This window comes from Crocodylus siamensis, chromosome 12 (genome assembly GCF_052110815.1).
Source record: "Crocodylus siamensis isolate JL-2025a chromosome 12, ASM5211081v1, whole genome shotgun sequence".
Classification (NCBI taxonomy): Eukaryota; Metazoa; Chordata; order Crocodylia; family Crocodylidae; genus Crocodylus; species Crocodylus siamensis.
Window position 1 is genome coordinate 38829834 of NC_143406.1, and position 71521 is coordinate 38901354.

General features: G+C 46.9%; 1 protein-coding gene across 1 annotated transcript; it reads left to right on the forward strand.

Moving 5' to 3' along the window:
• Positions 1 to 12677: 12677 nt before the first annotated feature.
• Positions 12678 to 27587, forward strand: NPTX2 (neuronal pentraxin 2). The gene is made up of 5 exons (XM_090024239.1): positions 12678 to 13289; positions 14460 to 14676; positions 19904 to 20148; positions 22218 to 22397; positions 25849 to 27587. The coding sequence occupies exons 1-5, from the start codon at positions 12864 to 12866 to the stop codon at positions 26074 to 26076; spliced, it is 1296 nt and encodes a 431-aa protein (XP_089880365.1). The 5' UTR covers positions 12678 to 12863; the 3' UTR covers positions 26077 to 27587.
• The last annotated feature ends 43934 nt before the right edge of the window (positions 27588 to 71521 follow it).

Below are 71521 nucleotides of genomic sequence, written 5' to 3' on the forward strand. Positions count from 1 at the left end.
GCAGCATTTCGTAGGTTTTCATGATGTTTCCTGTACTGGTGTAAGATGTCTTTTCCATATGTGCCAAATCCTACGCTTCATATAGCATTTGGACTTGGGCAAGGTCTGATTGACTTCATGGGAATTTCCTTTTAATAAGGACTAAATAACAATGATACTTTGAGGCCTTCAGAAATTCATCAGTGAAAATGGCCAATTCTCATTTACCTAATGTATATTGTAGCCTTGGTATTTGTTGTTGAATATCCACACTGTATTCAAAAGAAAATAAGGCCTTGCATTGCTGATCCTCTGCTCGTCTGCTGGGCAGTTAGTGTTACTACCTCAGGGAGCTGGGTTTGAGCTCCAGGCAGTCTCTGTTTCCTCTCCTGGAGTCACTGGGAGGGATTAGGGATGCTAGAGGCAACAGAGTTGCTCTTTGACTGTCCCATAGTCTTTGAATGTCTCTGTAGGGATTCCCTGCAGCAAAGATAAGATTTACACTGGTTGGGCATGGCCAGATGAGCACACACATGCATTTCCCTGGGGACAAATAGCAGTGGCACACATTTGTGGTGCTGCTAGTCGTCCCCTGGGAACGCCCCTTCACGTATGCTTAGGCATGGGGCAAATTGCCCTGGGTGGCTTAGGGGCATAGGTGACATGTATCAGGGGGCACATGCCCCCTCTATTAGCCACCACTGCCTGCATCCACCCCCCTTTGCCACCAACGTGGCCAGCGGTGGCTGTGGGCAGGCCCCGCTCACCGCCATGGTGCCCGCCCCCCCCCGGTCACAGGAGGCACCAGTCATTCATGGTTAGGGGGGATGGGCCAGCACATGGGCTGACTCCAGGAGCCTTACTTGGGATCTTGGGGGCCTTCTGAGGCTGCAGTGGTGGCAATCTGCGTGTGCAGAGCCTGGCCAGCAGCCCGAATGTGGATCTGGCTGTCCAGGCCCTGGTTTTGGGTGGCACATGCTGCTGCCACATGCACTGCACTGGTTTTATTTGGCGTGCTTCTTTTTGATACCAGGATTTCCTGATTTTATAAATTTGGCTCTGCATTGCAAATATGCAGTGCAGAGACCCATATCACATGTGCAGGGTGCATTTTGCAGTGCCTCAAAAGCCATTGTGCGCTGATGTGGATGCGGCCATCAGGTCCAAAGGACGTTTGAAGTAGCTCTTCCCTGCTGGAACAAAGGTCCCCAGGATTGTGAAACTTCAGTGGTGGTAGCTGTTAACTGAGGAAAACATGAGACCTAGTGAAGTTGTGTGTATCTATAGACCTCAGGAGAGATTCTAGGCACGATTATATTAAAGCGTCCATTGACTGGAGAGAGATTGAGATTTCATCCATGATTTTTATGCACTAGAACACTGCTGGAAACTTGAAATTATAAGAGATGTTATGGTAGTGTTAGAGTGGCATTGTAGCCATGATGGACCAGGAATTATATGAGAGGCGAGGATTATTTTCAGTGATATCTTTTATTGGACCCATTGCATAGTTCAGCTAAAGTTAGACAAGCTTTTGAATGACGGGCATTCTTCTTCCCTTTTCTATTAGTTTCTCCTATTAGTTTAAAATCTTTATTTTATACATAAAAAACTCTAAACCAAGGATGAGCTATACTTGGAACTCTATGCTTGATCTTCCCCAAATTGTGTGAATTTAAAATTCTGATTTCAGCTCCAGGTTTGCTAGCAGGTTCCCACCTTTCTGTAACAAGAAAATCTTCAGTCCTAGATGCCGAACAGCTCTTCATGCTGCATGGCATTTACAAAGCTCAAAACGGGGATTTGGAAGCTGATTTGCTTTGGCTTCAGTATTTCTCTAACCAGAAATCAGGCTTCTTTTGTTCAGGCTGAGGCATATATTCAAGGTTAAGCAAGGAGTGTGTTGCTTATGGCTGCATGCATCTTAAGGGGCATCCTATCAAGGATGCTGAATTGAGTTTGTATTTTCAGACCGGTATAACACCATTGCCTTTGCTGGAGTTACAGTGGAAAAGAAGTTGGCCCTTGGTCTCTTGTTGGCAAAATGATGGATTTTCCCTTGATGACTCAAATTGTGGAAGAACAAAAGTTCAGATTTTGTTTGTTAATAAGTGTGATTTACAACCCCCACCCCATCACTGGTTGCAGTTTGCAAAATGTTATGGTAAATGTATCATTACAATAGCAAGCTGGAAACGCATCATTTTAATACTAGCAGAATGACTAACATCTTGGAAATGTTTGGCTGCTCTAGAGATGTAGAGCCAGGTTTTCAAAGTGTGCCTCTCCCATTCAGGCATCTAAATGAAGAAGCCAGGTTCTCCAAAGTGTCTGACATTATAGCACTGACTATTGTTCTGACAGATGTTTGATGTTACTGACAAAAGCTGTCAGTAACTCCTGAGCAATTTTATTGAAAAATACTTTTGTCCCCTCTCCAATCCATAAGCTTTCTAACTCTGTGCCATTTGAGATTCTGATCTCTTTCCCTACTTTGGACAGCTTGCCTTAATTGTAAAATTTTAGATTCAATATCAAGCTTTCCTTTCCATAAATCTTGACTTTAAACTCAGCAGAAATCAATATCTCCTGGTAATTATGTTTGTGTTTTGGTTTGGCTAATCACATGCTAACGACAGAGTCAGATAACTTAGGGCCAGATTTGTATCGTCTCAATAAGCTCGTGACTGGGGTTTATGCAAGAGTTGGACATCTATGTATCCCAGAGTGGTTCAAATTGGCTGGCTGCCAGCACCCTAAAACTCATTACGTGCCTCCATTTTTGGAATTTACTGACCCTACACAGGCTCATCTGCATCCTCAGTACTGACCTGAAGCAGTCACTCATGCACCTCCCTCCCGCCTAAGCTCCTTTGCTCTTCAAATTGCTCATTGAAAACTCACAGATTCTGCCTATAGCCCCGGAAAAACCCTTTCTATCACACGGATGAAAGAACCCACAATCAGCTCATACTGGAAGCACTGAATTCAATTTAGACCCATCCTATGCCTACTAGTCTCATGATTAGAGGATTGACCAGGGACATGGGAGATCTGGACTCTAGGCTCCTTTCACTCTAATGTGATTTGAAGCCAGATCTGACCGTTCTAAGGTCCTGACCACTGAACTAGAGAATAGGCTGGGCAAGGGCCCTTTCAACCTTCCCACTGAAACTGGGCTAATTGGGCAGCCAAGAATGCAAGAGGCATAAAGGCCAGTAGGAGAATGAGCAAAATGGAGCCTGCCTCCACAGTGCAGGGGTTAGGGCATTCTCTCGGGAGAGAAGAATCCTGGTCTTTGGCCCTTGCTCCCTGGCTTATTTCCATTGTTTTAACCAATGCCTGTCTAGTGTTGAATACAAAAGCAGTGAAGGGACCAACCATATATAGCCTAGTTTCATAGTTTCATAGTAGCTAGAGTCGGAAGGGACCTAGGTAGATCATCTAGTCCGACCCCCTGCCTTGGCAGGAAAGAGCACTGGGGTCAGATGACCCCGGCAAGGTGCTCATCTAACTTCCTTTTAAAAATCCCCAGGCTAGGAGCCTGCACCACTTCCCCTGGAAGCTGGTTCCAGGCCCTAGCCGCCCTGACTGTGAAGTAGCGCCTCCTAATATCTAATCTAAACTTACCCTCCGCCAGCCTGTGACCGTTATTCCTGGTCACTCCTGGGAGCGCACGGGGGAACAGGGACTCCCCCAATACCTGCTGATCCCCCCTGACCAGTTTGTAGCAGGCCACAAGGTCCCCCCTTAACCTTCTCTTGTGGAGGCTAAACAGGTTCAGGTCCCGTAGCCTCTCCTCATAAGGCCTGCCCTGCTGACCCCTGATCATACGAGCGGCCCTCCTCTAGACTCTTTCCATATCGTCCACGTCCCTCTTGAAGTGTGGCGCCCAGAACTGGACGCAGTACTCCAGCTGCGGCCTGACCAGTGCCGCATAGAGGGGGAGGATCACCTCCCTGGACCTGCTCGAGATGCATCTGTGGATGCATGACAGGGTACGATTGGCCTTCTTGACTGCCTCCCCACACTGCCGGCCCATGTTCATCGTGGAGTCAATGACGACTCCAAGATCCTTTTCCGTCTCCGTGCTGGCAAGAGGGGAGTTCCCCAACCTGTAAGTGTGGTGCCGGTTCTTCCTCCCCATGTGCAACACCTTGCACTTATCAGTGTTAAACCCCATCTTATTCTCATCCGCCCACCGTTGCAACCTGTCAAGGTCAGCTTGTAGCCTATTGCACCCTTCTAGTGCACCCACATCCCCCCACATCTTAGTGTCATCAGCAAACTTGAACAGGGTGCTTTCTACCCCCTCATCCAAGTCGCTGATGAAGATGTTGAACAGTGCGGGCCCGAGGACCGAGCCCTGGGGGACCCCACTGCCCACGTCCTTCCAGGTCGAGAAGAACCCATCCACTACCACCGTCTGGGTGCGGCCCTCCAACCAGTTGGCGACCCATTTGACCGTGTGGGCATCGACACCACAGTCTCCCAGCTTTTTGATGAGGACAGTGGTTGGGGCTCGTCCCTGGAAGAGAAGAGTACTGGTTCTTGTCCCTGTTTTGCAGCATCAAGCACCCAAAGGGTGCAAAAGACCTATGTCCAACTGAAATCTCTGAAAGGAGTTGAAGCCATAGTTGCTGAACCAGGCTGTTACTTCCAAGAGTCCAATTGCATTCAAAATAGTGTTTATTAAAATTCCAGTATTAGATATTTTAAATTGTGCATCAAAAATAAAGACTGATAACAGCTAGAATGCAAATGCTTTATCCAAAGAGAATAAAGTCCTTTTGAAGGCAGTAGAAGTTGTCAAAGTTAAATTAAAAATTAAAAATCCATTCTGTGGGCTGCAGAAGCACTGAGCTGCCAGACAGCCCGTAGGTCAAGAAGTTTTAGAATCCTCTTGACTGCAATAGAAAACAACTTTTATCATGTAGTGAAACCTGCCGCCGCTGTAGATGAGAGCAGATTCTTCTCATTTATGAGCTGAAAAATAATATTCCTCTCAATAGTGTTTTTTGAAAGAACTCCTATGATTAACTATAAGCTGGCTAACTGCTTACTCACTAATTATAAACTGGTGTCAAAGGCAGATACTTGCCTCTGTTTTCATTGGTTTCCAGTCCAGTAAACAATTGATGTATAATAGAAACTCAAAATTAAGATTTATACACCCCTACACAAACAAACAAACATCAGCTGCTGTTATGAGCAGTGTATTTAATAGACATTTGTCTTTCAGCCTTGGAATTTAGGATATGGGCTTTTTTTAGTACTGATCTGCCAAAGAAAAATATTGATAACATTAAGAAAGAGTGTAGCTAATCTTCAACTCCCTCCCTGCCTTCATCCTGCCTCCCTTCATGCTCACACTCTCAGAGTACAAAATCTGCCATCTCGTATTTTCTCTAGTCAGATTTTTTTGCTATCTTATTGACCTCATCTGTCAAAAAGAAAGACACAGTACTGTAATATGGGGCAATGCTTTTGTTCTTTTAAGCAATTTACTGCCATGTCTTGCGCAGTACTTTGGAAGTCAGACATTCAGCGTCTGGTGCTGGTGGTATTATTTCCCAACCTTCCTGACGGAGAGATTCCCTCAGTGCTAGAAACGAATTACAATTAAAAATGAGCCTGAACCAAAACCCCAGATCCAAATACTGTCTGACTATGAAAAGGATCTCTGTCTCTGGGCGTGGACACATGACATTTATGTTGCTGTAACCTGCCTTTGCACTTGTCTCAAAAATAAGTGGGTCCGTGTGTTAATATAGTTACACTGGTTTAAATTACTGGAACATATAGTGCTACTCTGTGAACAAGCAGCAGCAAATACACGCCAGTATAATCTCTTATCCCATTTGCTCAATGGATAGAGGCGGTAGTGTAACTAGGGGGTGGTGAACAGGATACCAGCCCAGGGCTTCTTCTTAGAGCGGGTGCCAGAACTGCCCATTGTCCCCCGGGAATCTTTGCCATGGCAGGAGTAGCCCCATGCTGCCCTGCAGATCAGTGCATGAGTGCACAGATGGTATTGCCAGCAGGGCTTTGGTTTCTTCGACCATGGGTGTTGTTGCAAGAAGGATTTCTAGGAAGAGACAGGATCCACCTGATGAAGACAGGGAAGAGCATCTTTGCAGACAGGCTTGCTAGCAAAAGGGCTTTAAGTGAGGTTCCCTGCGGGGGTGAAGACCCAAACCCTTGGGTAAGTGGGGAAGTGGCTGACCTGGAGGAAGCTCAAGCAGGAGGGGACAACAGGGGAGGTCGTCTTAATTTTCCTGAGAAAGTAGGGCAATCAGCTAGTTACCTCAGGTGTTTGTACAGGAATAGACAGAACCTGGGAAACAAGCAAGAGATATTGGAAATCCTCACACAGTCCTGGAACTATGATGTGGTTGGAATAACAGAGACTTGATGGGATAGCTCACGTGTCTAAAGTACCATCATGGATAAACTGTTCAGGAAGGACAGGCGGGGAGGAGGAGTGGGTGGAGTTGCTTTTTATGTAAAAGAGCTGTATGATGGCACAGAGCTCCAGTATGAAATTGGAGACAGGCCTATTGAAAGTCTCTGGGTTAGGGTCAGAGGGGAGAAAAACAAGGGTGATGTGGTTGGTGTTTGCTATAGACCACCAGATCAGGAGGAAGTGGTGGATGAGGGTTTCTTCAAACAGCTAGCGGAAAATTCCTCATCACAAGGCTTATTTTCTCATGGGCCTTACGGTGACACTGTTACTGTGCCGTGCTTTAGTGCTTCCTTGTGAAAGTACTAAAACACAGCACAGTAACTACCTGTACTTCACGGTGTAGATGGTGCACAGTTAGTTTTAGCCACTACTTTGCCGTAGTGGCACGCTAAAATGAAGGAGCATGCTGCTACGATGAGGTAGCTGCCAGTCGCATGTAGACTTACACATGGGTGATTGGTGCTTCCTGAGTCTGGGGGGGGGCACCAGATAGCCAACTGGGGAGAGGTCCCCCCACGGCTGAGCACTAACCGGTGCTGGGGGGGAGAGTGGGGAGATCCCCCGGTGGCTGATCGCCGAGTCAGCAGTGAAACCGGGTATGCATCACCAATAGACTCGCATGGTCGCTACACTGCTGTAGCGCATCATAGTATGGTGTAGCGCATTGCTATGGTGACATAGGGGGGTGTGTAGACATGCCCATGCAGACGTCAATCATTCTGATATCTGGGAAGGCAATACAGCAGTGCACAGGGTATCTAGGAAGTTTTTGGAGAGTGAGGGGGCCAACTTCCTGAAGTGAGTATTGAAGAGGCCAACTAGGGGCTGTGCTCTTTTTGACCTGATGCTTGCAAACAGGGAAGAATTGGTGGAAGATGTAGAAGTGGGTGGCAACTTGGGCAGTAGTAACTATGAGATGATCGAATTCAGGAACCTGACAAAAGGAAGAAAGGAGAGCAGCAGAGTTAGGACCCTGGACTTCAGAAAAGCAGACCTTGATTTGCTCAAGGAACTCATGGGCAAGATCCCCTGGGAAGCCAGTCTGAGAGGAAGTGGAGTCCAGGAGAGCTGGCTGTATTTTAAAGAAACCTTACTGAGGGACAGATTATCCTGATACGCAGGAAGAATAGCAAATATGGCAGAAAACCAGCTTGGCTTAGCAGGGAACTCTTCAGTGAGCTAAAACACAAAAAGGAAGCTTGTAAGAAGTGGAAACTTGACAAACACCTAGAGAGGAGTATAAGAGCATTGCTCAGGCATGTAGAAATGAAATCAGGAAGGCCAAAATGCAATTGGAATTGCAGCTAGCAAGGGACATGAAGGCTAACAAGAAGAGTTTCTACAAGTATGTTAGTAGCAAGAGGAGGATCAGGGAAAGTGTGGGTCCCTTACTGAAATGGGGGAGGTGACCTAGTGACAGAGAATGCAGAAAAGGCTGAAGTGCTCAATGCCTTTTTCATCTCAGTCTTCACAGGCAAGGTCAGCTCCCAGACTGCTGCACCTGGCAGCACAGTTTGGGGAGGAGGTGAGCAGCCAACAGTAGTGAAACAACAGGTTAGGGACTATTTAGAAAAGATGGACTTGTACAAGTCTATGGGGCTAGATTGAATGCAGCTGAGGATGCTGATGGAGTTGGCCAACGTGATTGCAGAGCCACTGGCTATCATTTTTTAAAACTCATAGTGATCAGAAGTCCTGAATGACTGGAATAGGGCAAATACAGTTCCCATCTCTAAGAAGGGAAAGAGGAGGATCAGGGCAACTACAGACCAGTCAACATCACCTGTGTCCCTAAAAAAATCTTGGAGCAGATCCTGAAGGAATCCATTTCTAAGCATTTGGAGGAACAGTCAGCATGGATTCACCAAGGGCGAGTCACGCCTGACCAACCTGAATACCTTCTATGATGAGATGACTGCCTCTGTGGAAATGGGAAGAGCAGTGGATGTGATATATGTTGACATTAGCAAGGCTTGTCATATGGCCTCTGACAGCATTCTCACAAACAAACTAAGGCAGTACAGGATGGATGAAGGGACTATAAGGTGGACAGAAAGCTGGCTGGATCGTCCGGCTCAACAGGTGGTAAACAATGGCTCAATGTCTAGTTGCAGCCAGTATCAAATGGAGGGACATAGGGGTTGGTCCTGGGGTCCATTTTGTTCAATATCTTCATCATTGACCTGAAGATGGCATGGCGTGCACCCTTAGCAAGTTTGCAGATAACACCAAACTGGGGGGAGTAGCAGATACACTTGATGTTAGGGCTAGGTTTCAGAGAGGCCTTGGAAAATTGGAGGATTGGTCCAAAAGAAATCTCATGACGTTCAGTAAGAAGTGCAAAGTCCAGGAGCTGGCCAAGGGCAAGGACACCATGGGCAACCTGCCACGGGACCCCACGCTCAAGGACATCATCGACCAGTTGAGCTGCACCATACACGTGCTCAAGGACTGGCTGGAGAACCTGGAGGTAGGCGGGAGAGGGGGAGGGAGGTGCATGGAGCTGCTTGAGGTGCTGCAGCCACCCACTTGCACTTAGGACAAACCAATCCCGTGCACCGGTACAGGCTGGAGACTGCAGAAAAGGGCCTGTAGGTTACAGTAAGCTGAATATGAGCCAACAGTGTGCCCTTGTTACCAAGAAGGCTAATGGCATACTGGGCTGCACTGGTAGGTGTGTTGGCAGGAGGGCAAAGGAAGTGATTATTTCCCTCTATTCAGCACTGGTGAGGCCACATCTGGAGTACTGGGTTCAGTTTTGGACCCCCCACTACAGAAAAAAAGGATGTGGACAAATTGGAGAGAGTCCAGTGGTGGGCACATATAAGGAGAGACTGAGGGAACTGGGCTTAATCCCCTCACCCCTCAGTCCCAAGCACAGCCCGAGCCAGCCCCCACCAGAAAGAGCCCGGTGCAGTCTGTGCCCCAGCCCGCAGTGGCAGCCACCCCACCCTGCATTGATCGGGGGAACATGCACCCTATGCCCTCTTCGGCTGCGTACAGCAGCAGGAGCTGCCCTGCCCCTCATTACCCCGGATGAGCTGCGGCTCCATCCCATACCCTGCCCTGCCCCATCGGGGCAGTGCCTGCCCCAGCTGCAGCCCTGCTCTGTCCATCACTGCAGGGGCCTTGATCTGCCCCCCGACAGCCCTTCCCTCCCCCCTCCCTTCCACTATAACAGACTTACCAGCTGCACATAGCTCTCTAGGCTGCCAGGTATGCACAGGACATTATCAGCTGCACTATTGGCCACATCAGGCCGATCTTTGATACAGTCAATTTTCTTTATATTGGTGTTGATCCGATATCGGACGAATGTATTTGTGCGCCTCTAGTTGCTAGATCTTACATGGTGCTCCTCACCCCAGTTTCTAATGCCCTGATCATCAGAGGTACTTGGGCACCCAAGTCCTATTGATAACAGTGGGAGTTACAAACTTAAAACAAGAGGTAAGTATTTAAGGGCATGTGTACACTGAAGTAGCAGCGTGCTTGGCTGGGATGCCCCTAGCCCACTCTGCTCTGCTTACCTGTACCTACTGACATGCTCCAAACCTAGAGGTATTCACCATGACTGTATCCAATTATTCTCCCTAGGGAGAACTTGGATTGAAAGCAATGGGAATACTGTTGCGGAGCTTTGGCAGGACCAGCTGTTCAGCTGAAATTCCTAGCCTCTTGCAAACCAGATACATTTGCTCTTTCCCTTCTTAACATTTCAAATATGCAGCTATCTGTACCAATTCAAAGAGCAAATACTATGCACAGTATGCATCTGCTAGGCTATATAAGCAAACCCCATCACACTGGAGGATAGATCGTGTATAAGATAAAAAGGACATAAATGTGTACGCCTCTACTTCCTACCATAATAAACTTTCTGCTGCATACAATGTCATTTCTATTTTAAGGTATAAATAGCTAGCCAGTTTTAGCACAAAAAAGGGAATATGACTTAAAAAGCTTGTGAACTGTAGTGTTCAGTGGTGGTTTTTGTGTCTGATCCTGTGCTTTGGAAGTTAATGGGAGTTTTAGCATTAATTTTAAATGGGAGCAGGACTGGATCATGGCATGCAACACTGTGCCTTGATACAGCTATTTGAAAATCAAATTAAATGTTGGATGATACATTCAGATAAAATCTGGCTGTTTCAGTATTGGATAAGCATTCATTGGAGATACTATTAGAATGTAATATTCACATAGTAGGGAAGCATTTAATAATGTATTGCATTTGAGACACTCCTTTGATTGCTTGAATCATATTTTATGTGTCATTTCCCACAAAAATGTGAATTTTTAAATATTTAAAAAAAAACAGTTTTCGCAGAGCTGCATGCCACTTTAAGAGGGAACGGGGTGTTCATTTATCCTAACTGGATTTGATGGAAGGTATTTTGCTGTTACAAAAAAACCAGACTGCAGTTGAGAAAGGAGGGAGCAGAAATCAGTAGGAGGGAACTGATGAGAGAAACAGTGGTCTGGGGGAATGGATGGAGCAGGCAAGGTGAGCTGGGAACAAGAGGATTGATTCTAGAGAGGTTGTGATAGAAGGAGCTCAGCAGGGACCGAAGTTTTGCAGGTGAAGAGGTCCAGGGGTAGAGCACCCTAGGGAAGCCCTTGGAAGCTGAGGGAAGGGCAGCAGGAGAAGTGTCTCAAAGATGAGGAGAGGTGACTCAGGAACATGGGCAAAGCCCTTGAAAACATCTTGGCAACTCTCAAGTGGATGGTGTGGAGTGACGTCTTGGGACTGTACCTCTACCTGTCTTATTTTGAGGCGTCTGATGATGATTGCCTTGGGGCTACTCAGTTGTTCCTGGAAGCCCAGTTTGAATTGGACTCTGAGAGGAACAGTGTTGTCTCCCTGGCTCAGGAGCCCCAGTCTGACTTATGGGGGAAAGTTGGGGAATATAGTTGTCTTTGGAGACTGTCAGGGAAACATGACTGTACTGCTGCAGAAGGAAGGCTGTGAGGGGGTGAGCCTTATTACCAGATCATTGCCTCCTATTCAGCTGCACAGGAGATGCTTAGTTGGCTGACTCAGAAATGATTCAACTTGATCTCACTAAATCATGAAAGAATTAAACATGACCTGTATCACTAGGATGTCATTATGAAGCGCCGTCCTTTCACATCACAGAATTAGTATCATAAGCAGGATTATTATTTTTTATTTTGTTACTGGAGTCCACTCAGTACATGCAATTTGATATCCTCATACATTCACTTATTTTACTGCAGTTCTTTCCCAAAATAAACATGTATTTGCTAGCTCTGAAGTACAAATGACAAATGTATATATACTGGTATTAGAGGTAACAAGATTAGTAGCTCTTGCATAGCACTGCTTAAAAAGCAGGGATAAATTAAGTGTGGAGCGGGTCTAATGCACTGCAGCGGCGGAGAGTGCTGTATCCTTGTGGAGGTGATAATATAAAACCACCTGAAATGGCAGAAGAACGTCCTGCTCTGGGAACACGGGACTGGGAGCGACCTCCTGGGCCACAGACCTGTGCCCTGACAGGGCAGGGAGCCATGTGCCTGATCTGTCGCAAGCTGCCTTCTCAAAACCACCGGCATTTTGGCTCCTTCCTTTTCCAACCTCACGTTGCCACGTTAAACCAGACAAAGCTGTTTTAGGGTGCGCTGAGCCTGGCACCCCTCGGGACGAAAGAAGCCCTGGACTGGGCTCCTGGTCGCCAGCTCAGCGGGAGCGGGTGGGTTCGGTTCCCCAGGTTCTGCCCGTCCAAGCTCCCCGTCCCGGCTCCAGCTCGAAGTCATCTTTCGTGAAGACGGATGAGCAGGGCCGGGCGCGGGCGGTGCTGCGGGGCCACTTCACCGCCTTGCGGGCGACCACCTAGACTGGACGCGTTCTTCTAGAGCCGCCTGGGTGTCCGCACGCCGCCGCCCGCATGGCTCGTCCTGGCCTGGGCCGGCGAGGTGACAACGCTGCCCTCCGCCTCTCGACCCCCGCCTGAGGCAGCTGACTGCGGATTCGCCACCCCGCGTGGGGGCGGGCGCGGCAGGTTGTGGAGGGTGTCGGCGCTGACCGGGCAGGGGACGGGTGAGGACGAGGCGCGCAGGGGTGGAAATCCTCCACCTCAAGGCGCCCCTCAGGACCCTGTGACGTGCCGCGACGTGCGTGACGTCCACCCCCGGCGCGGCCGCCCACGTGCTGCTGCGAAGCCTTCGCGCGCCCGGCCCCGCCCCCCTTTCCCGCCTCGCCCACGACCCGAGCGGCCAATGGGAAACGCCCCCCGCGCGGGCGCCTGGCGCCGTCAGCGGGCGCCGCAGCCAATCCGCGCGCGCCGGCCGCCGCGCCCCCCTCCCCGCCGGCCCTGCCTTTAAGAGCACGCGGCCGGGCCGGGCGCCGGAGTCGGGGTGGCGCGGCGCGGGCGCGGGTGCGGGCGCCGCCGGGATGCTGCCCCTGCTGGCCGGGCTCGTGCTGTCCGCCGCGGGCTGGGGCCGGGGCTGGGGCCGGGACGGCGGCCCGGGCAGCCGCTTCGTGTGCACGTCGCTGCCGGCGGACGCGGGCTGCCCGTTCCCGCCCGGGCCCGGGCTCGGGCCGGGCGCGCTGGCGGCGGCCGAGGAGGAGCTGAAGGCCACGGTGCTGCAGCTGCGGGAGACCGTCGTGCAGCAGAAGGAGACGATCGGCAGCCAGCGCGACGCCATCCGCGAGCTGACGGCCAAGCTGAGCCGCTGCGAGAGCGGCCCCGACGGCTGGCGCAAGGGGCTGGCCAAGGGCAAGGACACCATGGGCGACCTGCCCCGCGACCCCGCGCACATCATCGACCAGCTGAGCCGCACCATGCAGGCGCTCAAGGACCGGCTCGAGAGCCTGGAGGTAGGCGGGCGGGCCGCGGGGCTGCCCGAGGCGCTGCCGCCGCCGCGCCCCGAGCCCCCCGGCGGGGCGGATGGCCGGGGGAGCCGCGCCCCCTCCTCCCCAGCCCCGCCCCCCGCCCCGCCCCCTCGGGCCACAAGCGAGTCGTCCTGCCGCTCCCAAAGGTGACGAGATGCTTTAGGTCCAGCGGGGCGGCTGGTGGAGCCAAGCCGAGGGGGAGACGGGCGCCAAGCCGGCCGCGAGCGAGAGCCCGCGGGAGCCTTTGCTTTCCAGCTGCTCCGGCCCAGGCTCCCCCTGGGTCGCCCTTGTTTCTGTCCGGCGGGACCTTGCCGCACAGCGAGGCTGGGTCCCGGCTCCGGCCGTGGGAGAGGGCGCCCGTGTCCCCCGCGCGCCGCGCTCCTGTTTGTGACGATTCCCAAAAGAGCTTTAAAAGATGTATTGCAAGTTTCTATCCACTTATCTCCTCCTGACTGGTCTCAGAAGAGGACGGTTTCTTTTCCCGTTCACTGCTTGTATTCTTTTTAGAAGTGCCGCTGTCATTTGAGGCATCCCCTGAGGGCGCTGGGTCCTTGTAGGAAAGGAAACAACCCAGCCAAAAAGACTGCAGATAGGACTGTTACGCCCAGCCTTGAGTATTTAGTGTTCTGGCATATGCAGCAATTTGGGATACAGCTTCTCTTTTCACAAGTTAAGAAAGAGATTCACTGTGAATTATTTCAACAGATCAGCATTAAGCAAATATCTGGTGGCTTGTTTCTAACCGGTTACAATATCCAGCAATTTTATACATGATTGCTTTGTCTGCTTTAAAAATAGATCAGCCTTTTCTGGAATTATTTAGACTCTTTACATTTATTTGCTCTGCTAACGTGCCAGATTTTTGCCTTAACTGATTTAATCAGTGGTTTGAAAATGTGCAACATGTACTGTATGGATTAACTGTATGGATGCTCAGTGAAACAAGAGAAGCCTTTAAGTCTTGAGACTAGCTTTGTTAGTCTGAGGAAGGCTTTGAACAAATCACATGTTAAAAACCAATGTCTCTTACACTGGCAAGAGAATTAAGTACGGTTGCTTTTGTCCTTTGTGGTCATGAGCATATCCACGTGTCACAACTTCTTCTGTTTTTTAAAAAGTAGCATGACATTTCTTTTTTTTTTATTTTCCCTGAAGCACCAACTCCGAGCCAATGTGTCATACGCAGCCCTGCCTCACGAGCTTCGAGAGATGCTTCAGAGGAGGCTCGGAGATCTAGAGCGCCAGCTTTTAAGCAAAGTGGCCGAACTTGAAGATGAGAAATTCCTACTTCATAATGAGACTTCAGCCCATCGGCAGAAGACGGAGACCGCCTTGAATGCATTGCTAGAAAGAGTTTCTGAATTAGAGAAAGGTAACTTGGGAAGAGAATTTAAATCTTTGCTGCTGTTTTGATCTCTGCCCCCTGCCCCCCGTTCTACTGCAATAGTGTATAATTGTGCATCTTGAGAGAAGGAGAGTGGTCTGGGCTTCAGCTGCCTGTGATAATAGGTCTCGCAGGCTTCCTGCTTAACACATTACTTTGCCTTGGACTATTCATCTTTAACCAGAGGAACTATGCTAGGGGCATGGAAGATTAATATCCCCAGGTCTGATGGGTGCTAAGAAGTAGAGTTGAGACTGGCCATGTAACTGTTTCATAGATTTTCATAGACATCAGGGCTGGAAGGGACCTCGGGAGATCATCGAGTCCAGCCCCCTGCCCAAAGGGCAAGAAGTCAGCTGGGGTCATAGGATCCCAAAGGTATCCTATGGTATCCATAGGTATCCCAAAGGTTTAGGTAGGGGAGAAAAGACATGACAGTTAAGTGCTCTTAACACCTTGTTATTTTTACTGGAGATTATATGAGCTAATGTAGGTAGTAAACAAAATTACCTTTTGAGTGTGGGCTGCTGCATGTAGCTTCACCACCTAGATCTGCAGCCCTTTATTGTGCTTTACACACTATTTTGGGGGATGTATCACTGAGGGGACTAGCAACTTGCATTTCATAATTGGTGAATATTGCATTTGAGATTCAACAGACCTTGGAGCTTGTGCCCTATCTCAAATGTGCAACCTTTGGATTTTATAGTGGATTACACATGGTGCCACTGGGGGGACACTCTTAATCCTGATCATTTAATCAGATACTTAGATTAATCATTACTGAGAAACTGCATGCCTGAATAGAATCAATTTATTCAAATTACAAATGCACATGGAAATGAATTACCAGATGAAACTGCCTGCATGCGTGATATCCCTATAGAGAGGATTGCAGAGAATTAAGATTGACTGTTAAATAATATTTATAAGAATACTAGGTTTGGACATGACTTGACAAACTGAATAGGTTGTTTACTTGAAAGCAAATTTAATGGGTGGGTTTTCAAAATGGTGCAAACATGCCCACCTCATGAATTTTAAAGTACAGCCTAGTGGATTCATTTGTACTAAGCGCATCATTTTCACCTAGGAAAAGGAAAAAAACTGCCTTCTAATCACCTGCTCACTTAACATTTTTTCACTGCCTGAACTGCAGTGAGAATTTCTGGTGGTTCACAATAAGCTTGGAACAATGATATTCTTTGAATTTAACAATTTTTCTTTTTTAGTATTTTATTAATGAAGAGCACACCTAGAAAAGTGCCTTAAATTGCAAGCCCACTGTCTGTAATATTGGACTTGCAGTCATGTATCCCCATAAGACATGAGTCATGTCACTAGGTTTTTCAAAAAGAGTACAATAATCAGAGCATATAATCTTCTGCCTGGTTAGAGACGGCCAAGTGAGCTTCCCAAGCGCTACTCTTGCAAAGGAAGTATTGTCTTTGGGGCCAGGAATGGGAGCCCTGGCTGTCTGTTGCATCCCTCTTTCTGTGACCACGTAGATGTTCTGCACTGTGCTTTGGTTTCAGAGTGGGAGATAGTACTTGTAATGTCTAATGCTTGGAGGTGGGTGTAAGGCTCTTTGCTGGAGAAGCGTTATGACACCCTCTGATAAAAGTAGCATTGGTATTGTGCCTGTTTTATTTCAACTGCTGCTCCATTTGTAATCTCTTTCTGGGCAATAACCTCAATCTTGCTGTGTGGCTTTCTCACTGGAAAGGGAAAAAAGCAATCTCTTGTGCAGTGTGCTGTGAGACTGTGGAAGAGATCTGTGGCAGGCCTTTGAGATGTATACAGTGTGTTGTAAAGAAAAAAACAATGCATGGAGATGTGACAGCAGATTGTGGGTGTGGTAAGAGGTCCTGAAGTGTATAATCTTCAGGATGCCCGATCTTGCATGTCAGTTGTTCTCTTTCCAACAATGCGTGTGGGCGATCCAGTAAGAGGGAGGATTGTCTTGTGACCCATACGCTTGCCTGGACCTCTGCCATAGACTTACTTTGTTTCCTTGCTATCTTGTTTGCTATCTCTGCATCTCTATTCTCCAGCTATAAATTGGGATGATAATATTCCTCTTCGTGGCTTGTCTAGTTAGACTACAAACCCTGTGGGGCAAGGACTGGCTTTTGCCATGTGCATGAGCATTGCCTAACTGCAAAGGGATTCATTTGCCAAATGAGGAGAGCAAGGCCAAAGCATAAGAAATACTTTTTCTCTTTGTATACTGCTTTCCTTCCTCAAACTTATGCACTGTTCTGCCCGTGTTAAAACTTTTATGGCAGCCTTTTTTGAACTGCTCCGATGCATCCATCCTTTGAAGAAACTAGGTGATATTTGGCAGGGGGTGGTCTTTGGTGGGGTTTGTGACTGCTGCCATTGCTGTGAATATGTACCTTAATTTTGTCAAGATTTGAGCCTTAGAAAAATTACAGCTTGCACCTGTTCAGTAGTGACTCCTTCAATTTTAGCTCTTAAGTTTCTGAAATTACTTTATCCCCTTGCAGTTCCTAGCCTAGGCAGCACTATACCTGCTGTACTGCATAGAGCACCCACATATGCTCCAGCCTAGGGCAAATGCTGGACAGGCCAGATAATGGCTCCTCAAGGTCTGGTGAGACTTGCCCCTGGAGCTGAGATCTCCCTGCTCTTGTCAGCTAGGTTTCTTAAACTACCCTCTCGCCTTCTTGAATGCAGAGGAGGGAAAGAAAGAAATTCGTTAGGACAAAGGAGTCTGAGACTGGGACTAAAGGGAGTGAAAGGAAAATCTAATTAGGACTGTCAGGGTAAAGAGATGGGAGTGGAAGCTCAGAGGCCTTGGAGAAAGGAATAGGTTGGGCAAGAAGACTGGGATCTGGTTGTGGGGAGGAGGAGACTAGGACTTGAATACTTAGGTTGGGGGGAAGGCTAGGTTTTGGTGGTTGGGCAGAGAAGCTAGGACTGGGGTAAGAAATCAAAGTCATGGAGAAGGCCTGGGTGGATGAGGAGAACAGGACTGAGACAAGGAGTCATGGATGGGGAAGAGACCGGGCAGGGCAGGAAGGTCAAGCTTGCAGAGGGCATGAGATTAAGACTCTGTGCTCACCAGACTCCACACACACAGCCTCCTCTAAAGCCTCCTGAGCCTCACCATTCCTGGTTGTCTACGTGAGACTCGCTGGCAGGATGTGGGTCTCTGCCCTTTCCAGCGCTGGCCCACATTGAGCACCAACCTACGACTGCTCTCCTACTAGCTCTAATCCCACTGGCCTGCGCAGTTGACGTAAATGTTCCAGCAAAGCTGATAAACCGCATGAGGTGTCCATGTGGTGCTGAGCAGTGGCATTTCTTTGCTCAGGCTTTTGCACACTCGCAACTCTCTCTTCCTCCTTCCCTCTTTGAAAACGCAATATTAAAAGAACATTAATAATGTTTTCAAAGTCAGGCTCTCACTAGTTAAGAAATGCCAGAACTAGGTGTCTGTGCAATATTACTTCAGCCTCCATTATACATAAATGGTACCATATGGTTTTTTAATTACATAATCACACATTATTCTGGGCCCTCCCCTCTCTCCTCCCCCCTCCCTCCCCCCCGGGCCCTGCCTCATCAGGATAGGTCTGATATAGGAATTAATCAAGGTTGCTTAAAGGACACCCCAGGACTTTTCCCTCATTTGCTGTAGAAGTGGAAGGTGTCTAAAGAATGAGACGGGATCACAGAAACAGAAAGGATGATCTTTTGTGTCAGGCTACGCTAGAGAATCGTATTCTGCACCTGTGCCGATAGTCACACAACCTAACCTGGACTTCGTTACAGGTGGCATAAGTGCGTGTTCATTGCTGGGTGTACCAGCTTGAGATCCTAGCCTCTGATATATAGAAGTTGTAGATATACACAGCAGCAGTCAAAATTAATAGGAGTTGTATTTTGAGCATAAAACGTGATGCTAAGTACTACAGCTTCCTGAAAATGTTTTGATTGGAGCAGGTTTATTGAACAAGCTGGTTGCATCACCATCATCATTTTGTGGGAATGTGTTGAGTCTTATTTTGGACCAAACTTCCTGGAAAAAGTAAAAAATGCTTGCTTTTCATTTCAATTTTACATTTTTGTTTTAAACCATATTAAATATAACGTTTGAAACATTCATACTGATAATATCAAGACAATGGAAAAAGGACTTTTGAATTGTTTTTGTTCACTTGTGCCCACCTCTGCCCCCCCCCCCCCTGAAAACTTTGGAACTTCATCTTTTCTCTTTTGGAGTTGCTTTACTTCTTTCTATCAATTTTTCCACTATGTGGAAATCAGTTTTACTAATCTCTGTGAAAACGGTCTAGTTATTTCAAAATGGACATTCAGAATTAGTGGCTACTTCTCATTTTCATCCCCATGCTTCATCTTCTCACCTGTAAAGGAAACAAATCTGCCTCGTGTGTACTGTGAAGATGAACTAATGTTTGTGAAGCATTTGGATACCACAGTAATGAGCACCAGAGAAAGGTCCCCGAGGGGGGGGGAAAAATAATTCTGTCTTCAGAACAGCCTTTAGAGTAGTGTGCACTTAAGAAGCCCTGGGCTCTGCACTGAACAGTGAAGAGAAAAAAAATATTGAATAGTTTCTCATTAATTGAACACCATCCATTTTTTGCACTGAATGAGGCTACGTGTATTTTACAGAAAAAAAGCACGGGATCATGTAATTAGTTTGTATCCATCTGCCTATACATAGGAAATGGCAAAATTAAGGTTTTCAAATTTTGGGGTTTGACATTGGCCTCTGCTACATGTGACATAAGTTATGCAATTAACTGGTTAATCATGCAATAAATTTAGACTGGCCACATGTGCAAAGACTGGCTGACCAAAGTACAAAGTAATTATCACACAATTGACTGGTTAATCAGGCAATAAATTTAGACCAGCTACACATACAAAGTAATTATCACATGATTAAAAATGACTATCTAGCTATAAAAAGAGCCAACCCGTTATAAATGTAGTGCTTGAAAATGCGTAACAACTCTGTAGCTGGTTTCTATCCAGCTTGAATTTGAACATGTAGCGGGGCCCTTTACATCATCAGTTTGCAGTTTTGTGCATTCATTCTTTACATTGGGCAAACCTAGAAAATGATTATCATTATTTACAGAATTTAAGATTTTTCTCACTGTCTGAATCTGAAATTATCACCCATATAAACGCTTTTCTTTTCTCAATGTACCTCTAGGTAACAGTGCATTTAAATCACCCGATGAATTCAAAGTCTCCCTTCCCCTTCGTACAAATTATTTATATGGGAAGATCAAGAAGACTCTGCCGGAGCTGTATGCCCTCACGGTGTGCTTGTGGCTGAGGTCAAGTGCTTCCCCTGGGATTGGAACACCTTTCTCCTATGCTGTCCCTGGGCAGGCGAATGAAATAGTGCTGATAGAGTGGGGGAACAACCCAATCGAATTGCTAATTAACGACAAGGTGAGAACGAACTCCTTTCTAGAATATGCAGCTGAAGTAAAAGGCAATATTGGTGGTCTTGTGAGGCCCAGTTCTGCCCTGTTCATCTCTAATAATTTTGCTGTTAACTTGAAAGGGAGCAGGATCATGATGTAAAGTCTCTAAGAAAGGGAAAGCAAAAATAAGCCAAAAAACCTGCTCTGGCACTTTTTTGTAGAAGGGTTTTGAAGAAGTAGGTGACGTATAGATTTCTACTTGAGAACAGCAGTGTGGAGTAGCTATATATGCATTCACCTTTTGCTTGCACACTGAAATTGCAAACTGATTTTAAATTTATTGGGTTTGTTTGCTCTCGGTTGGACCAGTGTGAAGTAATTTCTTTGAAGACCTGCTGATGCAAAACCCATAAGCAGGATCAAACAAATTCCTACCAAGTTAATAGGAGTTAAGTACATCACAGCGATGGCCAAACTGACTTGTGAGTTGCATGCAGTTCTTTGGTAGTTTAAATGTGGCTTCGGTGGGCAGCCGTTTAGTGATAACATTATTATTTGAACCGGGTGTGTAGATCATTGGCTTTGGGGCATAGTGTGTCTTGAAGACTGTGTCCTGCAGCTTTTGCTGGGTCAAGATTTTGGTTTGAAGCTGTAAGTTTGCCACCCTCGCTAAACCAGACTGAATCTATTCTCTGATTTAGTTTTATGCCAAAGAAAGATTTTCATGTCTAAATCTTAAATGAAGAGAAAATAGTAACAAAGAACATGCTGAACTTTCCTGGCTGCTGCCTTTGTCTACGCAGTGTTTCACTGAACACCTGTTGAGGCGTTTGGCGTGCTGCAACATGAGACCTGTGAAAAGAGCAGAAATGTCGAAACCCAACATGTAAAAATAACACTTAAAATAGGAAACCAAAAACATGCCCCCAAAGCCTTTATGTTAAGTATTCTTTGCATCCTTCTTTTTACCCAGTTGGGATTATGGTCAGATGAAAATTGCCTAAGCCTCAGGCAATCTTTTGGCCAAAAATCTGGATTTTTGGCCAAATAAGTGGGGGGGGAAATCTGGCTGAAGTAAATTCATCATAACGTGGCATGCCCTGTACCTTGTTTTCCTTAGTCTGATAGTCTCGTAAACACCTAATCCCTGGGAGTGTAGTACTAGGGTTGCTAGGAGACCTACAGTGCAATTCATTTGGTTCCCAATCTTGCAGAAGTTCTGAAAATATTCATAAAATGTCATGTTAAAGGTGTGCATGGGTTTTTTTGTATGTTTTGTTGGGGGGGGAGTTGAATCTTTGAACTTGCTTATCTTAAACTGTAAAAATTTCTTTCATTTGTTGGCACTTCACAGCCTGCTGTGTTAACTGCTCGCGTGAGGTTAGACGCTTTGCAGTGTGGAGCACCAAGGGATATGTCCGTGCTAAGGGATATGATCCAAAGTCTGATTCTTCCATTGGCTTCAGTGGGTTTTGGAGCATGTTCCTAAAGGAACCAAATCCTGCTTCCCTTTGAGGCCCATGGTAAAGCTCCCATGGACTTCTGCGGGCATAGGAGGATTTCCTCTGCAAATCAAATGCAGCTGTGTCTTCTACAAAATCAAATGCAGATGTTTTCTACAAAAAAGCACAGGCCAGCTCCAGGACTGATAATGGACAAGCATAACATGAACGTTGGGTGGAAGGACAGGGCAACGTACTGAGGGTTTTAAACAACAACAGAGAAGCTACAGATTAATATCCAGTATCAGCGAGAGTGATAATTGTCTAGATTCCAGTACCTTTCATGTAGTTTTTATGCCAGACACCCGTTGTCGTCTTCCCCACAACTTCCCTCCCCTTAGCCTGTTGCATATTCCTCCACCCATCCTTTTTTGAGAATATTCTCTCCTTTGAAGCCACTGAGACTAAAGCTGGGATAATTAGGGATGATTTTTTTTGTTACCGTTTTGGTAGAAATGAATGCTTGTCTTGCATGGGGTTGAAAAACTGTGAGGGCATTACAATAGAAATGAAACCTTGGCCCATGGGAGAAATGTCCACACGAGTAGCCAGACCCAGGTCTTTGGCATTCATTGCTGTTGTCTACATACAGGTAGCTCAACTCCCTCTGTTCATTAGTGATGGAAAATGGCATCATATCTGTGTTACGTGGACGACAAGAGATGGAATGTGGGAGGCTTTTCAGGATGGAGAGAAGCTTGGCACTGGGGAAAATTTAGCCCCTTGGCACCCAATTAAACCAGGAGGTGTTCTGATCCTGGGTCAGGAGCAGGTAAGTGACCTGGTTCTTTGCTGGGGTAAAGATGGCTGAATTCCTCTCCCTCTCTCAAAGGACAACAGTTAAAGAAAGCTAAAGTTCCCAAATACAAACTGAATTTGGAAGGTGTAGGAAAAGAATTTGTTTGTAAAACAGAATATCCCATTTTTGCACGTGCAGTAGCTGAGAAATGCTCTGCAAGCAATATCCTATTTTCTTGCCTACAACATGCACACCTTTCAACCCAAAAATCAGCTGCTGGAAATTGGGGTGTGTATAAGTGCGGAAATTTGATAAGCGAACTTCTGCAGTGTAAGCCTCTGAAGAGGTAGGAGGAGCAAAAGTAACGCTGTACATGCTCCACGGGGCATGCTGGGCTCTCTTGCTGCTGCTTTTGGGTTACTTACTGCCACTCGCCAGTATGTTCAAGGAAAGATTTTTTTTCATTCTGCCTTTCAGAACCAAGGTGCTTAGCTTATCTGGGGACATATCGCAAGTGAGAAAATGCAGTATATTTGGTATTTAACACGCTATGCTTCTCTTGCACTAATATTCATTATACGGTAATTAAGAACTCTTTTGTTCTCCATCTTACCTTGATGCATGAAGCACTAGTTTGTTACCTTTTGCCCTTGGTCTGACTAATACATTGAATCCAGTCCTTTTGAAATTAGATAGTTATTAGCTAGATGGTCATTAAAATTTAAGGGAAAGGCCTGGATCAACTGAGCCAGTTTGGAATATAGCTGAGTATGGTGGTAGACAGCGGTTTGAGCAGGTCAGGTGTAGCTGAAGTGGCAACAGCTATCATCTTGAGGCCAAACTAAATATTCTCCTTTCAAGGGAAGGAGTAAATGCAGGATGCCCCTTTCTTTTCCTGTGACTATTTCTTTTATAACGACCAAGGGAGTACCAAACACGGAGGGGATGTGATGGAGAGGCCTGTTGGTATAACTAGTCCTATATTGGAGGCGAACCCCTGGAGGCTGTAGAACACGTGGCATATCTTCAAAGAGGCAGTATAGGCCACTCTTTTTACAAAGGAAAAAAAAAGGTGCTCCATTCGTACTCTTATTAGTTACATGAGCCACTCAGTTGGAAAACAGGCACAAAATGAGTTACGTAGCCAACTCCTTTATTGCAAATGTTGCTGTTTGTTTGACTAGTAGTAGTGGCCTTTACAGACTATTCATAAGGCGAGGAAAATGTGTACAATCATTTGTAAGCTTCCTAGCAAAATAATGAGTAAACCAAGTGACTTCTGTCAGCCTACAAATGGGAAAAGTGAATCAGTCAATGAAGTTTAATTAAAGTGCAAAGACCATGCACTTTCCCAATTAGATTTTTCTTTTCTTTTCAGTATTTGTAATTCAGGAAGAAAATTCTCAAGACATGGCATTATTGGCTATATGTAAAAAATGCAAGCTGAATTTACACTGCAGTATGCCTGGTTCAAAACTGGATTAGGCAGTGGGAAACAAATTTGGTCCTGGTTGCTGTTTCTAGTAGATGCTTATCCATGCCATAAACCTATTACAGCTGTGTACCAGAGAGCTTAGAGCTCCTGTTACCTTTAGTGAGAAACTGCAGCAGATGGAGCCCAGGCAGCTGAGCAGGGGTTGGCTGCAGGCAGACAGGCAGGCTGTTCATCAGGCTCAATGAGAGCTGTGGGTGGCTGGGAAGGAGGCAGGGCTTGGGGAGCACCTAAGCTTGGGGCCAGAGCTAGGGTGGGCAATCAGGCCAGGTAGACTGCAGAGGGAAGAGCTCCTGAGAAGAAAGGCTGACAGGCAGGCTACCCTAGGGGAATGCAAGTAGGATACTGCTGGTTTGCAGGGGAATAGGGCTTGGGGTAGGGTGGAGTTTGGTACAGCCGGGGAACTGAGGCTTTATGTGCAGATCCAGTATGGAGTCTGTGTTGTAGCCGGAGGACTTATGCTTTTGTTATGGTTCACACTGGTGCATTGGGTTGGGGCCATCGGGGGTAGAGCAGGTCCCAGTAGTGCCCAAGTGGGGTGGAGACAGCGCCACGGGGGACTGGTGCCCGAGAAGGACAGACACCAGGGCCAAAAGCTCAGAGCCGAAGCAGGCAAGACAAAGGCTGGAACCAAGAAGCCAGGTCCGGTACGGTGGGCCTGGGCTAGAGTGCCCAGTGAGAAGAAAGGGGCAGAGAATGTGAAGACCAAATCCCCAGCAAGGGAGAGTGATTGAATAGCAACATTTGCGAGGCATGGGAGATTGGAGGCCAGAAATAGTCCGTAAGGCAAGAGGAGCCCTGGAGGCATGCACAGACAAGGAGGGCCCGCAAAATGCAAGTGCAGGCCTGGGACCAGCGGGATCTAAGAGGGAGCTGCTGATGGATTAGGGTTTGCTCTAGGACCCTTGGGCAGCCTCCCTTTTCACATTCTTATAATTCCAACAAAGGGATGGCAGGAGAGGGAGGGTACCCTGGGGCCAAAGGAGAGGAGGAGCCATGTGGTCACCAGGGGGCATCATGGCTGTCCCTGGGGCCCAGCACTTACTACAGTTTGGTAAATTCAGCAAATGTGATAGACTCTTTGTGGTAGGTGCTCCAGTTCGGTGTGAAAGGACTGCTCAAGCTCTGCTTTGATACTTTCATGCTGCCTGCTCATAATGCTTGGCTGTAACTGGTCCTATCAGTTTTTTTTTTTTTATATGACATGCTTGTGTGGTGCAGCTTTGTCCCTTTATTCTGCCTGGACCATGCAAAAATGTTTGAGAGTGCAACTGCATCCAAGCTAACAGAGTTACCCGTTTGGTACAAGCACCCAAGGCTCCTGCATGCAAAGCCAAGAGTCCCGGGTTCAAATCCCTGCAAATGGGTGGTGTGGGTGTTTATTATATTTACTTAAAGTCTTCTGGATTGAGCTCTTCAAAGCAGCCCATGGCTTCCTGGCACCACATACTTGCTGCAACGCCCTCCAGATTCACAGGAAATGAGTTTAAATTAAAGTTGACAGGGAGAAAAGTATAGTGTTGCTTGCAGCACTTTACCTGCTCGGTATTGTGCTCGCGAGTCAGCAGAAGTTGGGGCCAGTGCTCTAAATGTACACAGCTCTTGGCAGAGTCCATAACGTTTGGTCCTGTGCAAGAACTGAAACTGAGTTCTAGGTGAGCTAATTTTTCTAAAGGCTGGCCTATGTGTGCCCAGCTTCAATAGGTGAACATGCACAGATACCTGACATACAGGGAGGCCATTTGCTATGGGAAGGGGTATTTTCTGTTGCTCGCTTTGTGTTGTTACCACTCCAGCTCTGTGCTAGCTGTCTGTTTGACAGAGAAGTATTTGGTGAAATCTGAAATTCATAGTCATTTTCCCTTCTGGGATGAGTAGGTTTTTATTCCCGTTGCATTTTCTCACTGCCTCGTAGCTTGACTGGTGTCTTTAAGTGTAAAGGAGAAAATGACATGACCTGTTCAACTAATCCCAATTTTTGTATGCATAAAGGATACAGTTGGAGGAAGATTTGATGCGACTCAGGCCTTCGTTGGGGAGATGAGCCAGTTCAATATATGGGACAGGGTCTTAAAAGCAGAAGACATCGTGAATATTGCAAACTGCTCTACCAACATGCCTGGCAACATCATACCTTGGGTTGATAACAACGTTGATGTGTTTGGAGGTGCAACTAAGTGGCCTGTGGAGACGTGTGAAGAGCGGCTGCTAGATTTATAGCTGCAATCATTATTATTATTTTTTTTTTTTATTTTTTTTTTCCATTCAAGTGCCCCGCTTTATTAGGACAATATTCTGAGACATCTGAAGCACTTCCTCTCCTCTCCCCAAGTTGTCCTCTCAAAAGAATTTCCTTTTTGAAAAAACAAACCCTGAGCAAACTGCCTGGGCACAGATAAAGCTGGTGGTTGCTGGCATGGGTCCTGAGGATGAAAGAATGCACCTGGGGCTTGAGCAGCATTTGCCACCTTGGGCCATGATCCAAAGATGCCCATTGACTTCAACAGGCTTTGGATCAGGCCCTTGCTCGGTACATTGACCCTTCTGGGAGGAAAATCTTGTATGAATGTTGTCTACATCCACTGGAAGAATTGCCCCTTTGCCATGAAGCACAAACATTTTAATAATCTTAATGTAAACTTTGTAATGAATCTTTCCTCCCTGAACGTCTGCAACACTTTTATAGCCATTTGAAAGAAATGAAGTGATCAGTACACCATGGAGACCATGTCTTTAAAAACAAACAAACAAACAAAAAACAACCCCACAGATAGTGGCTGTTCTGTTGCTATGGGCATTTCAAGGGCATCCTTTAACAGCTCAGAGATTAAAAGCCCCGTCTTGTGGTGAGACATAACATAAAGGAGGCACCTATGGGAGGATGCAAATGCTATCCCACTCCCAGTTTAGAAAGCGCTAAATCCTCAGCTGAAGTAAATCAGAAAAGTTCATTTGAAATCAATGGAGAAACATCAGTTTACGCCAGCTGAGGGGCTGACTCCATGACTGCTTTTTTATTTTATTTTTTCCGTAGGCAGGATCCCAGCATTGATGGTTGAGTGACTCTACTTGTTTTCCCTGTCAGCTGATAAGCGTGTTGACTTTGTGGTTACTTGACTTGTAAACTTCTTTTCTCTCCTGTCCACCATTCTAGTCCGTGTATTTTCTTTCTAGCTATACAAACTGTTACTAAGTGAATTTTGGTTTTGTTTTGCTTTGAAAGGCCTTTATGAGCAAGTGCCAAAGTTCAGTTTCTGCTTGCCGAGAATCACTATACATATAATTTTTTCAAACATAAGTCTCTCTGACAACCACTTCTCTGTGTTATGATGGTCCTGTGTATTATGACAAATGTGTTTTGGTTTTTTCAATTCTTGTTAGTTGTCAGAACTTCTGTAAGCATTGGGCTGACTTAAAAGTATTTTTATTACTGTTTTCTTTCAGTACTTTGCAAGGAAAGATGTTGTTTTCTTGGCCTTGGTGACTGTCCGGTTTGTGGTTTGCAGACGGCAACATTGTACCAGAAAAGAGTTAATACTTTTGTTATTCTAAAGAAAAAGGGGAAATTTATAAAGCTATATATCATTTTATTTTTCATATGTTTTGAATCGTAAGGATCTTCTATAGTGACAGTTCCATTTGTAGCATAAAGTTGCATATTTACATTATGTAGTATGATGTTCTTAAAAATTCTTACAATGAAATTTTAATTAAAAATGCACTGTAAAATCGCCTCTCTTTTTCCTTTGATACTTGTGTGAAAAACTGACCGCTTAACAGTGTTCTGGTTTTGATCCCTCTCTTTTAAGCCAGTGGTTCTCAACTGTGCAGCTGCTGCAGCCACCAGGTGAAGTTGCTTTCCATGCTTCATGCACAGCCAGATGCATGTAAAGCAAGCAGCACCCCCTGGTCCATCAGCCCTTTCCGTCTGCTTTCCATCGCCCTCCAACTCCTCCTGGAAATAGAGGTGTGTGGGGCATGTAGAACTGTTCGGGTGCACACCTCTGTTTCTGGGAGGAACACGGGGGTGGGTCAGGAAGAGTTGCACCAGGACCAGGTGCTCCTGCCTCCTTTAGACTTATCTGGTATGTGCAGGAGGTGGGGCAGGACCCTGGTTGACGAGCATGGAGGTAAACAAATGTTATGGAGGGGTGCCCTGAATCTAAACAGGTTGAGACCCACTGCTCTGTGCTTACATAAGCGCTGCCCTGTGAAGGCCTGGTCTGCTGCCATTGTATTTATTCAACCCAAAAGGCCTGTCTAAGAGCCAGGATCCTGCAGTGGCTTAACGTGTTCTTAACTACACGCAGAGTGGTGGGATCCCCTGCGGAGCAGTGTGCGAGTGGTCTCTGATACGTGGGCCTGAGCAGCGGGAACTCCATCACGGTGGGATTGGGAGCCAAGGCAGTGTTTAGCTAACATGGATTAAGTAAACCTGTCACACTTCCTTCTGCCCTTCCTTCTCAGTGATGGCAAGTGACAGAATAAGGAGCGATTGGGCTTGAGTTGCAGCAAGGGAAATTTAGGTTGGATATTAGGAAAAACTGTCACTAGGAGGGTTGTAAAGCACTGGAACAGGTCACCCAGGGAGGCTGTGGAATCTCCATGTTTGGAGGTTTTTAAGACCCAGCTAAGAAAAACCTTGGCTGGGATGATATAGTTGGGGATGGTCCTGCTTTGAACTGGCAGTTGGATTCGATGGCCTTCTGAGGTCCCTTCCAACCCTCACTACCTATGACTTTATACCCCAACCCTCATCCAGGCCTGCTGTCCCCCACCACAGCTGGGGAGCGGGAGAGCCTAGAGCCAGAGGTAAGGGACTAGGGCAAGGGTGGGCAAAGTCTGGCCCACAGGTCGAGCCGGTCAGCAGTGGACTTCATTTCCAGGCAGCCCCTGCCCACATGGCTGGGGCTGGTTTTCATAGTGACCCCAGCTGCAGCTGCTTTATGATAGTACAAGGCTGGGGTTGCCATGGAGACTAGCCCCAGCTGCACTGGCAGGGCAGGGGGCTGCTTCTGAGCCCCTGGGATCTTGCAGGGGCAGTTTGGTCTGGGGCAGGGCAGAGCCGCGATCTGCAGCGTGCACGCTCGGGGGTAGGGGCATGCAGGCAGTAGGTCACGGCTGTGCCCTAGCCTCGGACCAAGCTGATCCTGCTGCAAGATCCCAGCAGCTGCAGAGTAGCCCCCTGTTGTGTGCTCTGCTAGTGTGGCTGGGGCTGGTCTCCATGGCAACCCCAGCCTTGCCACAGCACAGCTGCAGCTGGGGTCTCCATGGAGACCAGCCCCAGCCATGCAGGTAGGGGCTGCTGGGAAATGGAGTCTGGTTGCTAGCTGGATCTACCATTTTGCCCACCCCTGAACTAGGTGGAAGAAAAACAGGAAATATTTTCCAGGCTATTGGGCATCAGAGCAGCTTGCTTGTGGTTGTATCCCCTCTGGTGGGGTGGGAGCAGCTGGCTGGTGCAGGGGAAGCCAGTGGCAGCACACCAGTTTGAGCTCCTGGAGGGATTCCTGTGCTTGTATGCTGCAAAGCAAGCACAGGACCACAGCTGTGAGTCCTAGCTCTCAGCACCACACAGTGTCTTGGGAGCCTTTAGACCCAAGCAACACAATCAGAACCTCGGCTTCCCAGCGCTCCTCGGCAAGAGCTGCCAGCAACTCACTTGGGCTACATTGACACAATGCTATTAACCAGCCACAGTGCAGAGGAGTGTGCAGCCTTTTGTGCAAATGCCATATAAAACTGCACTGAAAGCTACAGGATCAGAGGGCAAGAGATTTCATCCCCAATTCTAGACTCGACTCTGGAGCTGTGCACTGGTTTGGCAACACTAGGCAGATTTAAAACTACAGGGGCCTCTACACCCCTTCAGCTAGTGTACAGCCACTACTGCCATCTGGTTTTAAGAGTAAAGGGTGACGTGGGTAGCTTTCCTTGGCACTTAGGGTTTCTAAGGAGCCCACTTTAAATTTAGAATAGATTTGTAAAACATGGCAGTAGACTGGGATAGATTGAGAACTCACACAGTTTATTTAACAAAAAAGCGCAACCCTGTGGAGCAAATTACATTTTCCCATCTCCCTGGGGAAGGGTAGGATAGAAGGGGTGGAGCCATCACTCTTCCCCCAGCCAACCTGGTCACTGTTTAGGTCTGGTGTGCTCTACCCTCTCCCAGGAAATAGCCATCACCTCTCTCCAAGAGGAGCCGGACCAGCTGCAATGGCTGGGGCTCTGCCACAGAACCTGCCTGGCAGTTCACTGAGCTGCAGCTCAGCCCCTGGAGTCTCTTCTTGGTTGAGGTAAGCAAAGAGCCTGGAGGCTTTGGTTTGTCTAAGCCAGTTTTTACTTAGGAAGTCCTTAAGCACATGCTGGAGTGCATGCATGGCAGAAACATCACTGACTTCAGCAGAAGTAGTTTTGGGTTTAAGATTAAGCAGCTGTGTAAGCAGCTCCATCTGTGGGCAGAGAATTTCCAGGGGTTCGGAGACAATGGGGGAAGAAGCCTCTTGTCCTCTGCTTTCCCTCTGCCTCTCTGTGCTCACAGCTGACTTGCTTACAAGTGTGGGCACTCTCAGTTGACTTTAATGGGACCAAGCTGGGAAGAAGCCACTTGGAAAATCAAGCTTTTGCTTAATGCCTTTATTCTCTTTTGTACAATTTCTATCCTGCCATGCAGAGCAGGGAGGGGTAGGATCTCTTCCTCAGAGCAGAAATCCCTGACTGAGATGCTGGCTTGCACCAAGAGTTGTCTAGACACTCAGGTGAGGGGACCTGGGGGACAAACTCATCCCTGGGAGAACCTGACTGCTGTGGACCTATGCCAGGGTTGTACGTGCCTCCGTCTAAGGTAAACAGCTTGTCATCTGCTTTTTGACTGATTGCATAACTATAAGTGGTTCAATTTCATATAATGGCTCTTCAGCCAAGGCATAACTCTAAGCAGTGCATGATCCACTGAGAGTAGTTTGTGCTGGGCTATAGATTTTCCTTGCGTTAGTGCAGTACTACCTTTTTTCATTAACAGGAAGAAGCAAGCATATTTATTGCATTTTTTTTTTTTACCTTTGTTTCACATTAAAAGCAATGGAGCTTATTCTGCTGCTTCAGATTCCTGGGACTTGCCATCTGCTTATGTATGCACATAAAATATGTACAACACAGGAGTAAATATTACCATATCCCAGCATCTTTACTGCTTATGGAGTGTGAAAGTGGCAAGTTGCCCTTAGTTCTCAAAAAGCTTTGAATGTATGGGAGTAGTGATTTATGGGAGCGAAGTGAGAGCGATGGCACTTGAAACGTGAGTAATGTGGATTTCTACTACATCTATTTCAGTTTAAAATGGGCAAAGGTGTGACTTTCTGTGCACAAGAACCTAAATGCTAATGAGCTAGCTTCTCTTGCATAGCTGGGTTATAAACTACCTAGTTTCTCCAGCTGAAGATTGCCTTGTGTTGGAATCACCGTCATTTGGTTCCTACCCCCATCCTGGCCCTGTTGTAAGGGAAATAGTAGAGACATGGGTGTGGCTGGGATGCTCCATTAGTTCCTGGCTGTCAAATGATCCCTTTGGGAACATATCCGACTGGTCTACCACATGCCAGGTTTAGGAGCAGCGTAGAACTAGCCATTGGATCAGAGAGCTGCAACTACACCCTGCCTTTCTGAACTCACTTTTGGCTACTGCATTTGGCATCGGTCAGCACAGCCCATGCAGGTCCAGCATTGGCTTGTTTATGGGGGATTTCACTGTAAATTTGTGGCCTAGTCGGATGCACTTCTATATTCAAAGCATGCAGGTGAATATCCATGCTGCCTTCTAAATAGGCAGAGTACACTCCAGAGGGCCCTGTCCACACAGTTTGCTGTGGATTGGAGCCTTGTTCCTCCACTGTAATGGGGGTGTGCTCCAGAAAGCTCTACTTCAGGTTGTTGTGTGAAGCACAATAGTGGCTAGGGGCAACTTGGCTCCAGGGCAAAGAGCTGAGGAAAGTACGTGGACCTGCTCATTTCTGAGAGGGCTTCAATCACTTTTCCAGTCGGGACTCTCATATCCAGCACATGGATATCAAAGTTCCTGTCTTAGTTGCACTAGCTTTGTTGGTAATCATGGGGCAACTGCGCTTGCACCTTTTGATCTGAGATTAGGAACATGGCCATGGGAATAGCTGTAAGCTGAACTCTGCCCCGAACTAGAAACGTGCATCGGTTTGAAATCCACAGGAGCAAACTGAGAGCAGCTTTTGGCTGTAGCTCTGGACTCATAGGCTAGGGACAGAAATTACACGCACATCAGTATAAGTGATTGGAAACTGGTTCAAATCTGTAATGCAACAGAAGTTCAGTGCACATAAGCCACTTTCAAAGTGGCCAGAACTGGTTTAAGATAAGCCTGGATGGAAGTAGTGTCAGACTTAACTGATTTGGGTTGAATTGGTTTATTGAACTTCTGTCACAGATCTCCCTCCAGATTCAAGTTAACTCACAGTCCCCTGGCATCCCAGGATGCTTTGTGCCTCCACTTGCAGGTTGGGTGGACTAGCCTTGGCCCAAGCTGTCTGCTTCAGCCAAGCAGGGAGTTGTGCTCCAGTGCCCTTGGGCTTCTGACTTGGGCCACTGCAGGCATGTGGCTGCACTTCTGGAACCAAAAGTGAATGTCTGTTCAATTACTTATTGGTTTAATCTGTGCAGCTTAGACTAACCTGCAAAGATTGAATCGATTCAGGCTTGGGGTTTATGACTGTGTCTGCACTTAGCCAGAAAGGAGTGAAACTCCCAATGCCCGCCCACACCGAGACTCCCTTCCGTCCATCAAGCTGCTTCCTTCAGCCAGAAGGGAGAGGGCAGCTCTCTCCATGGCAACATCATCAAGGAGATCCTCTGTGGGTCCAGACTCCTGGTGGGGAGAAGGAATGGAGACGGGGGTGTCCAGACAGAGGAGCATGTAAGCCTGGCCAAGGCCTCAAATCTAAAGAACATGCACAGCCCGTAATGAATCCTGAAGGATGCAATGTGCTTCCACCCTGCTGAAATGCAGCAACACCTGGGTGGAGGGTAGCAAGCAGCCACTACGCAGCACAACTGGCAGAGCAAAAACCTAAGCCTGCTGACCATTACTGTCTACAGGGCACAGTTAGAGGTAATGTTTAGTGAGATCTCACCGCACTGTAAAATCTACCTCATTTGGCAAGATGAAGGCCCGAGGTGAAGTTACCGGGACTGAATCTGTGCTTCCAAGGAGTCTAGATATTTCAGACCAGTACACCATTCCCTCTAGCAACTTCTGGAGTATTTGCAAAGATTAATGGAACAGTATCCAGAAAAGTAATGATCTGATTATTGGACGGAAGGATTTAAGAGGCATTTAAGGTAGCAAGGATTTTTTTTTTTTTTTTTTTTTTTTTTTGGAGGGTGGGGTGGGAGCAGAGGTATCCTCTCCAAGATTAGTTAAACTCCAGACACGGGTCACACGCATACAGCTTCACCTCAGCAATAAGAGACTTTATGACAGCACAGACCAACATGACCCTAACTAAAGAGCAAGCACTTTTATATGAGGAGCATGCTTGTAAATCATAGGCAAACTTTCATTCCCCTTCCTTTCCAATTTGTGGTGACCATTTCTGCCCCAATCAGTGAGGCTGAGAGCCTGTCGTGTCATGTCATAGTGCTGGAGAGGCAGTCAAGTTTCTCCTGATTAAAATTGGACACGACTAGCTTTCACCAGGGAGAGGGAAGGTGACTGTTCTCAAAGCACTGAAAGCAGAAGGTATTCAGCAATTACTTCTGTCCCTAGAGTCTGGAAGGGTTTGGGGAGAATTCAGACTGAAGTGTTATCTGTCATGTTTTCTAGGCAAAGCCAAGTATCTGGTTAACAAAAGGACCAAAGGCTGGACCCCCTTCTCGGTTACAGAGCTGTTAGGGTTGCCCCCAGCAAGCCGTGTGTTGCAGTGTTGTGCTTTGTTTTGTTTTAAGCAGGAAACCGATTGCTTTCTTTGCGGCCAATTATAAGGTGGCTGAAAAAACACCTACAATAAAAGACAGGTGATGTGCATTGGCAAATCAGCTCTTTTTCCATTAAAGTAGCTGTTAGTTACTGTTTAGAGAGTGTGTGCCCTCCTGAGAGAGCAAATTATTTATGGCAGCACATTAATTAGCTTTTTCAAGGCTTGGAATGGGTTTCAGCTGCAGGACTAACTACAGTTGATACACGCTTGAAGTAGGAAGAGCTAATCCTGTTGAATCTAATGCCATTGAAAAGGAAAAGCCCTTTCAGCGAGACTCGGGGGACCCAGGGTTTTTTTAGGCTGGGTGTAATATCCTGGTCAAACATCAAACTCAGGCTACTTTTTGGTACGGTGCCCCAGGCTTGCCCACTGGGGAAATCAAACGGGTCATAGCCCAGTCCTAAAGGGGCTTCCACCTCCGGTTTTGCTCTCAGCTGCACTGGTAACTGGTCTCTCTACCAAGTCCAGGTTTTTACTAGCACTTCCCTTTTCAATCAACTTCTGATTTAGTCCGTGACTGTATTTGGCCCTGGGGACACACTTGCCTATGGGACTTCCACGTGTGGCTCAGACTTCACATTCAACTGAATCTCTTCTGTCACTTTTAGAAGCACATCAGTGCTAATAGTAATTTCCCCCTTCACTCACCGTAGCTTCACAGCAGTGTAACTCAAGTGACTTCCATGGCGTTCTTCCTGATTCATCCCAGGATCAGCTCTCTGCAGTAGTCACCTTGTCTGTCTTTTACTATGCAAATGCTTGGAATGGTTCAGATATGCTGCTATGGTTACCCAGGACTCATTGACTGTATGGGTCAGCTCAGAACAGGGCTTTAAACACTACATTCAGGATAGAGACTATTGTCTGAACTCCTGCTCTTTCAAATGATGTTTCTTATGCATTGCACAGAGAAGGAGAGCTTTTTCTGTAACCCTACCTAAAAAAAAAAACAAAAAAACTCAGGAAAATATTTTGTAGGGTCCAATGGCAGTGGCTCATGTTGGAATAAATAGGCTGGTTTCTCACTGGAGGTGTTCTGGGACAACTATTGGGATATTGCGCAATTTATAAAAGAGGAACTGAACAGAGTAGCTCGTGCTCAGTTGTGCTGTATAAATCGGTCTGTTGGTGACAGCCATGGAGTGACTCCACATTTACTAGGCCTGTGCGAATAGGGAAATATTTGATTCGGATTTGGCTGATTCAGATGACAGTGATTTGATTTAGTGATTTGAATCACTGCCCCCATTTGATTTGGCCGAATCAGAATTGGAGATTCAGTGCTGATTCAGAGATTCAGATCAGTTGGGGAGAGGCAGGCAGAGCCAGGCGGCTACAGGTTCTCCTGCAGCTCCTCTGGCTGTGTCTGCCTCTCCCCAAGCGGGGGGGAGCTGTGGAAGAAGCCCCCATGGCTGCCCTGACCGGTCCCATCCCCTGGCCGGCCCAGCCTCCCAGCACGTAAAAAAAAAAAAAAAAAAAAAAAAAAGAAGCCCTGCACTCAGTGGCTGTAGCAGCAGCAATCAGGACCTCTGAGGGCTCGTGGCAGAGCCCCCCCACGCAGTGCGGGATAGTTGGAGGGCAGCAGGGATTACCTCCCCCCCCGCCTGACACCCATCTGGCAGCTGCCCCATTACCCGGGTGCAGTGCGGCTTGGCAGGGCATGTGCACTGTCTTGGGAGCTGGGGCTGCTGGGGCTGAGCGGTGTTGCGCTCCAGGTGACCGGTGGAGCCACCCCAGCTCCCAGACAGCACTCAGTGCTCTACTGAGCCATGCTGTACCCATGTGATGTGACAGCTACTGCTTGGGTGCCCAGCGGGGGGGGATCCCCACTGCCCTGCACTGCATGGGGGGGCTCTGCCATGAGCCCTCAGAGGCCCTGATTGCTGCAGCTACAGCCGGTGAGTGCAGGGCTTTTTTTTTTTTTTTAAAGTGGTGGGAAGTTGGTTCTGGGCACAGGATGGAGCCGGGCATGGTGGCTTCTGCCGCAGCTCCCCCTGCCCAGGGAGAGGCAGGTGCAGCTGAAGGAGCCGCAGGAGGACCTGCAGCCACCCGGCTGTGCCTGCCTCTCCCCAGTTGATCCGAATCTCTTTGAATCTTTTCTGAATCAATTTGGAGGCTTCAGAGTCGATGAAACCTTTTAATGGGTCTCCCGATTCAATTCAGAATCGGTTGTTGAATCTCCTCTGAATCAAATCAGCAACTGAAGCTTTGCACAGCCCTAATATTTACATCTCTGTAACTGAGAGCACAACGTGACACCATGCTTGTTTAAAGGCTAGAGTCACCCTTGTTCTTTGTGTGTAGCACAATATTTTGGGAGACATAAAGTGGTCTTTTGGCTAAGTACCTTAGCACTTTACAGTGTTTGGTGGATAAAATACTCGTGAAGTTTGGGAGTGTCAGCTCTAGAAATGGAGGCTGAAGTTTTCAAAGGACACTGCAGATTTGCATGTATCTTAGTGTCCAGTTGCTCAAATGGAAGTCCCCTTTGGCTGTGTTTACACTGCTGCTGAGAGGTGCCCTCAAATCCATGCTCACTGACCATCTATGCAAACAACCCTGAAGCTAAACACCTGGCTGCCACCCAGCCCACCTCTAACTAGCATCAGGCCTCACAGCTAATCTGCCTCCTAGCCTGTCCCTCCTTGCCACGTGCTGAGAACCTGCCTGCTTGTGGGAGGCCACGTGCATAGGAAATCAGCCACTTGCAATCCCACAATTTCCTGTTCTTAGCTTCTGGTCCTTCTACACACCACTGCCTGTCTGTATTATCCATTAAGCAACAAGTCCAGAAGAAGAGGGGTCTAGACCCTGATTCTGAGATGGGATTTTCTGAAGAACGGGAAATGGGCAGCTGTTCTGGTGGCTGTAGTTGCAGTTGACAACATTGTGCTTGGCGGCACTGTGAGATGAAGCCACCCCATTCCCAGCTTATGTGGCTGGGCTAGCTGAAGGTAACCTTCAGGGTTCACCCTGAAGAGAGGTATGGATGGGTAAAGCTGAACCCATATTTGTCTTTTCTTGATCCTGGGTTGCTCTGGGGGCTGTGAGGTCTGCAGTTTAATTGGAGCAGTGTCTTGGTCCTGCAGTTTCCAAAAGTTGCGCTTTAGATGATGCTTCTGTGTGCTTAGGTCTTGCCCAGCATATTCCTGTGCTGGGTCTCTGGAGGCCCTTGAAAAAGAACTTTATGGTGTCTTAACATGTGTGGAGGGAAACCACTTATTTTTGTTCTAGGCAGACAAGGTTCTTTGGGTAAATGTGGTATCTTTTATTAGACAACTAAATGGCTGGAAAAATATTGTTCTTTTGCAAGTTTTTGGGCACAAACACCCTTCTTCAGATTTCGGAAGAGTCTGGTGGTGTTTTGTGTTCTCCTGGATGGAATAGAAGCCAATATACAAAATACAGATCTTGGGTTATCGGATGGCCTGTTTCTCCAGGCACTTCCTGAGCATAAATGCGAAGGGGATGGAGCAGGGGCTGAGGATCCGGCCTGTGATGCTGGAATAAAGGAAGGTGAAGGTTAAGTCCCACTGACTTAACTAGAGGAGACACTTTCTGCTGCCTTTTGTTAGAGCAAGTCTAGGCACACTGGTAAAAATGAGTTATGCGGGTGAAATGCAAAACATACTGTCACTTCAAAGCTATTTGGAAAAGAGGCTGGAATAGGTTATTCTGAATCACTAAGGCTTTGTTGTGCTCTTTTTAAAATGTTTTTTTTGTTCCTGCACCCAGTAATTTTGACTGCCTGCGTGTTAGAGCTGTATTTCTCTCTGAGATAGAGTCAATCTGTCTAAAAGGGGAATTTGCTTGCATCACTGAGTACAGTAATTATCGCTGCAAAATATCAGAAAGAGGCCTGCTATTCCTGATGCATTCCAAAGGGGACTCTGTACCGACTCATTACAGACGTAAGAAGAGGCAGTTCTTTCTTTTTTACCAAGATATTAGTTTCCTCTAGCTTTTCCCTCTATCTTTGTGGTTGTTTCGAGATTGTCTTGGTGACGGTGTGATGGCTTAGGAGCTGATGCCTTGGTTTGTATATCCTGGAAGCTATGAAATCCCCAAACTGATTTTTGGCCATGTAAGTGGAAGAGGGGGCGTTGCAACTTCTTTTTTGAACATACTTTGGTTCTTTGTGTATGTTTTTGTGGCCTGCATTGGCTGTCACTTGGAGTGAGGAAATCAAACTGAAAACAAGGTCCCTCTAACTAGCAATGGGAAGCTGCCATTCAGATTTGATGGGAGCAGGACTGGACCCCAGATCTGTGAATTTACAGGAATAACATTTGTGCAGTTTTTTTCCATGCGAGGGGTGCTGATTTTTGGGGAGCAGCTTTGAGCTCAGCACCGTCAGTTTTCTTAATGTAAAATAATTTTCTCAGGTCACAGTAATTGCACTGCTGGACTGATGAGGTGGGAAGGGGGAAACATGAATTAACATAAACCATTAGATTATGAATGGAGAAGCCTTGTGAAAAGAACCTGATTGCTGCAGTATTAAAAGTGCAACGAGGGAAAATGCTTTCTCTGAACTCAGCAGGAGGCGTGGGAAAGAGTGTTTGACTGGCCTTTCACAACGAACCTACATCATTTTGATCTTCATGAGTACTGAAAGCAACGTCTCCCACTCAGCCTTTGCCTGAAGGTCAGGTCCATGTTTTGGGAGGCAAGCCTGCCAGCAGCTGGTTTCGGATGCATTTATTTTCAGTTTACTATGGGCTGGGTGGGGAAATACCTCTTACTGCAGGCAAAGGGGAATTGGCTTTTCCAGAGACAGGCCAGAGTCCTCCGCAGCCGTGCAACTGAACAAATGGCAAGGTGCAAACAGGTTGCTGTTCCTGCAGATGCTCTTTGTCCAGCTCGAGGGGCAGGGCACTAGTGAAGTGTGGTTACTTTTGTTCTTCCTCCCTTTTTAGGAAAGCAAGACCTCATGCAGCCACAGCAAAGGTACGCTGTGTGTGATGGGGGTGACCGGGACCCTGGGAAGTCCAGAGCATGGATAGGTTGGGACCAGTCCAAAGCCTATATTGCAAGGTCACTTGATGACAAGTATTGACTCTGGGGAATGTATGACTCAACTTTTGTGTCCTCTAGCTTTCAGCCACCTCAGGATTTTGGTTTAGTGCTAGATGGGTTAGGAAGCTTGGTCTGTTGTACCCTGTATGCCTCTACTCCCTAGTCTTTCAGGCTGGCATCCTGGATCTGAAGCACAGCATTTTTCAAGCCCCTTATTTTTACTGTAAAATGCAGGTAAAAATGCTGTTACTCATACAGAGTGATAAGCCCGGATGGTGCATCTTTGTGTGTTCTCTGACAGCCCAACAAATGAGCCTTGTTCTTGAAGGTGTGTGGAGAGCAAAGGAGTAAGATTTTTTTTTTTTGCTTTTGCTTTTTTTTAATAATGTTTTGTGACCCATCTGATTGCCTTTCATTAACCCCCTCCCCATCTACCCCCTTTCCCTTCTGCCCAAGTAAGAACCACTGCTATATACATTTATAAGTTGAAAGTTTCCTCAATGCTCTTTGTATCTTGGGTTAGTGATGCAGTTACAATTGGTTAAACTGATCTGATTATTGCACTATCCTTTTGTTGTCTGACTCTGCACTTTATACGCTGAATGGAATGACGGGCTTATTAGCAAAAAATATCTGCGTGGCGGCTGGCTTTGAAAAGTGTACGCATTTATAAAGCTGTGCGACTAATCATACTGTGCCCCTAAAAAAAAAAAAAAAAAAAAGAGAGCAAAGCACAAAACATGAGAGGAATTTCACATAAGCAGTGTGGATTCAAACATAGCTTTGACTGAAAACCCAGCAAAAACAAAAGAGGGTTGGGTATTTGCTTAGTGTACTGCTTACACTCTGGAAAAGTCACTGGGATATATTGCCCCACAAATTTTTGAGCAAGAATTCCTATTAATTTTAACAAGGAGCTCTTGGTTGTAGTTGATGCCACTGTATAGCTATTGCTTTGTCTAACTCATAATTTATCAGGTAAAATATAAATGTTACTGGATGTCACTATAACGGTGATCTCAACCACTGTGCCACAGCACCCTGGGGTGTTTTGAGATCTTTTCAAGGGTGTCGCACAATGTTAGCACTGTTAGGTGTGCAAATGTGATTCATCAGGGCTAAGTACAGATAATCAAAAAGCCTGAGGCTGAAGTGATTCAATCTTTGCAGGTTAGTCTAAGCTGTGTAGCTTGAACTGATAAGCAAGTGAACAGACATTCACTTTTGATTCCGTAGATGCATCCGCATGCCTGCAGTGGCTCAGGCCAGAAGCCGGGGAGTGCTAGAGCATGCCCCTGCTCTGCTGTAGCAGACAGCTTGGGCCAAGGCTAGCCTGCCCACCCTGTGAAGGGGGGTTTGTGGGGGAGGTGCAAAGAAACCTGGGATGCTGAGGGACTGAGAGTTAACTTGAATCTGGAGGGGATCTGGGACAGAAGTTCAATAAACCAATTTAACATAAATCAGTAAAGTCTGATACTACATCCATCCAGGTTTATCTTAAACCAGTTTCAGCCATTTTGAAAGTGGTTTATGTGCACTGAACTTCTGTTGTGTTACAGATTTGAACTGGTTTCCGATCACTTATACTGGTTTATGTGTAATTTTTTGTCCCTAGCCCAGATGAACCCAAAGATTTCAAATAAGAGTCCATGGTGTTAGAAACATTCTGCCCCATTGAAGTCCTTTGCACCCAAAGAACTGACCTATAATTTTTCTCTGGCTAAAAATGAATGAAAACTAAGATCTGGCACTTTCTGAGGGGTGCCTTGACTCTAAAAAGTTTGAGAGCGTTTCCATTGCACCGTGCTCTAGTCTGGATTTTCTGGGAGCAGAATTTGGCTTGTGACGATTTGAGCACTAGAACAGAGTGGAAATACCATTCCTGAGCTTGTGCCGCACTGAATGTCTCTAATATATGTGTACTCCTCTTGAGACTTAAAAGAATTGAAAGACATCACCACAAATTAAGATTTATTGGCATTATTTTCACCGCCACTTTGCTCTGTACCTTGCCGTCATCCTGTCTGCACAATTCCCATGGGAATCAGTGCAGGGGTGTGCAGAAATTGTTGGCAGAGTGTGTGTCTTTGATTTCAGTCATTTCATATCATTTTATATTCACATCATTTTCTGTTGAGGAACCTCTCTTAATGAAGGTCTGGAAGCAACAAATACTAAGCTCTAATTAGCTGGGAAGTCAAGAACAGATCTGTCTAACATGCTTGAAATTCAAATTGTTTCCTGAATTTGAAAAAAGAAATCGAAATCCATGTCTATGAGCCCAGCTCAGCTTTTGTAACATCCCTTGAGAGACATAACTTCCTGATATGGCCATTAATGTAATGGCGACTTTAGAGTTTGCTCTCATTTTTGCAACGGAGGTTGTATGATACCGTGCATGATTCTGAACCAGTTTTTCTTATGCCATAAGTGTCCGCCCTCCTGGATCGAAGGGTCGGACAAAGCGGTCAAAAATGACCTCATACGGACTTCCAGGCCGCGCCGGGGGGCCCAGGTCAACCGTGGAAGGGGACTAGGAAGACAGGGGCTTTTGATTCCTTTGGGTTTCTTGATTCCTGTTAAGTTCATCATTGTGGTAGTGCAGTGTGGTTTGTCAGACCACCGTGTAACAGGCTATGGAGACCTGGGGCTGCCTGTATAGACCACCAGAGTTGCTGGCGTGGGTATCCCAGCACCTCTCCCTGCAGGGATTTGCTGGCAGGGGTATTCCACTAGAACCAAAGTGTCAAGAACTCCGGTGGCCACAATCACATGAACGGGATAGGAGGGACATGAAAAATCAAGATGGCATCAGGCTGTTGAGCTAAACCACAGGGAAGGGTTAACTGGCCAAGGTGTGATGCTTGTGTCCCAGCAGTGGTCCTGGCTCCTGCCTTTCTTCCTGGAATAGGTCGTGAGTGGGAAGAGCACTGCTTCCATTTGTATGCAGGGAAAGAGAAGGCAGCATTCAGGTCAGGGAGTTATCAGGCCCCAGATTTCACTGCATGATATAAAAACAACCCCTTAGGGCAGGCACTGTGCGTACCTTTGTGGTCACAGAGCACCTAACCTAGGGCGTTATTGCAGCCTCCGGAAGCTGCTTAATGAACTCACATGAACGTATGAATTTTCAAACGTGTTACATCCCGATTTTTCCATAAAGCATTTTGGCTCCAAAGCTGTTGCATCTGTGAGCGCGAGGATTTCACACTGCATGCACGGCATCCTGATGTGCCGCTGCAGCACTGCTTTGCTGTAGCAGATTGTAGCCATGTTGGGCTGACTCCTGTCTGAATGCTGCTGGGTTTTTTTTTTCCTGTTTTTGCAACCTGCAGCTGAAGTAGGCAGCATCATGGCTGAATGAAAAAGGCCTTTATTCCCTACATGCCTGTGGAGGTTGAAACAGGCTTTCAGGCAGCTGAGACTCCATGGACAGCTTTATCTTTAAATAAGTCTTCCGAGGTGGAAAAACTAGAAATTGACTGTCCCGTTTGTACTTGCACAACTCATTTCTGGAGCCATATTCTCTGCAGATGCATGTCATGGCAGCATTAGCTTCCATCACATATGTGCCATGCAAAATCTGAAGATGTGGCCCCCAAACTTAGTTATGTTCAAGTGGATGTTATGTTAATACAGTGAGTGGGAGCGAAATAATTCTTTAGTTTATGGTGGTTCCTACAGAGGTGATTTTCACCGTAAGAGTGACTTGGTTTTGTGGGGTGTTTGGAGTGAACTTACAAAAGTTGCTTTCCCTGCCCAACTCCACTGGTGACAGGGCAGGGAGTGGAAGGCATCTGGGGACAAAGTGGCGCTTCAGAACTGCTGCTGCAGCATCCCAGTGACAGATCGAGATGCCCCACAGCTGGGCAAGGGCAGAGAAGAGGATCTTGTTGGGGGCTGGGATGAGGCAAAGTGAAGGTCCCGGTGAGTTTGGGAAATGACAACAAACTTGGTTTACCTAGAAAAGCCTCCTTGCCTTGGTGAGACTTGCACTCCCTAGACTGCAGGATAGATGAGCTACAGTGCATCTGCTGCTCTGCTTTCTGCTCCCTGCTCTGTCTTGCACTGTGCTGCATGTTCCCTCGCCAGTCGGCTGCCTGCTGCACGGAGAGGCTGCCCCTGCCACTTGTGGCACATGGGGCTCAGGTTGACCACTCCTGCACTAGATCAAGCTGGGGCATTTTAACACTTCCCCCTCCCAGAATTGGCATCCTACTGGTTTCCTTAGCAACTGGCATGTAGCCAGGCTACCATTTCATTAAAGTTCCTGTTCTGTTAACTTGTATCTGTTGTTGGTTACTTCTTTATGACTCCAAACTCCCTAAGTGTGTCCTGGATCACTAGTGCATTATGGCCTGTGCTGTAGCAGCAAGTTCACCGCCAGGCAAGAATTTCTACAGGGATGGGCTCTGAATGCTTATCAGTTAGCAAGTAAAATTGCATTCTCATGGGAAGGTGACTGATCTGATGCTGTACGGTGGATTAGGAGGGACCAAGAGGAAGACTCATAGGTCGCTCAGCATACTCTGTCACATAAAACAAGGCGATTAGATGTGGTGTGTTTCTAGTAATGAAAACAGGCAATCGGGTTCATGTCACGCAATCAGCTTAAAAGAGCTTTCTAGATTTCAGAGAGCAGAACTAAAATAACTTGACCTACCTTGGTCCTGTAATCTTTAAATACAGCTTAACATCTGCTGTTCAGCACTTGGCAATAATATTTATTATGATTTTTTTTTTTTTAATAGCATGCACCGTGTCCTAATTAATTACATTCACAAACAACCAGAACACCGACCCACACACACCCACACACAAATGCAAACACTTCATTGTGTTAGAAGTAAGGCTGAAATTGAGCCTGGAGGGGAACAATCTTAAAAGAAAGTTGCATCTGAAGTTCCCCAATGCAGGGAGTCCATGAAGCAGTAACCAACATAGCTGCTCGCGGGTCTGTGCCAAAGGAAGAGGTCTACTGGGGACCTCGCAGCATTTAGGAACGGCCTCTGAAGAGTCACCGAGGTCCTTACTGCACACTGCCTGCTCCCAGCATCCGTCTGTACTGCTTCCAAGGTGCCTCTGAGAGCATCGCTGAGAAACTCGCTCTGCCCACCTCCTCCCGCTGCATGTGGACCAGACCTGGAGGAAGCAGTGAAGCCACCTTGAGGGCTCCCCTTCCCTTTTTCTCTTGAGAGCCATCTCTGCTGTGCTTGAATCTTGGTGGCGGGGGCCCCCCTCCATGCGACTTCACTGCCTCATTTCCAGGTTTAGTGTGGGTTGGGTGTGCTTCATGGCCATGCTGTACGTGTGCAACTCATTCGAGCAGCTAGAGGATGGAAGAGGTAACACCATTGACCCTGAACTCATTTCAGCAAAGTGTCCTTTTCAGTTTGTAAACATCCTTGACATGAAAGTTAAATACAAGAAAAGTGGAGTGTGGAGGGAAAGCAACACCTCAACTAAAATGTCGAGCACGTGGTCTATGAATAAGGTGGATAATGAACAGAAAATGTATCCACTGTTGATCTAAAGGCAGCAGGAGATGACGAATCTGCTTTTCCTTGACAGTTTGGTTAATAACCCTCGAAGTTAACCTTATAACCGTATAACTTCTCATTTAAATTTGCCTGCCTTCAACTTCCAGCTGTTGGTCAGTGTTATGTCTTCCTGTACTCAGTTAGAGCTCTTCGGTATCCAGTGTTTCCTTTCTGCAAAGATGCTTATTTACTGTAATCAAGCCATCTCTCAAACCTCTTTTTGATTAAACAGATGGTGCTCTTTAACTCTCTTCTTGCAAAGCATTTTCTTCAGCTCTTGAATAATTTTGTGACCCTCTTCAATTGCATAGTATTCTTTTAAAATGTGGATAGCAGATCTGGACACAAGAACCCATTATTGATCTTGCTGATGTGCTGTGTGGTGGTGAAGTCACTGCTCTAAGCTCACTCAATACTTCCCTGTCTGTACGTCACACAAGTCCTTTTTTGGCACAGCATCACACTGAGAGCTCATGTTCAGTTGCTTGGTTGTTATGACCCCCTGAATCCTTGTCAGATATCATGCTTTTCAGGATACAGTTTCCTATTCTGTATGTATGCTCAGCCTTCCTGAGCCCTATAATTTGGCATTTGACTTGTATTTGCATTTTATTTCAATAAGTCCCACTTGCAAGGCAGTTCAGATCTCCGAGTGCCTCGTCTTCCCCATTATTTACTAGTCCACCAATCTTGGTGTGAGATGTAAATTCATCATCAGCAAATCTGTATTTATTTCCAGATTACCAGTGAAAGTGTTGAATGGCTTCAGGCAAGAAAGCCCCACTAGAAGCATTTTTGAGTTTGCCAATTGCCTAAGCACAGGCTATGTCTTTACCGAGGCATACAAGAAAATGGGACTGATGCTTAACATTCACAAGACTAAGGTCCTCCACCAACAAGTTCCTAATGAGCAGCCCCCAGCTCTGATAATCCAGATCCATGGTGAGACTGGAGAATGTGGAAATAGTTTGCATACCTCAGAAAGCTGCCGTTGAAGAAATCCAACATTGTGTCAAATGTGCAAGTGCAGCCTTTAGATGCCTGAAGAAATGGGTGCCTGAAGATTGCGACATCAGATCCAGAACCAAGCTTATGGGTGATCCCTACCTTGCTGTGTGGAGCTGAGACATGGGCAGCGTACAAAACGCTTCTGAAGTTGATGAAGTACCATCCACGCTGCCAGCAGAAGATCCTCTGAATCCAGTGGGAAAACAGGCACACCAATGTTGGTGTCCTCCTGCAAGCAAGCACCACAAGCTTGAGGTGATGACCGTCTGACATCAACTTTGTTGGGCTGACCGTGTCCTCTGGATGTCCAACTCCAGACTCCCGTTGCAAGTTTTTTTCTCCCAGCTCAGCCAGGGTGTGCACTCAAGAAGAGGGCAGAGAAAGCGCTTCATGGATGTTCTCAAGTCCAGCTTAAAAAAAATGCAACATCAGCGTCAACTCATGGGAGGCTATTGCCTAGAACTGCCCCAGATGGAAGAAGAGTCTGCTACAGGGATTTCAGTACTTTGAAACCTCACAGTGACAACAATAGGAGATGGAAAAGCAGGAGTGGCAGAATCCAGCGCTACCCACTCCGCACGGAAACACGTCTCCGGACTGCCGTAGAGTCTATCGATCCCAGATAGGCTTCATTAGCCCTCTTCGGATACGCAGATAAGACAGTCATCCTCACCTGCGGGGGACTGCTGAAGAGAGGCTTAGTTCACTTCACTTATGCTCCAATTGAAACTGCTAAGGGTTTCAATCTGTGAAAAGTTGGAATCTCCACCTCTCTCAGCAGCTGCAGGTTTTTTCCTTTCAGTGTTTTTCTGAGTGGTGATCAATACCTTCTCTCTCTTTATTTGGTCAATTTTCAGGGGTCAGATTGCTTCAGTAACCCATTTAGCAGTGTGGGCTGTTTCTCCTTCCACGCAGTTCTCCAAATTGACATTCTGTTGGGAGTCCTTTGGAGAGGTCAAGTTTTTAGTATTGAATCCAGGCTCGCTATTTCTCTTTGAAGTCTTCTAGCCATCATTCTTGCTCTTCCTCTTCTGATGAATGTGTTCTTAGCTTTGTCTTCCGTGGAAATTGGAATGCATGTAGTGTTTTACATCTTGAATAGATACCGTAGGCGTGATTCAGTGAATCATGTGCTTAAGCAGAAGTGTAAGTGAATTTCTGAATAGGGAAGCTTTTTTGAAATGGGTTTGTGACTGGTTTGGCTTCAGTGTAAATTCATTCATTGACATGTCTTTATTCTTGATTTACAGTGATGTAAGAAGAAGTGTATCTGACGCCCACTAAAGCAGCCATTCTGCTGGGATATGTCCTTGCAAGTTGTACAGATTCCATGTAAATGGTCTGGATCTATAAACTAACAACCTTAAAGCCAGGGCCACACTTAAGAGGATGGCTTGTCCCAATGCACTTAGCTTCTCCCTTAGCATGAACTAGTTAGCTGTTGCCCTTTATTCCAGAGATATACGAGATCAGTGAAAAGCATCTGTATCCACTTTCAGGATCAGTCATAAGGACGGGCCAAACATGAATTAAATGTTTTCCCTATAAACTATCAACATAGTTGTATACCTAGGATTTCTATAGTGACTGAGACTCTCACAGTCTTTAATGCGTATTATTTTAATAGTGCTAGTATGGCATAGAGCAGGGGTTCCCAAACTGTGGTATGCATGCCCCTTGGGCTGTGCAACACATCTCTGGGGGGGTATGTGGGGGCAAAAAAATTGTGTAATGGTGTATTTAATTTTCATTATAATAATAATTGGCATTTAAGAGATTAAAATATAAAACATGAGGCAGGCAGCTGGTAAATCTGGAAGGGGGTATACAATAAGAAGCTCTGGGAACCTGTGCCATAGAGTGTAACAGGGGGCCTGCTCAAGGCTGATCTCCACATGGCCCACCCACCTGTTCTTGGGCTAACAGCCTGCTTTCTTACCCACCATGCCTTGATCTTAATAATTAATTAATAGATGTAATTTAAGCAGGAGGCTGCACATTTTCTGCCCTGCTGCTAGGGAGCGCTATATGCGGCTCCATTCCTTCCCTACACCGCAGCCCAAGCCTCGCAGAAGACCTCATGATGTTTTCATACATGCTAGTCCCACATGAGGGACCCCAGAATCCTGCTGTAGGACCCCACCTGGGTTCCTCCCTTCAGGCGGGCTCTGCCACCGTCATACCGGGCCACATATTACCCTGCCATTGGTTCCCCTTTGGGTGTGGTCCCCTCACTGGGACCTTTGCTCACACTAGCCCTGGCCCACCTCTAGGCCAGTTGGGACCCGAGACCCTGGCTCTTGGGTGTCCCTCTTGGTGGGCCTCCTTGCCCTTCTGACCCTCCTGGTCCTGCCCCCCGCCTGAGCCAGTCAGGCAAAGCTCTGGCAGGCCTTGATGTTGACCCATACTCTTATCTCGGGGTTCCCCTCTCTGGGTCCTCCTTCACAGAGGTGGGGAGCTGGGGTTACTTCATACCACAACTGGTGCCTTAGGGTCTCACAGGGGACTCTCATCCCCCCTGAGCAGCAGGTCACGATGCTACTACTGATGTTCTCTTTGACCCACACTTAGCCTCCCAGTGGTGGAGGACTTATCGGGGTCAGGACTCAGCTCTTGCTCTCTCTGGCTGAGCCCCCTTCTTTCCTCCACTTCCCTTGCTTTCTCCCTCCGTGCATAGCACATTTTGCTGTTACAGTTCAGTTGCTGTAACTTCTAAATCGATAACGCATTTGAAAAGGGGAAAAAAGGGATCTAGCAGCAATAAGTACAATTGCCAAGTTAATCAGATCATCTGTATTCGAGTTGTAGACTTTGTCTTCTCAAGATATTCCAGCTCTGGGGCTCCTCAGTGCTGCCCCCTCTCAACTGGGGCTCTGATGTTATATTTGACCCAAACTCAGCCTCCCAGCATCGGAGGACTTACTGGGGTTGGGACTCCGCTCTTTCACTCTCTGGCTGAGCCCCCCCTTCTCCCTTCACTGGGGGCTCCACAGCGCTGCCCCCCTCACACCGGGGGCTTCTCACTGTTCATCATGCCCCCTTCACTCAGGGTCTCAGGGCTCCCCACCTCAGGGGGGCTCAGGTGGCCATAGCCATGCCTGGCCCCAACTCTCCAGTTTGGGGTCTTGAACCCCTGCAGGGCTCAGGTAGCTTCGGCCACACCTGGCCTCCAACTCTCCTCCTTGGGGCTTGCACCCCAACGACTACCTCTGATGTACGCAACCCACCCGAAGGTGAGGGCTAGGGGTTAAGGCACCCCAACCCGCCTTTCACCAGGGTGGTCACTGGCCTGGCATTACCTGGGGGCTCCCATGCCACTGAGAGCCCCACCAGGCCACCCACTCCTGGCAGGGTGCAGTTTCAGGTCATACGTAGGACCAGGAGCTTCCTACCATCCCCTACAGCTCTTCCCTTACCTCTGGATGAAACTCAGCAGCCCTCTGGCCAGGCAGTGTTGTTGCCTGCCCTCCAGCAGCCAAACTTCCTTGTTTATATAGGCAGCCCTGGACCTAAAATGGCTGCCCTCATAAGGCACCTGGAGGCTGCCAGCTCCAGGGCCTTAAAGTGGCAGGCACACACAGTGCCCTGCCACACAGAGAAAGGGCGATTCTCCCCATTTTTGGATCCACAAAACCTAAAAACTTTTAGGGAGGGCATAGCTTCACCACTCAGAGCCTGTACCAGCACATGTCCTTAGTGGCAGGGCAGTTTTTTATTCTTGTGCATGTTTCCTGAACAAAACTGGCAGAAGCAACTTCTTGCTGGCATAACGTTAAGGTTTTTGCTGGTAATAGCTACATCAGTTGGAGTCTGTGACTTATTTTTCCCTTTACATGCCTAACTTAGATGTGTCAGAAAACTGCCAAGCATAGACCAGGCCCATGTTTAAGAAAAAAGTCTGTGATAGTACAAAACCTTTAGCCTGAGTTCCTAGCTAGCACTCTAACCACTGGATAATCCTGCCACTTGAGGAGTCACATGAAAATATTTAATGAACAAGTTAGTCTTAAGGCCTGTCAAATGGAGCCAGCGTTTATCCCTCCAGCCAGTGGCAGCCACGTGAGTGATTTGCAAAAAGATACTTGACAAATTAGCTGTCATCATAGCCAAGCAATTTGCATACTTGTTATACTTGGGGAAATATTATTGTAATTCTGTTTCAGGCACTGTAATCTTTCCTTGCTTTCTCCCTCCTGTGCATAGCACATTTTGCTGTTACAGTTCAGTTGCTGTAACTTCTAAATCGATAACGCATTTAAAAAGGGGAAAAAAGGGATCTAGCAGCAATAAGTACAACTGCCAAGTTAATCAGATCATCTGTATTCGAGTTGTAGACTTTGTCTTCTCAAGATATTCCAGCCCTGCAAAATCAATATGGACGCAAGTAAAGTCAATTCATTTTTAAGCTCCAAGCAGCACGGAGATGGAGGGGAGAATTTAGAAGGGGATTCTGGGATTCTGCCACCTGTGAGCACTGTTGTTGTAATAGTAGCAAGGAAATCAAATTACAGACTGTGGACACAGATTGCAAATGCTTAAAAGTTTGGGGGAGGAAGTCTGGATCTGAAGTGTTGATATTGCGCCTCATAAAAACAAAATCCATTTAAAAGTGACTGTGGGTGTTTGGTTTCAGTTCCTCTGTCTGAAAGCTGGAAGAAGAGCTGATTTTAGGAAACGGATAGCTCTGATGAGAAGGCAGGCAGAAGAAAGGGAGAATATAATTGGATTGTGTAAATAATTTTCTTGATATATAATTGCATACCGGGAACCATCAAACTCTGCTCCTCCTAGTGTTGGTGTAAAATCAAGCTTGATTTTTGCAAGGTGGAATTTGGATGACTTCTTTTAAATATAGCTCAAGCCTGTTCTCTCTACCAGCCCCCAGAGTGAGCCTGATTTAAGAGCTTTTAGAAACAACAGCCACAAAAATCATTAGTCTTCCTGTTACTTTCATTATTGTCAAATATGGTTTCTGCAGTGCTCTGGAGTAAGTAGTGCTTAATGCCTCTCCATCTTGATTGCTATTCAGTGATCCCTTAAGCCTAACCAAACTATATGTTCAACAGATTTTGTGTATCGTCTTCTCTTGGCAGTTCACATTAAGCAGTAGATAATGAAATAAGCCTTCATTGAATGGTCTGCTTCTCTTTAGTATCAAGAGTTTGGAAAGAATAAAGGTTGATGTTGAGATCTTAGTTAACAGAACTGAATACAGCTGGTTTAAAAACTGGTATGATTTTATGAGAAAAAAGGACAGTTTTTAATGGGTATTCTTGCAACATTTTTTTCCCTTTTTTTTTTTAAGCCAGCTCTGCTCCCCTCTCAGATGCCTTGATGCTAAGGACAATCACTATTGATCTGCTTAACTAGATGGCTTTCAAAATGGCTGAAACTGGTTTAAGATAAACCTGGTTGAATGTAGTATCAGACTTAACCGATTGAACTCGAACTGGTTTATGAAACTTCTGTCCCAGACCCCTTCCTGGTACAAGTTAAATCAGAGTCCCCCAGCATGCTTTCCAGCCCTGGGCTGGGCTGGGCTGTTTGCTCCACCAAAGAAGGGGTTGGGGTGTGGGGAGGAGGCAGGGACTGCCCCCTGAGGCAAACCTGGTCTAGGGTCAGAGAGAGAGGTTAAACTTGCTTTCCCCCAAGTACAGGGCTGCTCTGCTGCTAAACTGACTGCTGGCTGCAACTACGGACTACAAATCCCAGAGGCACCTGGAAACAGGAAGAGGAAGTAATGAGCAGCCCTGGAGAGTTCTGCTGTTGTGACTCTGGACTGTAAATCCCAGGGGGCAGCAGGAAGAGGAAGCAAACAAACAGCTCATGCTGGCTATATGCCAGAGGTGTGCTCTGGCACCCTCCTGGCTTTTGGCCTGAGGCACTCCAGACATGTGACTGCATTTCCTGAATCCAAAGTGAATGTGTGTCCAGTTGTTTCTCAGTTTAATCTCTGCGGTTTAGACTAACTTGCAAAGACTGAATCGATTCAGCCTCAGGCTTTTTGACTGTCTGTACTTGGCCTTAAAGTGAAGCCCATGCTTAGGATATTTTTCTGGCTTTTGTTATGCATTCATTAACTTGGTGCCTGCATGCTTCAAAGATATTAAAATCACAGTTATTTTACTATGACTTTATTAATAAAAGAAATGGGAACAACTCTAAAATAAGAGGCAGAAGTTCTTCAGTCACTGTCTTTTTTGATTTTTTTTTCTGTGTATAACAGTGGCTCTCAACCTTTTTTAGACTTGAGGTACCCCTCTACTAGACTCAGGTAAATGCCAGCTGTTAGTTGTCACTCATTTTATGACTACAGAAAAATAATGGAGCAATTTTTCTGTTGGGAAGAAATTGGAAAGACCACAACAGGGCAGAGTGGCTTGAACACTATAGATTCTGTGAAAAATCTCAAGGGTTATTTTGTGACTCATGTTTGCATTGGCACTCTTTAAAGGATTTCAAAGCTTCCCAGGGTGCTGTGGCACTCTGGTTGACAATCACTGGTGTAGATCTTTCTCAGAAATGAGGAAATATGGTCACCTTAGAGTGGAGCTGATTCTGGGCTTACAAACCTGCTGAAGACAGAGCCTGAGAATGGTGATAGGCAAGAACGTGCAGTGTTTGAAGGTGGTTATGTTGCTGGGGGTTTTTTTGGCAGGGGTGGAGGGGAAGTTGCTATGTTAGGAGTGGGTGGGTATAGGCAGGGTGTATTTAATTGCGGTGCTGCTGGGCACATCATGAGTGCAGCATAGACTCGCTGACAGTCCTCATAGGATCTGGCTCCAATCTTATGATTTAACAGTTTCTTGAAACACTTACCCAAGCTGTTCCAGACAAATCAAGGAATCGTAAGAGTGGGAAAGGTTCAGTGGGACGGCTCCTGATTCTCCTCCTGTAGCCCGGGGTCCCCGACGGTCACGTTGCGGGGCTCCGCCACCCCTTAACACCCCGGCCTTACGCCTCCTGGGATTTCCCGTGGGCAAGTCCCCGGCCCTCGCCTGGGGTGCCCCGGTGATGCTTCTCACCGGGTCCCCTGCCCGGGGTAAAAACCTAGCCGGCGGGCACCCCCGCTTCCGGCCTGGGTCCTTCTGGGTTCCCCCTTTCGGTTCTGGCCCGCTGGTGTCCGGCGTTGGTCCAGGCGCTCACGGTGCCCTGTCGGGGTCCTCCCAGGTCCCAGCGCCGACTCCCGATCCGCAAACTCCGGGCGCCGTCGGGTCGCAGTCCCAGTACTCCCCGTCGCTGGAACCTTCGGCGTCCGGGCCGGTCCGCCACTCCCCGCTCTGGGTTCGGGGTCCGGCTGCCGCCGCTGCCCTACCCCCCAATGGGGTAAGTAGCCCCTCCCCGTCGGCGTCTGCGCTCCCGCCGGGTGCAGGTCCCCTTGCCGTCTCCTCTTCTGGGCTCCCTGTCTCCGCGGCAGGGAATCCCCCCTTCGGGCTCCTCCTCCCGGGTGCGTCCCGGCCGGCTGATTTTATTGCCCTTCTTTGGCTCTTTGCTTACCAACCTTGGTTTTGTACCTCCTCATTGGCAGTACACAGTCTCAGCAGTGGTGTTTGGTGTTTAATAGGAAAAGCTTTTAGTAGCTGAATTTACAACAGCATTTCAAAGTCCCAGTGAAATCATTCAGGAATCATTCAGTCTAACTTCCTTGGCTGTGCTTCACACCTGTGTCTTGCCCATGATAATAGAGGCTTAGGGATGTCATCATACAGCAGAAAAAATGTTGAGCTGGCCAGTTGCTGCTGTCTGGTGTTCTCCTGTCTTGTATAGACACACCTATAGAGTCCAGAATGGGAATGGGGAAAACTTGTTTAATAAGCTCATCAGCTTTTTATTACCTCTTTGTTCCATAAACTTGTGGCAGTAGGAAACCAAAGCTCTTTGAGGCTGGGTCCTGAATCGACTGTTGTCCTTCCATTGGCTCTGCACCTTCTTGGGTCGTCTTATGGCCTGTTTCAGCTTCAAAAACTTTGTCCTAGCTGGCCACTGAAATATGCAGTAAGTCTGTAGTTTTTTTTCTCAACTAGATGGTTCAGTGGCCTTTGCCTTTGCGATGGGAAATTCTCAGAGCATATTTACTGTTACAGCATTCAGGGTTTTTTTGTACAGTCTGTGACCTGAGATCTCCCTCTAGTTTCATTAGGGTCTCCCAGGAGTGGAAACTGAAGTTCAAGTAAGTCTAAAATGTTTTACTTCTGATGTAAATATCTTCTTGCTCTCAAAATATTTTCTTGAATGTAATTCAGTTGGAAGAGCTATTTTTTTTTTTTTTTTAAACTGAAGCAGCCAGCCAAGAAGGCCTGGTCCCTTCCTTTTCACAGCTGGGAGGGGGAGGAGGGGGGGCGGCTCTTGTCTTTCTGAGTCTGATAAGTTGCTTAATCATACTTGGATAAGTAACTCCCCAATTAATATAAATATTCTATACACAAATGAGTTCTTGTATTAGTACCCAGCTGTAGCATCAAATGGCCTTATGCATAAAACATTTCACTGTGCACAGAATAATGTTATCAGGCACTGATTATCTCTTAATAAAGATGCAAAATATTTGCAACTGCACATTTCTAAAGAGGCTTATTGCATACTATTAGAAGAAGGCTGAGTTAAATGGAAGGAACCAACATTTTGTAAAAAACCTTCAAGTTTGAAGACTTTAAGGTGCCTGAAGACAAAACTTTAAATGAGAAAATCTTTAATACTGCTGGAGTGTGTTTAATGCAGGGGTGGGCAAAATGCAGCCTGGGGGCTGGATGCGGTCGTCCCCTAAAAAGTTCAGAAAATTAATATTTATCTGCCTGTCGTGTGGCCCTTGATGGCTTGCAAAAACACAGTAAGCAGCCCTCTGCCCAAAATAATTGCCTGCCCCGGCTTATTGTATACACTGCCTCCCCCTCATCCCCGGGGCAAGTGATGGACGAAGGTTGCTTTAGGACATAGTGTGCGGTTCTGATAACATGGCATCCGCTCCCCCCTTTTCTTCAGCAGAATGTCCTTACAACTTTTTACATAATTGGGTCCATTTGTAGCCCTGACATATTTTATGATATTTGTTTTCTTGAAATAACTGTACTGAAATGGTGTCTTGTACAATGGAAGTTGTCCTCTTCTTTGGAAAAAACCCTCTTTTGTTAGTCATTTGATCTTTCTTTTGACCAAGTGGTTCTTAGTTTTACCATCTGCCATTTAGTTCCAATAGGAACTAAAGATGTCTATCAAGTGTGCTGTTCAAAACAAATTCCAATAATGAGTGCTTTATAAATATTTCCCGAGGTACGGCCTAAGCCAAGCTAGGGTATAGAGGTAAAGCAAGAGGAAAGTTATGAAAGTTCTCTTTTATCTTCTGGAAACTTGAGGTATTTTTAATGGCCAGTGTTGTTCTCTTTAGCATCTGTGGTTTATCTTTGGGTGACGCAATACAATCTTCCTTTCTTTAATTAACCTTAACTTTTCGTTTAATAAGCAACCAAAATCAGTAAGCATGTACTACACTGTCAAGGCCACATGAGCATAAAATTAGTTGCAGGTGTCTCTTTAAATTTGAGTAAAAGTGCAGATAAATTTGTAATGATTTAAGGTTAGCAGAGTAAATTCTAGTAGTGTTATTAATTTAAAAAAACACAAACATTTTTTGCATCAATATTTTTTCACCTCCATGGGCAAGGCTGCATGTGTGCGGACAGGAAGGGAGTTAGTTGGCCAGAAAATAAATATCAAGCATTATCTGGACTGTAAATTCTCCGGGAAGGGGCCAGTGAAGCTAGGTCAACACCACTGACCCTTGATGAATAACAGTGATATTAAATTTAAGTGTTGTGTTTTGAGAGAAGAAAGGTCAACTTCAATCAGGAGATGAAGTAAAGTCATCTTTTTTTTTGTGGCTGTGGCTGGAAAGCGTTTTCTTGTGAAAAATCTTAAATATATAAAGTAAGATTCACCCTACTTTGATTCACAGGAATAGGGCAAAGCGCTTGAAGGAAAGCTAGACCATAGCAACATCTAATATTCGATATCAGACCGAATATCCACTACCATCCTGTGACTGACTTGCATGTCAATAGGCCCCTGTGCCCAAATGGAACCACGCTGACTTCACAGAGCTGCACATGAGCAACGGTGGTCGGATTAGGACCATAAAATACATGGAATGAATAATGTATCGGCTAATCCTGAAGGAAATACACTGAGGCTGAGAGAAGCAGCATAAAACTGAATCTCAGAAAGGAGGGAGTGAATCATTGATTAGAACATACATTTTAGAACTTCTTTGAAGATTGCTAGAGGTCAGAAGAGATGACTAGAAATTTACTGGAGTGTAGCACTTACAACAACATTTAAAAAAAAAAAAAAAAAATCCAGGCTCCCAAGCAGTCATTTCAAATACACGGACAAGTGGAGTACAAAGCTGGGTTAATTTTGTGTAACATAAATTAGTAAAAGCCGTGCAAAAGAATTTTTCAAAGACTTGCTCACTAAATAAATTACTGGTCATGTTTTATTCAAGATGCCCGAGCTGCCAGTAGAGAACACAGAAAACAAGCCCACTTTCAATTAAAGCACCAGCTAGGAATTTGCTTCTGGCACCCGTATAACTCCTAAACTCCTCTTCTTCAGTCACTTTATATGTTGCACGCTATCCACCGTTATCATGTGCCAGGCCATGCAAACTCATAGCCAGTCACTTGCCATGTTCCTTGCAGAAAACATTTCAAGGAGATCTGAATATTAGCCATGCAAGTACAGTGGAGTAATACCACTGGTGTCAGGCTGAGGTTATATTATTGCTATCAGGCTAGGCACAGCATGGCTTCAGACTCGCTTAAGAAGTGACTGCTCTGACGCTGGGCTGAAGTTTCAGACCTCCCCCCTCCCCAGGAGAAGGGGGGTTTCTGCTAGCTTAGAGAATGGGGGGGAGGGAGTAAAGGATTTGCATTTCTGATGTGGGCAGATGTCTGTTGTTGCTTCTCCCAAACATCTGCTTCCAAATTCTATTTTAGGAAATCATGCAATCAGATCTCAGGGCTGAGGTCATGGCGGGGTATTGATACCATGCCAAAAAGGCTGAGGGAACAGCATTCTCCCCCCTTTGGTGCTGCTGGATAGACCAGGCAGAGATGCTTTGAGCAGCAGGTTACAGTAATAATAGTTTATTTACAGCTGTCACTGAACCGATGCAGCATCAGGTTGTCTAATTCTTTGCTTGTTGTTGGGTTAGACAACCTGGGACAGACTGAGCTCCCTGGGTCACTTGTGAGAGCAGTTACTAGCCTCACTGTCTTCTCTCTAGTGAGGGCAAGGGGACCATGGCTCAGTCTGAGGGAAGGCACTGGTGTGCATCCTATAATAGGCCATCTCTCATGAGAGTCGTTGGTGCTTCTGAACCAGCAGAGACAAACAGCACGAGAAACCATGACCGTTCTCATGGGGTGAAGGCTAACTAGCGTGGCTTTACATTTACAGCCCTCAGCCTGGTCCGCTGCCTAGGCAAAACCCTGCCTATGCAAGACGAGTCTTCCCATTGATTCGGATGCGCACTGGATGGGGCTCGTGTCTAGCAACGGCTCCTTCACCAGCGAACAAAGTTTAAAAACCATCTTTCCCTCCTCCTGCTGTCACATTTTCCAAATGCCTTCCCACTACTGCCAATGCAGAGTGATCGGGGCAGGTTTGACCTCACTTTCCTTAAGTAATAAAGATCTGACGGACAGTTCAAAGGTGGTGGGCTTCTGAATCCCTGGGATGATGATGTCACATTTCTCCTGAACAGACTTCTTGACAGAGAGGTGCAGGGAATTAGTGCAGGCATTATTAGAAGGAAAAACAGAGCTGCTGCATACTTTTATAGAATAGCCCTAGACTCGCAAGCAAAGCATTGATTAGCTGATGTCCTCATGAGAATCAAATTAGGAAATTTGTTGAAATGATGGAAAGGGAAAAAATATGTACATAAAGTTCATATAGATTCATAGGAGCTAGGGGCTGGAAGGGACCTCATGAGATCATCAGGTCCAGCCCCGCTGCTCTTAAGTGTATGAGCTAATTGGGGACTGTAATAACAGGTGGTGTATCCATTTGCAGTTTACTCAGTCGCTTTTAGAAAGGAGGTCACCCCTAGCTTGTAGGATTGGTCCAAGGTCAGTAATGGAGGATCATACTGAGTGAAAGCAGCAAGGGCCTTGATGCATGTCCAAGTGATTTATCTAAGTGTGGATTCAACTACATCTGATTTGGTTGCACCCACTGTCTACAGGCATGGTATACGTTCATTCAGTCATCTGTATTTAACTGTGTACCTCATAGCACCACTGGATGGTGCTTCTTACATGCCAGGGTGTTTTTTACAGAGTAGATTCATGTACTTTGAATTCGCATGCTCTGGGTGGGGCTGTTCTCGACAGAAAATATATCTATTGAATTTTTATTTAGCTTGAATTACTTAGCTTTAATGTAAAGACTTTGAAACATTAAATATTTAACCTTAAATAAATATTAAAAGCTTAAATATCTAAGATTTAAAAAGTTAGCTTTAATTTCGCTGTAATTAATAATATGTATGGATGTATATATGTATAAAAAATAAATTAATGCTTTCCTCTCTGTAAAGAATAAAATTTGTTTGCTATTCTGAGCCTGGTTTCTTCTTGGAGGGGGAAGAGGGGACAAGATGGCTCTTCTACCATTGTTAGTAGTCAAAGGGCTACTTCACTTCACAATGGTAGCAGTTACCAAGTTGATTGCTCCGATGTGCTAGCCTTCCAGCTTCTGTCCATTCGCTTGTGAAACTTAACTGCTGTGTGGGCATTCTTATTTTGGCTATAGCAGCCTGTATTTCTAGTTATCATAAGGGTAAAATTATTGTGGGTTTTATAGCAGTTTCAATATATGTCACACTCCAGCTTAAGCTTGGCTTTGAAGCATACCCTTAAGCTTGGAGGAGGAGAAGGAAGCCTCCTAGAACAGCACATTCCAGGTTCATCCCAGTGTTCATTCAATGGATGATCAGAGCCAGCATCTCGCACGGTCACTGTCCACACGTGCACAGGGGCATTGCGAGGATCCTCCCTTATAGACTGTATTCCCAGCCCTCCTACAAGTCTGGAGTGAGTTCATGAGCCTAAATTCATCCCGAGTTTCATTGCATGAAACCACATTCTCCATCCCCTCACATGGCTGTACGTCTGCAGCAGTTCTATGATTACCAGTGATTAGGGCTACGCTGCTGTGGGGAGCCCTTGCCATCAATGGGGGTGAATTCAGCAGCTTTTAGGTACTAGGAGATGGCAAGAGAGGCACAAGCAGCAGGACATTCTCCCATATAACAGCCTGAAGGCTTTCCAGGTGCTTCAATCCATCAGAAATCTATTCTGACTGTCAGCAGTACAAACACTGGGCAGTTGCCCCTCTATGGCTAGGGATGGATACTACACATATGCCAGTTGAAGTGATCAGAAGCTGGTTTACACCTGTACAGACATTCATTGCACATAAACCAGTTTGAAAATGTCTGAAACCAGTTCAAGATAAACCTGGTTGAATATAGTATCAGACTTAACTGATTTGGGTCAAGCTGGTTTATGCAATGGCTGTCCAAGACCCCTTCCTGGTTTTAGTTAAATCAGAATCCAGAGCATCCCGGCATGCTCTTTGGGCTGACTGCTCCAGAAAGCTGGGCTGACCCCTCCTCTCTGCTTCCTTGCTGGAGCTCCGGCAGACTTACAGCACAGCAGTATCTGCCTGGCTTCCCCTGCCTCTCCCCGCCCCCTTCTCTCTCTGCTCACTGCTTAAGCAGGGATTCCCTGCTCCCTCACACAGCACTGGCTGTAGCCAGTGTATGGCATGCTAGCTAATGCTGAGAGGTGTCTGTGTAAGGCAGACAGGACAGTGCTGGCTTAGGCCTTTTTGGAACTAATCAACAGGCAACTATTAATGTCCCTCCTTGGAATGCTCCCTTCCTTGGAAAAAGTTGTTTAAGAAGAGCTTGAACTAATGAGAGAGGCTTTATTTTCTGATGGGGTGCTAAATGCTGATAACAGAGCTGATGAATGCTCTGTTATCACATGGGCGGGGGGTGCTCCCTAATCGGAGCATCCTGCCAGAACCTAGCCATGCCCCTCAGCTCAGCACTGTGGAAGGGAAGAGAGGCTGCTCTAGCATCCCCTGGCTTCTAGCCTGAGCCACTGCAGGCATGTGCCTGAATTTCCTCAGTTCAGAGGAGATGTTTGTGCAGTTACAGACTGGTTCAGCCTCACCAGGTTAGACTAACCTGCAAAGACTGAATCAATTAAGGCTTTGAGTTTTTGAATATCTGTCCCGAGCCTATGGGACCATCATGCAACCCCAGGGCCCTGCAGAGAAAAGAGGAGCAGGCAGATGCAGCTGTGCCTGAGGGGCTATGTGCCACCAATCATGTCCAGAGACACAGGCAGCAGCAGGGGAGTTGTGCAGAGAATATCATGGAATTTCCCCCAGCCACATCACACAGCAGCTGAGGAGACTCCATGCTCACACCTATCACTGAGCCTGACCCAGCTCCTCTTCTCTTATTGGTTTATTTTCCTCTGGAGATTGTCTGTCTTATTGTTCTATGTGTGTACAGGACTTGGCACAATGGAGTCCCACCCCATGGCTGGGGCTGCTACATGCTCCTACAGGATAAATATTGATCATATCTGAGCTTGACACTGGCATTAAAGGGACTGAGAAACGGGAGAGGGTTTTTAATGAATATTTTCAAACAGGTCAGACCTTTCCTTTAGTTGAAGCTTTTTGTGACATTTTTTTTTTCCCAGTTTTTCATCTTTCTTCCCCTTTCCTCCCCTGCTGGTATCTGTGCAAATGTGCGCACCTTGGAAGAGCAAATGTATGTATTTATTGTGTGTCTGTGTATTTGGAAGCATGTGAATGGAGAGTGAGTCTGTATAGCACCGTACTAGACTCCAGGAGGCCCTGGGCAAACTTCTAGTATTGGGTCCCCCTTTGCCAGAGATAATAATAACAACAATCATTGTTTTCAGCATTTTTGGGTCCCCTTCCTGTCTGTGCCCTGGGCAGGTGCCCGGTTTCCCATGCCTGTGTCCTGCCCTGAGTCTGGATGGGTGCTTCTGACTTCCTGAGACATGGGCATCTCAGGAGCGACAAGTGAGCAAGATTTGATGGCTCATAATCTTCTAATTTCTCTGTCCTGGGAGGATTTAGACACCATGCAGCATGGGTCACTCTAGACCAGGGCACAGAGGCTCAAGTGTTTAGCTTTAGGACTGTCCAGGGTCTCACTGTTGAAACCTACTGGCTCAAAGCCTACCTGAATTTTCAAGCTGGCAAATACCCAGGTGATAATTGAGTACTTTGCATTTCCAGGAAAACCAGCAGAACCGTTTTATCTATTTAACCTCACTGTACCCATTCCACAACAAGGAAGTGTGGAGATAAGACATTACAGACTCTGGAGCTACACCCGGTGGCCAAAATACATAACTCTCAATGCAGACAGACTCTAACATGGTGGACATTACAAAACCAGTTGCAGAAATTGGTTCAACTACATCTGGTTCAGCTAAACTACATCCACTGAACTTTAGTTATCGCACAACGATTGGGCCCCTAAGCGAGAGAGAACCCCATGGATGTGCGTTGTGTTACAGGTTGCAACACATTATTGGCTTGTAAAGTGTAACGTCTGTCATGGCTCCCAAAGGCCAACAGAAATATTTTTAATTACTTGAAGAGTTGAAGAATAAAGGAAAATGTATAGAGCAAAGGATGTCTATGTCTGTGGTATGCAGGAAGACTGTAGATGCATTTACCTGCTGGGGGTCTTTAATGGGAAGTTTACTGTAAAGATACTGGAAGGAGGGATGTTATCGAAGAAGATTTGGAAGGTAGATAAGAAATGAAGAAAATGATGAGTTTTCTTGTCCTGAATAAACAGGAGATGGTCAGAACAGGGGGAAAAAGATCATATAATAGGAGGAAGGAATGACTCTTCCCAATATAGGCCATGCCATTGTAGAACATGATGAATGATTTCCTTGGAGGACATGGTCTGAGTTTGTGGCTGGTGCTCTGGTGGCAAGGAAAGGAAAAAGATGGACATGATCCAGAAAGAAAAGTCAGGAAGTCTGAAGATACTCCAGTAAATATTTTAATTATGCGTGTGGGTATCAAACCTGGGCAAGGTTTACTGAGTCTGAACTTTCCTGTGTTAAGGCCCTTCTCACCTGGTGAGTTCTGCAGATCAATTCTTTTTTTCCTTTTGAATTGATCCATTCATCCTTTTTTCTTCAAAGAAAATTCACATCCTGGCCCCTTTGGGCCATCAGAAATAGACGTCTAAGTGCTGGGCCTCTGCTTAGACAGCTTGACAGTGTTGTAAAGTGCTGGCTCTTTTCATGTGTCAGTCATGCACTTTGAGTGACATCAGACTCTGAAGTGGGTCATGGACAAGCTGAATGAGTAGAAATTCCATCACACACTGGTAAGTCATGCAAACATCTAACTCCTTGTGGTAGAACCAGTGGTAGTGACTAATACAGAATAAGACACCTGCTCTGGGGCAAAAAAACCCCTTGAGTCATCCTTTTTTGCACTTAACACAGCTCCATTTATACCAGTCTTCCCTGATTTCTCGGCCAGCTAGGTGCCAGTCAGGTCCCAAGAGGGAGTTTAGTGCTGCTGTACATATGTCATCTAAAAAAATCCCAAATAAACTGTTCTGGCTGCTCTGGGACTGCTGCAGCCTGGCAGCAGCACATACTGACACTCATCATTTGCTCCATGCCACCCTGGAATTCCTCTGTGCTGAGGCCCGGTTAGCAGATTAAAGCTCTTTTAATTCCTCTGGAGCATTGCAAAGCAGCCTCAAAGGGACCAAAATCTGTCCCTGCTGCATTCTTCTAATCCTATGAGATGCCGAATTGAAGGTATATTGACAGAGCTCTGTATTGCAGCACTGAGCCCTTTGAGAGAAATACTTCTCAGCTTGCCTACAGAAATCCAATACTCCACTGATTGGATTGTCATTTAAAAGTGGGACTTGGCCAGCAACACCAATGAATTACAGTCAGTTGTAAAGACTTATGAGCAGGAGGAAAAACATTTCCCTGTAATATTGAAACACAGGCTGGAACAAAGCAATTGTAACAGAAGTGTTGTGATGGCTCCGTGAATGGTGTTGCAGTAGCGAGGTTGGGCAGAGCACTGTCCTCCCAGACAGAGCTGTGGCGAGGCTTGGGATTTAGCGGAGCACTCTGCTCCCATGCACCGCGGGTCAGTCTGCTACCGAGAACGATCACGAGAGGTGGAGTTCTGTGTTTGCAGAGGGCTCAGCCTGAAGGGGTTTTTGCCCGGGGCTCTTGGCACTGCTGGACTGGTAATGGTGGGCATGCCAGTGGTTAGCCATATGGCTGATCATGTTTCTAGCATTTGTCTTTGATCTGGTTAGGAAGGGAAGTCCCAAATACTAAAATTCAGGGTGAAAGAAATTGCTGAAAAGGTTTTAGGTCCCTCAACCATGGTTAGGCAAAATGGAGAGTTCCAGTTTTGCACTTCTCAGTTAGCGTCTGGTCAAATAGAGAACAAACAACCCTGCCCCCCGCCATTTTGGTTAAAACCAAAATTTAAAACCAGAAGTTGAATATTGTTGGAGTTTCCCCTCTTCCATCTTAAAAAACCTCCCCAAAACAACACAGTTTCCAAAGCGTGTTTTACTGTTGTAGAAATGCAGTCTGTGCTGGAGAAAGTCTCAGCTCTGCTTTTTCTGCCTTCTCTATATTTCCTGGTTTGCAAGTGGTGTACATCTGCATGTATGACCAGCATGCTGTCCCCATAGTGTCAGTCAGCATCGATCCTGTTCTGAGCAGGGGAAGTGAGACACAGAGTCGTGACTTTGGGGCTAGAGACAGAAGTTACATGTAAACTGGTTTAAGTGATCAGAAATTGGTTTAAACCTGTAACACAACAGAAGTTCAGTGCACATAAAGCATTTTCAAAATGGCTGAAACTGTTTTACGATAAATCTGGTTGAATGTATTATCAGACCTAACTGATTTAGGTCAAACTTGTTTATGGAACTTCTGTTCCAGACTCCTCCATGATTCAAAGTTAAATCACAGTCCCCCAGCATCCCAGCATGCTTTGCAGGCCTGGGCTGTGCTGTGCTGTCTGCTCAAGCAGAGCAGGGTTGGCCCTGCCCCTCTGCTTTTTAGATGGAGCAGAAAGGCTGGCTGACAAGGGGGTGGGGGCAGGAAACCCAGCTGGGGATACAGCCTGGTCTGCCTGGTGGGGGTGGAGCAGCTCTGCCAGACTTTTCCTGGCTGGAGTGGAAGGGGTCGGGGCATGGGACAACAGACACTGGCAGAGGGGGATTAATCTCCCCTGCCTCCTCTCTCCTACTGGCACAGGACTCCAGCTGGGATCTGTGTGGCTTTTTCCCCCAGCTCACAGATCTGCATGGCTTGGGATCTCCAGAGCCCCACCCAGCCATGGGGTGACCCCACTGTGCCTTCCCAGCTACCAGGGCAGCCATTTTGCTTGGAGCAGCCCAAGGAGCAAAGGTCAGGTTGGGGAAGGGATGGGAGCCAAACTGGTCCTAAGTCCAGGTAGGGATGTGCACAGAGGGATAGTGCTGGCAGCTCCATCCTGGATGTGAACCCCACTGACCAGAGGGACCCAGGCTAGGGTGGGGTGGGGTGGCAGGGGGGCAGGGATAGTGCTTGAGTGTGTATCTGTGTCAGAACTGAACTAAGCTGAGCATGCAACTGGGGGAACAGTTCCTGCCTGACGGCCCCTTCTACCCACTGGAGAGCAGTGCCTGGGTTGGCCCTGACCCTGGCCCCTGCAGTGGTGCACATGGCACAGACTGGCCCCAGCATTGCCTGGAGCTGGCCAAGGGCACCAAGAAGTTGGGTAGAGTGCTGCTGGAGGCTGAGCTGGGCCAGATGCCAAGCTCTTTCATGGGCTCCCAGGTGGATGGGCACAAGGGCTCCCTGGGCAGTGAGAAGGAGCTGGCTACACCCGCCACTGCTGTGTGGTGCTCACTGGAAGGCTTCAGCTCTGGGCGCTACACCTGCCATCTCCCAGGCAGCTGGGTGCTGAGCTGGGCATGCCCTGCTTGCTCTTCCTATACCTGGCGATGGTGCACCACAGCTCTGGGTACTAAAAGTCAGGCATGGAGAGATATTCCTATGGCTTTCCTGCTGCCACAGCCACTGGGACAGCCTGCCTTGGCCCTACTGGTAGATGCAACCCATGCTACTCATGCTGCTGAACTGTGGTTGGCCACCCAGTTGGTAGGCAGCAATAGGGAAGCTGTAGGGGTAGCGCCTGCTACATGGGATGAGCTGCACCACTGCCAGGTAGGGGAAGAGTGAGCAGGGTATGCCCGGCTCAGCACCTGGCAGCCCGGGGGATGGCAGGCATAGTGTTCAGGCCTGAAGCCATTGAGTGAGGATCATGAAGCAGCGGCAGTCATGGGCAGCTCTTCCTCGCCACCTGGGGAGCCCTTGCACCCATCCGTCTTGGAGCCCATGAAGCAGCCCAGCACCTGGCCTGGCTCAGCCTCCAGCACTGTGCCGCCCAACTTCTTGGTGCCCTTGTCCAGCTCCAGGTCTTGCTAGAGTGAGCCTGCGCCATGTGTGCTGCTCTGGGGGCCAGGGCTGGCTTAGCTGCTGCTCTCAAGTGAGCAGAAAGGGCTGCTGGGCAGGAGCTGTTCCCTCAGCTGCATGCTCAGCTCAGCTCGGCTTTGCCCCAAGCTAGTGTGGACACACACTCGAGCCCTTTCCCTACCCCTCGTCAGCCTGGGTCCCTCTGCTCAGCGGGGTTCATGTCTAGGATGGAGCCGCTGCTGCCATTGCTGCAATCTCTTTGCACTCTGCTTTGTACATGTCCCCACCTGGGTTTGGGGCCAGTTTCACTCCCCTCCCTCCTCCTGATCTGGTCTTTGCTCCTGGGCTTTTCCAAGTCCAATCCCTGCCCTGGTGGCTGGGAAGGTGCAGCAGGATCATCCCCTGGTTGGGAGGGGGACTCTGGGGGTCCCAGGCCATGCTGAGCTGCAAGCAGGGGGGAAAAGCTGGGCAGACCCCAGCTGAGGTCCTGTGCCGGTGGGAGAAGGGTGGCAGGAAGGTTAAATCCCATCCTCCCCCATCCGCTTTGCCTGGGCTGTTGGCTGGCCACACCTCCAGCTACTCGGGGACAAGGGCTGCTTCTCCCCCCAGGCCCACCCTGGCTGGGGTCCCTGCAGGGTAGTGTGGGGGTTTAAACCTCTCTTCAATCATACCCAGCCTGCCTGGGCCTGGCCATGGCCCCTTGCCTTCCCTCTGCCCCTCAGCTCAGTTTCCCTTCAGCCTTCCGGGCACTGCTGGGGGGGCTTGCTTTAGGGCCCCCCAGCTTCTAGCCTGAGCCACTGCTGGCATGTGGTTGCATTTCTGGAATCAAAAGTTTATTCGCTTCCTTGTTGGTTCAATCTTTGCAGGTTAGACTAACCTTCAATGATTGAATCAATTCAGGCTTGGGCTTTTGAATATCTGTAGTTAGCCTGAACGTATTTTGGGAAAGGAGAGATGGTGCAGTCCCTGAGCTCAGGGATGGGATTGCAGAAAGGAAGTTCCTGACTTCCACTCCAACTTTTTCCTCTATTGTGTACCAGCGCATGGTCCTAATAGCATCCAGTCCTGAGTGACCACTTCAGGATTTGACCCTGTAATAATCCCTGATGAACTTGCAATAATAATATGCTGGATCTAAGACACCAGCTATATCTTCAAAGAACTTTACAAACAATAGCTGATACTGAAGTAATTAATCCAGAATTATTAACTGTAATGAAAGGATATCTCATTAATATTTCTTCATAAGTATTTCACTACACAGCTTTGTTTTAAATGGCCTTAAGGTTATGCAACATTTTAAAAGATGATTTTAAAATAAATTAAATTAAAAGGACAGTGTATGTATGTTGCTGTCTCCTGATGTCCTGTAGCCACCAAAAGATAATGACTGACTCCCCCTTTGTGGTGGCCTGAATGATCCATTGTCTGGAGCAGAATACGCCAACTCAATGGCCGCATCAGTATGTTTCACGCAGAGGAAGGCTGTAGCCAACTCCTGTAAGTAGATACGCTCTGCTGACCAAGTGGCCTGAGCAGTGGTCACTCAGACAGTTGCCAGGAAAGATGTCAAGAGAGATGCTTAGGGAAATTAAGGCCAGCTTATTTTTTATGTTTTTAAAGACCAAGAAGATGTATACATTTGCTAAAATGTACTGCCCTAGTGAACCATTTTTGATATATTGCAGAAGGATTCATGGAGTACAAATGACATAGCAGACAGGAACTCAAATCACCTCTGTTTATGAAAGAGACATTATTTCCATAAATCCAAGTTATGTATGAATATGTAGAAAATGCAGGGGAGAGAATCTGTGCATAATCATAAAAACACATCCTTGGCATAATACTCTTGAGCGGGAACACAGATGAGATTAAAAAGACCCATTAGGTCATCTTGTCCAGGACGGGGTCATTGTAGGATATTTCATTTCTGTGTACTCCCCGAGAGTTTGTTCAGTCTTGTGTTAACAATTTCATGCAAATTATGTACTGTGTTTTCTGTGATTGAAAAGGATCTGGCTGTACCTGTATCTATGCAGGACAGGCTGCATTGCACAGATCCCAGGTGATCAGCTTTTGAGGTCTTTGTCTGTGGTGCTATATGTTATTTAGATTAAGAGAACAACTAGTTATACAGATGAAGCCCTAGTGTGGCTGCAGTTCTGGTATAAAATACCTTCCTATCAATATAATTATATCCGCACTATGAATTTGGCCATACCAGTGTTATTAATGATACAACCCAATGTAGACCAGCCCTAAATCTCACTGGCCTTGCATAGATTTTGACAGAATAAAACAGACTATTCTTGGGGATAAAAAGGTGCACCTTTTACTTGATACTCGCATTAAGGCCAACAATACAGATTCCAATGCTTCAGGTGTCAATTTAATTTTCACAATTGAGGAGGGTGATATCTTCCAGCCTATTAGTTTTATGAAGCACAGCGGCTGTCATTGTATAGTTGAATTCATTTGACAGGTAGCCAAATCTTCCCGTTAATCTTAGCAGGGATTTAAGCAGCTCCTGTATCAGAAATAATAGACACTCAAACACTGGGTCTGATTCTGATCTTAATTACAGTAGTGTGAAAGCAGGGTTGGATCCAGGATTTTAAAAGTGGGAAGAGGTTTGGGAGCAGTGGCTGGTGGTTGCACCCCTGCTCCTACTTCCTCTGCCCTGCTATTGGGGCATGTAGACCATACCCTGGGAGGAGTAGGTGAGGATTTTAATAAAGTCCTCAATGAGGTACGATTCTTCCATGCCCTTTCTCAGTTCCCCTCTCCCGCTCTCTGCTGTCACTGTCATTTTCAAGGCTGACCTAGGGGTGCCGAGGGAGGCTCCAGAGCCACTCCTGGCCTGTTCCAGATGGGCTACTTGCTTACTTGGCGACTGGGGACAGTGGCAGTGGCAGACAAGTCCCCTCTCCCTGAGCCTGCTCCTAGCTGGCAAGCAACACTATGGGGCCTGGACAGGGAGGAAAAACCCGGGTGCTACCACTGCTGCTGCTGTTCCAGGCTGAAACTGGCTCCCCACAGAGCCTGGCGGGAGCAGAGCAAGAGTAAGAGCGAGCCGTTCTGGAGGTTTTCTGCCCCCGAGGCAGCTGGAGACAGTAGCGGTGGTGGGAGGGAAGGGGAAGGGGAAGGGAGAGGTGCTGCTGAGCACAGAGGAGGAATTCTCACTTGTTCTCACTTCAAAAGTCCCTGACTGCTGCTCCCACAATGTGGTCGACTGAAAGAGGGGCACATCTACACTACTGTACCCCCTCTGGATCTGCCCCTCGGTGAAAGGGGTATGACTGCAAACTACTTCAGCAGAATCTCATCATCAGGTCTATTGTTTTTATAGATGATTGTGGTTTACTGGAAAAACCCATTAATGCAACATGAGTCATGTTAATCACTGTCATCAGCAGAGTTACACCATGGAAGGATATGACCCAATGCATGTATTGCTTTGTCCATATTGCAAAACACATCTGCAAGAGACTGAATTAAATTTCTGATGCATTAGGATGGTTATCCATTTATTTACTCTGGAAAGAGGGATCTTATCTAATATTTAAGTCCAAATTTCCTTTAGGTGCTTGCCACCCTTTTAGCAGACTAGATATTAAGTTAGTGAATGTCTGCAATTGTTTCATGAATCCTTTTTTCCTCCTTTGGTTCAGGAGTAAGTGTCAGCCCCATCTGTCTTAAACTGTGCACTTAGCCAGGGCTCACTTAATCTTCTGTTTCTTTTGAAGTCCCTTTAAACAAATTTGGAAAACAGGCCGAGTTTATCCAATTACACAGAACCAAATCCACATGGGATATTGTATAGTTTGACTTTCAGCCTTGTGGAACAAAGTCTTTTAGGTTACTTAATGAGCTTTTCAAAAGATAGCAAAGATGAAAAGAAAACATGAAGTGTCAGTCTTCAAAATGTGTGCTATTCGAACCCTGACATAACGAATATGAAGCCAAGCAACGTAAGTAATAGCTCTCTGCTCATTTACAGTTAAAGGTGAAATGGGATTTTACCTACTTCCATTCCTGAAGTGCAAGGTCTTCAACCTGAAGGTCTTATTTTAAAACTCAAGTGTAAGAGTACTGCAATTCTTTCACCACAGGCTGTAGGCTTATCAAGCATCGAGTTTTAGATCTAGTCAGTGCAAGGGGAGGAGACATTGAAAAAGAAAAAGAAAAACCCAAACCTAAGGATGCTCGTACTTAATAGGTAGCACTCTTGGGGGCTTAGTCCAGCTTCATTTTCGTGGAAGTTGAAGGGGCTTTTAAAAGTGAGCTAACACCTCTGTAGTGTAGGTTGGTCTAAGGACAATAGGCTAGGGGTGGGCAAAATGTGGCCCAAGGGCTGGATGTGGCCTGCCAGCTGATTGGATCTGGCCTGCAAACAGGCACCCACCAATTAATTGTATCCACCCCACCTGCAGCTGCCCCTGCTCTGCTCTGCATGGGGCTGAGCCCCACCTGGGGCAGCCTGTGCTGCTCTCCTAGCATTCTGCACCCGAGAGTGCCAGCCTCCCCAGCAGGCAAAGCTTCTGAGCAGGGCTCCTGCTGCTGCTGCTGCCCAGGGAACTACTGGGCCGCCCCAGCCTCCAGTGACAAGTCCTCCAGTCTGTGCTGCATCGCTCTGGGGAAGGGGAGGGAAACTACAGTGTTGAGGGCAGTGAGGTGGGCTCTGCCTGCAGCTAGCTTTGGTTCTGCTCATGCAGGGCAGGGGAGCGTGTGGAGGTGGGGGGCATGAACAAGCTCAGCTGCTCACAAAGCCCTGTGGGGCAGGCATGTGACAGGCAGGAGCGGGGAAACAGCAGCACGAGCCAGAGCGAGGTTGGTGCAGCCCTGCTGGGCAGGCACGTGAGAGAGAAGCAGCAGCAGCAGGAGCCAGCACTGGCTCTGCTGCAGCCCTGCCAGGCAGGTGTGGGACAGAGACTAAGACAGCCGGCAGTGTCAGGCTTGGCTCCCTGCCCCCCCTCCCCTCTTGCAGGGCATCTGTTGCTGCCCGCCAGTGGCGGCTGCTTTTCTGTCCTTTGCAGCACACTGCGAGCCAGGCAGGCAGCGCTGATCCCCTTCCCTTCCCTCAGTCTGCGGAGGGGCTGGGCTCAGCCACATCACAAAGAAGCTCCCACACCTGCACACCCAACACCCCCCCACACCCTCTTAAACACCTCCCACCCAACACTGTTCCGCACACCCCACACCCCAACCACACACCTCACCATACACATCCCACACACATACACTCACACCCTGACCCCCACCATACCCACAAACATACTCCACACCCTAACCACACCCACACCCAAACACACCCACACATACACCCATACTCCCTCACATATCACCTCTCATTATACCCACAAACGCATCCAACCATCCTGCACATCCCACACCCCCACATACAGCCACATACACACCCCCCGCATTCCCCACACACCCCACCCATACCATACCCACATACACCCCAGCCCCCACATCACACAACCGCATGCTCCCCCAACCACACCTCCCACCCCTCCACATATGATATACAAGCAACCTCCCCATCCTGGAGTACTTCCTGGGCAAGGGCAGAGACTATTAGTAGCAAAGCTCAGGGGTTAGGGGGTGGGACTTCCAGTCACAAGATGGTGACCAGGGGGTGGGACACCTGTCAAGGGATGGGGCTACCCTTGTGGCCTCTGATGCCTCATCAAAACTCGTTAAGCAGCACTCCAGCTGAAATAATTGCTTGCCCCTCACACAGGCAGACAAGGTTTTCTGGGTAAGAATTTTTCCAACTACTTGAGTTGGTCTAATAAAAGATATCTGATTTACCCAAAGAAGCTTGTCTGCCAACATCTCAGTATGGTGCTTTCCTTAAAGAAACCCATGCCATTTCCTGTTTTACATGAATCCAGGCTGAACTAATAATCTAATATATTGCAGAATTAGTACTTGATTTTAAATAAGATGCATATAGATTTCTAGTGAAAGCCAGGCAAAATTTTAAATCAACCTTTAACAATAGGAGGAAATTTAATTATTATTTTAATCAGACATATAATCCAATATATTCAATATACTAATATTTATTCAAGCTGAGTAAGAATCAGATGTCTATTCATTAGCCAATTATATTTAAAAATCTGGCTTTTCATATTGCTTTTGGATATTCTGCTGTCTCTTAATCCTAGGGCTAATTTTTATTAAGAAACTATGCATGTGAGAGTTCGCGTTTTATAATTTCATATTTTGATAGAAAGGAAACACAGTGGTCTTCTTCAAGGCTGGCAGACTTTTCCTTGGACATAGCTAGTGACAAGTAAGAAAGACTGCAGAGCAATATAGTTATCTAAGGCAATTAAAGATGTTTACAGATGACCACTTTAGGGTTTCATTGAACTATTAGCCTGTAGATGGGGATGTTTTACAAGTCGCCCACTCTTGCAGCCTTGTAGATGACTGGTTATCACATACTTTCGAGCTTTTACTGCTTGCCCATAGAGCACAG

What these genes read in the sequence shown, in the direction of transcription:
- NPTX2 (XM_090024239.1), top strand. Translation starts at nt 12,864, where the DNA reads ATGCTGCCCCTGCTGGCCGGGCTCGTGCTGTCCGCCGCGGGCTGGGGC. An exon ending in AGTTTCTGAATTAGAGAAAG is followed by an intron (nt 14,677 to 19,903) that starts GTAACTTGGGAA and finishes ATGTACCTCTAG; the next exon opens with GTAACAGTGCATTTAAATCA. An exon ending in AATTGCTAATTAACGACAAG is followed by an intron (nt 20,149 to 22,217) that starts GTGAGAACGAAC and finishes GTCTACATACAG; the next exon opens with GTAGCTCAACTCCCTCTGTT.